The sequence below is a fragment of the Helianthus annuus genome, chromosome 4, assembly GCF_002127325.2.
Source record: "Helianthus annuus cultivar XRQ/B chromosome 4, HanXRQr2.0-SUNRISE, whole genome shotgun sequence".
In the NCBI taxonomy this organism is placed as follows: Eukaryota; Viridiplantae; Streptophyta; class Magnoliopsida; order Asterales; family Asteraceae; genus Helianthus; species Helianthus annuus.
This window is the reverse complement of record NC_035436.2, coordinates 8,827,772-8,899,860: the sequence shown is the minus strand read 5'-3', so window position 1 is coordinate 8,899,860 and position 72,089 is coordinate 8,827,772. Positions and strand designations below refer to the sequence as shown.

At 37.8% G+C, this 72,089-nt stretch overlaps 4 protein-coding genes and 1 long non-coding RNA gene across 5 annotated transcripts in view; 2 read left to right on the top strand and 3 right to left on the bottom strand.

Annotated features, from left to right (window-relative positions):
* The first annotated feature begins 39,257 nt into the window (after positions 1 to 39,257).
* On the top strand, positions 39,258 to 40,066 carry LOC110935690. Its single transcript, XR_002589323.2, has 2 exons — positions 39,258 to 39,490; positions 39,589 to 40,066. It is a non-coding gene; the product is annotated as an uncharacterized LOC110935690 (long non-coding RNA).
* A 2,683-nt stretch (positions 40,067 to 42,749) lies between these two features.
* On the bottom strand, positions 42,750 to 43,271 carry LOC110934342 (26.5 kDa heat shock protein, mitochondrial; the record flags this gene model as incomplete). The annotated part of the gene is made up of 1 exon (XM_022177466.2): positions 42,750 to 43,271. A coding segment is annotated over one exon (414 nt), but the record flags the coding sequence as incomplete, so codon positions are not given.
* Positions 43,272 to 52,806: 9,535 nt separating this feature from the next.
* On the bottom strand, positions 52,807 to 53,661 carry LOC110932861. Its single transcript, XM_022176114.1, has one exon. The coding sequence runs from the start codon at positions 53,659 to 53,661 to the stop codon at positions 52,807 to 52,809; it is 855 nt and encodes a 284-aa protein (XP_022031806.1).
* Positions 53,662 to 57,947: 4,286 nt separating this feature from the next.
* LOC110932862 lies at positions 57,948 to 59,233 on the bottom strand. The gene is made up of 2 exons (XM_022176115.1): positions 58,451 to 59,233; positions 57,948 to 58,343 (listed from the first exon to the last, which is right to left on the bottom strand). The coding sequence occupies exons 1-2, from the start codon at positions 59,231 to 59,233 to the stop codon at positions 57,948 to 57,950; spliced, it is 1,179 nt and encodes a 392-aa protein (XP_022031807.1).
* A 12,653-nt stretch (positions 59,234 to 71,886) lies between these two features.
* The window catches only part of LOC110932865 (putative receptor-like protein kinase At5g39000), a 1,078-nt gene continuing 875 nt past the window's right edge, over positions 71,887 to 72,089 (top strand). The window contains exon 1 of the mRNA XM_022176117.1: positions 71,887 to 72,089. This exon is cut by the window's right edge and continues 732 nt beyond it. Within this exon, the coding sequence (XP_022031809.1) occupies positions 71,887 to 72,089 (203 nt within the window).

Genomic DNA, 72,089 nt, shown 5'->3' with positions numbered 1-72,089 from the left:
TGCTACTCGAATCATGAGATACTATACTTCAAAACACTTAACCTTTCGAAACATTGGGATGTCACCCGATCGAGCATGCCACCCGATCGAGTGACACGTTGCCAATTGATTACACTAGAGTGTCTAGCCGATCGGTTGGGCTAACCGATCGAACGACCCGTTCGATCGACCGACTTGATAGGTAAGGACACTTTGATGTTCTCAAATGCTGAAACTAAAACTTCAAAAGTTCAAGCCATCATACACAAATACATCCTTCTCATTAAAGGAAGAAACAATCCACTTGAAAGGACCAGCCGATCGAGCCAGCCGGCCGATCGAATGGGAATGTTCAAACGGACTTTCAAACCAGTTGAACAGCCCGTCCGATCGAATGGCCTACTCGATCCAATACCCATTGCTTATTTTTCCGTGTTACTCATCGTTGTTGTACTATCGAACTATTCAGGCTAACTTATTCTTAGTGCTCCCTTCAATCCACATCAAACCACTGTGAGTATACTCGATCCCTTTTTGCTTTTAGCACTTTTGGGTGTTACATACGTAAACTATCAAAATCACAATCAACACAAACTGTTTGAACGCTAACCTATTTGCATGTGCTACTTGACTAAATGATTGCTGTTTATTATGTTAACACGTGGAGTGCTATCTACCTGCTTTAGCAACATAGTACTATAGTTTGGACTCAGCACCCGTTCACACGGGGGTTGCTAAGGACAATTACTTGCATGGATTACGGTGGTAATCATGTATTGCGAACTGTCTCGGACAGTCAACCCGCAGTCGTTGGTACCGATGGTCCCATGTCGATAATTTACATGCATCGTTTTCCCTTGTGTACGTGCCTGGTTATGCGTAAACTATTCGAACTCTATATGCTATATCAAACTTGTGTACTCACCTTTACATTATATGTATTGACTTTTATTTTAACGTATGTGACAGGTGTTTAATGTGTTAGCTTGCTAGGGAAGCGAGGCAATAATAAGTTTCTAGGAGCCTGCAATCTATGACCTCTGCCCACATACCTGATCCGGGGCCATAGTATCTGTAGATCTTGCCACTGGCACCTGTAGCCAGAGGGGTTCACAAATAGGGGTCTTAGAAACAACAAACAATATTTAATTCGGTTTGTAATAATTAGAATCTGAGTTGTCGGAACAGTTTTAACTTGTTTAGTTGCTTTCTATGATAACTTGTTATTTATTTGGGATACGGTATGGGACGTATCATTTAACTGAATTTGTATGATAGTTGTTATGGAAACTTCTGAACAATCTGTTTCGCTCAGTGCCGCGCCCCGATGATTCCGCCATCGGTTGGGGTGTGACAGATTGGTATCAGAGCCATAACTATAGGGAATTAGGTTAGACACGACCTAGTCCGGGTCGCTGTCTTAGAGACCTAGACTATAGCTAGGAACCAAGAGACCAAATTTATGTGCTTATTCATGATTGCTTATTCTATTCTATCACTGCACTCAAACTTCAAGATCCACAGTTTGGACGGGATTAGGTGTGAAAGCCGTAAATTCCTACCTGAATTGTTGGATTTTGCAAATTGTTTATGTGTGATCTCCTATCAACAAACGAGGGAAATTATACCAAATCAGGGTTGAAACCCGCAATTTGATGCAAATTTTCCTATGAATTTTCCTAAAACAAGGAAGAAATTGCTAAGCTAGGGGTGAAACCCTAACCTTGGCAGTTGTTCCGACCTTATTTCATCTCGCCAAGACAATTCGACGGACTCCAACGACCTGAACTCACGAGTATGACCTAAGGAACGCGTGCAATGCCCGAGAATTGAGGCAGAAACACGACCCCTAGAGTCGAAAGTGACGACAAGTCCACTGTGAATAGCTGAATTGTTATGGTTAGTCAATGTCTAGTAGCCGCAGACAATCTACCTCCCGATTTTAAATGATTGCTTGTTATTTTATATGCTTTTTCCTGTTTACGTGTTTTATGTTTTCATTGGTTACTCGATTTTGTTGTCAATCCGCACAATTCGTATTGCCATCCTACCCCGATTCAATTCCCAGTAAGCGTGATCCAGACAATACTAAACTACTATACTACACTATGAGATTAAGTTAGACGATAAGACGTGATACTACTCGATATACTATACGAACGACACTCGACTTGTGATTATAGGTTTCTGTTTTCTGACAGCCTCTGTGCTAACATGCGTATGTGTTTAGGAAATTATGTGCTCTAATTGCCTATTTGCTTATGTGCCTATGTGAATATGTGCGTAAGTGTTTCTGTGATTATGTGAATTCTGTGTATTCTGTGCTTTTGTGCTTATGTGGTATGTGCGCCGTGATACGTGTTGGGATGTGATTCTAAGCTTTAGTAATCTAAGACGTGTGAGATGAGATTCGAATTCGTTGTGTTGAGCCCTGTGGCGATGTCTATTGCAGACCATGTCGTCATCATCAAGGTCTCGCCAACGTCTTACCCGTCAGGAAAAGAGGGACAAACGCCTTGCTGCAATCATCGCTAAGCAAGTGGCTAAGGCTGTAAGCGATGTATACGAGAACGCTAGCAAATCGTCGGAGGAATCCAGAATCGACGCTCCTAAAGACGCCAACAAAGCTACTTTTAGCTTCAAACAATTCAAGGCATGTGGACCAAAGGAGTTCGCCGGTGAAGACGGCCCCACATCGCTGTTTCATTGGTTTGACTTAGTGGAAGTTACCCTCCGACAAAGCGGATGTCCAGATCACCTCCGTACTCTCAATGCTACCGGTGTCTTCCAGTCACGAGCCTTGGACTGGTGGACCGCCGAAAGGAACAAGCGCGGGAACGACGCTGCATACGAGCTGACGTGGGAGGAATTGAAAGCGATCATGATCGACGAGTTCTGTCCTCCTCACGAACGCCAAAAGTTGGAGGATGAGTTCTGGAGTATCAAGCAAAGAGAGGGAGACAATGCTGGTCTCACTGCCCGTTTCAAGCAGTTGAGCATTATATGTCCCGACCAGGTCAAGACTCCTGACATGACCATCAAGAAATACATCCGTGCTCTTCCAGACTGTGTCGCGGATTTTGTTCACGCCTCCAAGCCCGCAACGATCGAAGAAACCTACCTGCTCGCCGCCGAGATTAACGACAAGCGGGTGAAGGCTGGTTTCTGGGATAAGCAAGCGAAGTCTCTGCACCAAGTCACCACCGCATCAACCGACAACACCACTGCTCAAGCCTCCAAGTCTTCAAGAAGGAGGAAGAAGAACAAGAGTTGCGCTGCTGCAACTAATGCTGCTCCACTCCAGTCTGTACCAGCACAACAGCAGCAACCACTGCGCACCGCTCCAGTGATCAATGCGCCGCCAGCTAAGCGTGCGTACACCGGCCCCCACCCACTCTGCCCAACGTGTTCTTATCATCATCCGGTGGGTGTGGCTTGCCGATTCTGCACTCACTGCAATGTTTACGGGCATTTCACTGCGAGTTATCGCTATGGTCCCCGTCAAGCTCAAGCCGCTGTCAACCAGGCTCTACTCCCTGCTCCTCAACCTCAACAAGCTGCTCAGGCCCCAGCAGCAAATGTTCGACCTGCTTTGCATGTGGTGACCCTAACCACTTCGCAAACCGATGCCCGAACAGGGTAATTAAGCAAGAAGCCCAACAGCCCCAGCAACCACAACAACAGCAGCCTCAGCAACAACGGCAAGCAGCTCATGCCAGAACCTTCAACATCAATGCGCGTCAGGCTCAAGCTGACAACAACGTGGTCAATGGTACGTTCCTTGTGAATGGTATATATGCATCATGTTTGTTTGATACTGGAGCCGATAACTACTTTGTGTCATTTGAATTCGAGAAGCTTCTTAGTCATAAGCGATCTTATCTTTCATCGTCATTCGAAGTTGAAGTCGCTACCGGAAGAACCATCTCTGTAAATTATGTGCTACGTGATTGTACTCTTGAGCTCAGCAATCATATTTTCCCTATCAATCTCATTCCGATGCAGCTCGGAAGTTTCGATGTCATAGTAGGCTTGGACTTTCTTCGTGAAAACCATGCTGAAGTTGTGTGCTTCGACAAAATGATTCGATTTGTGTTAGCTAGTGGTGATATTCTGTGTGTCTATGGTGAAACTAGTGCAAAAAAGGGCTCAAACTCATGTCATGCCTTCAAGCCAGCAAATATCTCCGCAAGGAATATCGAGCCTTCTTGGCCAATATTGTCGTAGCGGAGGAGGACAAGAAAAAGAAAGTTGAAGTCAAAGATGTCCCCGTTGTCCGAGAATTTCCTCAGGTGTTCCCTGATGATCTTCCTGGATTACCTCCAAGTCGTGATATCGACTTTCAAATTGACCTTATTCCTGGAGCCAACCCTGTTGCCAAAGCTCCTTACCGACTCGCTCCCTCCGAAATGCGCGAGCTCTCGAAACAACTCCAAGAATTACTTGAAAAAGGCTTTATTCGCCCGAGCACTTCTCCTTGGGGCGCACCAGTCCTTTTCGTTAAAAAGAAGGATGGGTCGTTCCGGATGTGCATCGACTACCGGGAATTAAACAAGCTGACTATCAAGAATCGATACCCCTTACCCAGAATCGACGATTTGTTTGACCAGTTGCAAGGTGCCCAGTGTTTCTCCAAGATCGATCTACGCTCAGGTTATCATCAGTTGCGGATTCAAGAGGAAGACATACCCAAAACCTCTTTTCGAACCCGATATGGCCATTACGAATTCGTTGTCATGCCCTTTGGTTTGACAAACGCACCCGCGGTCTTCATGGATCTGATGAATCACGTGTGTAAGCCATTCCTAGACCGTTTTGTCATTGTGTTTATCGACGATGTCTTGATCTATTCCAGATCGAGGGCCGAACATGCGCAGCACCTGCGGTTGGTTCTCGAGTTACTTCAGGGGAATCAACTCTACGCCAAGTTCTCCAAGTGTGAATTCTGGCTAGAGGAGGTTCAATTTCTGGGTCACATTGTGAATAGTCAGGGTATACACGTTGATCCCGCGAAGATCGAGGCAGTTAAAGGTTGGATTACGCCTAAGAATCCGTCAGAAGTTCGCTCTTTTTTCGGATTAGCAGGTTATTACCGACGATTCATCGAAGGATTCTCTAAGATTTCCGTGCCACTTACCTCTCTTACTCATAAGGACAAGCCTTTCGTGTGAGGAACCGCACAAGAGACTGCCTTCCAAACCCTTAAACACATGCTGTGCCATGCACCGATTCTTACACGGCCCGACGGAAGCAATGATTTCGTTGTCTATTGTGATGCTTCAAACCTTGGTCTTGGCTGTGTTCTTATGCAACGAGACAAGGTTATAGCCTACGCTTCTCGACGGCTCAAGATCCACGAGAAGAACTATACAACCCATGACCTCGAGCTAGGCGCAGTTGTCTTTGCGTTAAAGATTTGGCGACACTACCTGTATGGTACAAAGTGTACGATCTTCACCGATCACAAGAGCCTGCAGCTTATCTTTAGTTAGAGAGAACTCAATATGCATCAACGCCGATGGGTAGAACTCCTCAACGATTACGACTGTGAGATCCGTTATCACCCGGGCAAGGCGAATGTAGTTGCTAACGCTCTCAGCAGGAAGAATTACGTGCTAGGTGTTCGAAACATCCAAGCACAGTATAACCTCGAAGCTCTCATCCGTGAAGCACAACATGCTTGTTTCAACGAGCGTACGTTAAAAAGGGAAAGAATCTCTCACGATGTAGCTCATCTCATCAGTAAAGCCAACGGGATATTCTATTATCTGGACCGAATCTGGGTTCCGAGGAGGACAGATTTGTGAAAGATCATCATGAACGAAGCCCACAAATCCCGATACTCCATTCATCCCGGTGCAGACAAGATGTACCAGGATCTTCGCTACAAGTACTGGTGGCCTGGGATGAAACGGGATATCGCTCTGTATGTTGGTAGCTGCCTAACTTGTGCAAGAGTCAAGGCTGAACATCAAAGACCTTCCGGCTTACTCGAACAACCGCCGATACCCGTATGGAAGTGGGAGAGCATAGCTATGGATTTCATAACTAAGCTTCCGACCACGCCATCAGGTCACGACAGCATTTGGGTTATAGTCGACCGTCTAACCAAGTCAGCCCACTTTCTGCCAATACGAGAAGACTATAAGGTGGCCAGGCTAGCCCAAATCTACACCGACGAGATCATTAAGAATCATGGTACGCCTCGAGACATCATCTCTGATCGTGACGCTCGGTTTAGTTCGAGATTGTGGGAAACATTCCAAGCGGCTCTTGGTACGACGCTGAATTTGAGTACCGCATTCCACCCGCAAACCGACGGACAGACTGAGAGAACGATCCGTACTATTGAAGACATGCTCCGTGCGTGTGTTATCAATTTTGGTGGTAGTTGGAGCAAACACCTGTCATTAGTCGAATTCTCGTACAATAATAGCTACCATTCCAGCATTGAGATGGCACCTTTCGAAGCCTTGTATGGTAGGAGATGTCGTTCGCCTATTGTGTGGCACGAGGTCGGTCATTCGCAATTGACCGGGCCCGAGATTCTGCAAGAAACGATCGACAAAATCCACCAGATCAGGGAAAACTTGGTGAAAGCCCGGGATAGACAAAAGATGTACGCCGATAAACGACGCAGGCCCCGCGAATATGAAGTTGGTGACTACGTACTTTTAAAGGTATCCCCTTGGAAGGGTGTAGTCCGATTCGGCAAAAGAGGGAAACTTGCGCCTCGATTTGTTGGACCTTTTAAGATTCTGGAGAGAATCGGAAAAGTCGCCTACAGACTCGAATTACCGGAGGAACTCAACAATGTCCACCCGACTTTCCGTGTGTCAAACCTTCGGAAGTGTGTAGCTGATCACGATGCAATAATACCGCTTGACGATCTTCAGGTCAACGAGACGCTAAACTTCGTGGAAAAGCCTATCGAAATCATGGACCGACAGACCAAGCAACTCAGACGCTCTCGCATTCCGATTGTGAAAGTCCGATGGGAAGGCAAACGAGGCGCGGAGTTCACTTGGGAACTCGAAAGTGACATGAAGGCCAAGTACCCGCAATTATTTAGATAGATCTGAAGCGTCAAATTGGTAAAATCACACGGCGATGTACGGCTCTCAGCCTAATTTCGGGACGAAATTCCCTAAAGGAGGGGAGGCTGTAACACCCCGTGTTTTCCAAAAGTCAAAGTCAAAGTCAAGCGTTGACTGTGATTGAAATTAAAGATAATTTGAAATTATTTTATTTTAGTTTCATATTGATTTTCATATTATGTTGAGTAAGTGTTGTATAATCTAAACTAATCGACCGATAATCTAACCGCAAATCATCGACCGACTGTGAATAGTAGGAAGTAACAATGCAATAAAGTTAATCAGTCAATAATCAAGCTAATCAAATCAATCATCGAGCTCAATTGTGGAAATTTTGGTACTTTTATACGTGTGTGTGTGCCTTACGTGTTACTTGTGCATGTTTATTTACGTAATGTTGTGTGGTGCATCAATCAAATCAATCGAAACTCGAAGGATAATCAAACTCAATCGAAATCGAATCTGAAAATTAGGTTGTAAGGATGCTTGTATGTTAGATATAGTAGTTGGAACTAAAAGTAATTTGAATAGAAACTCTATCCTACTCAATTCCTCATTCATCGAAATCGAAATATCAAAAATCGTCGCGAAACGCTCAAAAGAGGACATTCTGATCGAACAGGGCATCCTGATCGAGCAGGCTAGCCGATCGAACAGGCTGTTCGATCGAGCAGCCCACTCGACCAGGAATGCTGCTCGATCGAGTGAACCTTTCCTCTTTTGGAAGCCTATAAATAGGGCTGTCTTTGTTAAACTTTCCACTTTTGGAAAAGCTCTGACCGACCAGCCTCTTCTTCTCGTTAAATCTCAGATTTCTCTCAATCCGGTAAGTGTTTCACTCGAATTCTTGTACGTTTTTGTTCATTAATTGATTCTACACCTTTCTATCTTTCAAAACTTGGATTTCAACCGTGAAATCACCAAGATCTAGGTGTTCTTGGGTGATGTCATCATGGTGTTCTTCAAGAACACTAAGTTTTGACATCGTTCCACTATGATTAGCTTAGATCTAACCGATTTCACATAAATAACCTAAAATCTATCAAAGATCTTAACATTTCACGGTGGAAAAGGATTGGAAGATGGGTTTTCATCTATCTTTCAACTCTTTTACACTCAACCGGGAAGAAACGAGACTTGAACCGACTTACAAATCGTTCTAAACAAACACATGGTTCAAGATTCGGGTTCTACCACGAGGTTTACTGATTTCGGGTTAAACGTTAAACTTAGGTTCTAAAACGCTCACTGACCGGACTCGGGTGATTCCTGTTCGAGTCAGTGAACCAAGTAACAACTTAGGTTTTGTGGTTCAACTCGTAATCAAACTATCTCCAAATCACACCAAGTAACGGGAATAATCAAGTGTTAAGAGATAGGCTAACCAGGTCAGAATGCTGGCCGAACGGTTAGGCTGTCCGATCGGACAGCCCAACCGAACGAACTGCACCAGCTGATCGACCGGGCTAACCGATCGACTAGCACCTGGGCCCACAAACTCACAAAGTGTAGTATTGACGAGGTGTTGTTCGATCGAACCTGTCACTCGATTGGAACATTGTAACTCGAATCATGAGATACTATACTTCAAAACACTTAACCTTTCGAAACATTGGGATGTCACCCGATCGAGCATGCCACCCGATCGAGTGACACGTTGCCAATTGATTACACTAGAGTGTCTAGCCGATCGGTTGGGCTAACCGATCGAACGACCCGTTCGATCGACCGAATTGAAAGGTAAGGACACTTTGATGTTCTCAAATGCTGAAACTAAAACTTCAAAAGTTTAAGCCATCATACACAAACACATCCTTCTCGTTAAAGGAAGAAACAATCCACTTGAAAGGACCAGCCGATTGAGCCAGCCGGCCGATCGAATGGGAATGTTCAAACGGACTTTCAAACCAGTTGAACAGCCCGTCCGATCGAACCAGCCGTCCGATCGAATGGCCTACTCGATCCAATACCCATTGCTTATTTTTCCGCGTTACTCATCGTTGTTGTACTATCGAACTATTCAGGCTAACTTATTCTCAGTGCTCCCTTCAATCCACATCAAACCACTGTGAGTATACTCGATCCCTTTTTGCTTTCAGCACTTTTGGGTGTTACATACGTAAACTATTAAAATCACAATCAACACAAACTGTTTGAACGCTAACCTATTTGCATGTGCTACTTGACTAAATGATTGCTGTTTATTATGTTTACACGTGGAGTGCTATCTACCTGCTTTAGCAACATAGTACTATAGTTTGGACTCAGCACCTGTTCACACGGGGGTTGCTAAGGACAATTACTTGCATGGATTACGGTGGTAATCATGTATTGCGAACTGTCTCGGACAGTCAACCCGCAGTCGTTGGTACCGATGGTCCCATTTCGATAATTTACATGCATCGTTTTGCCTTGTGTACGTGCCTGGTTATGCGTAAACTATTCGAACTCTATATGCTATATCAAACTTGTGTACTCACCTTTACATTATATGTATTGACTTTTATTTTAACGTATGTGACAGGTGTTTAATGTGTTAGCTTGCTAGGGAAGCTAGGCAATAATAAGTTTCTAGGAGCCTGCAATCTATGACCTCTGCCCACATATCTGATCCGGGGCCATAGTATCTGTAGATCTTGCCACTGGCACCTGTAGCCAGAGGGGTTCACAAATAGGGGTCTTAGAAACAACAAACAATATTTAATTCGGTTTGTAATAATTAGAATCTGAGTTGTCGGAACAGTTTTAACTTGTTTAGTTGCTTTCTATGATAACTTGTTATTTATTTGGGATACGGTATGGGACGTATCATTTAACTGAATTTGTATGATAGTTGTTATGGAAACTTCTGAACAATCTGTTCCGTTCAGTGCCGCGCCCCGATGATTCTGCCATCGGTTGGGGTGTGACAGGCGATTTGATGGGCCGGCTGAACAGCTTCAAGCCTGATGGGGGGACTGACCGGTGGATCTGGGAGAATAATGTGGGAACCAATTTGTCCGTTAAGTCGTTAAGGGCAGAGATTGCTAGCTTTGGTTTGAATGCGGGGAATGTCGCGGCTCTCGTCTGGAACACTTGGGCTCCCCCGAAATGTAATTTTCTTCTCTGGAGAGCCGAAATTGGTAAAGTGGCTGCCAAATGTGAGCTTCAAAAAAGGGGAGTCATGGTTTCGGGTACTTTCTGTGACCGTTGTGGTTACGGAGTTGAAGACACAAATCATGTTTTTGTTAACTGTTTATTAGCTAAAGATGTTTGGTGGTGAGTTTTTGTTTGGACCAAGATTCCCTTTCCGGACAACTCCTCAAACCTAATGGATCTGATGGGTGTTATTAGGGATAGCCTAGGCTCCAGAATTTGGAAACAATTGGTGAACACGGTGGCTCTTGCAGCGGTGTGGCGCATATGGGAGGCTCGGAACGCGAAGGTTTTCGATGGTAGATTTATCCATCCGCATAAAATTCTGGATTCGATCAAGGAGGATGCCTTCTTATGGATCTGCAACAAAGCCAAAATAGCAAAGCCGTCTTGGGAGAATTGGATCGATTTTAATGTGGCTGACATTGTGTAACGGTTTGTTTTGTTCCGTTTTGTTTTCCGATTGTACTCATTTTTCAGCCTCTTGCTGGCTCTTTATTTGATTTATAAAGTGATTGTCGTTCAAAAAAAAAAAAAAACTTTTATTTCACGCGAAACTAAATTGACTAAAATCAACCATAGGGTGTTTAGGGAGAATATACTTTTTTTTGTTGTAAAATGACTAACCAGATTGCAATGAGATGGTTCAACGAACTTGTCACTAGATCCAAGATACGAATATTACAATCGAACCCTTTCGGTATCACCTTGCGACAAAAAACACCCGGGAAATTAGCCTCCGCCGATTCCAGCCGACAGAAGAGCGACATAGGGTGGCGGTGGCGTGGAGGTGGTCGGTCAGCGATGATGATGCTAACGATGGTGGTGGAGGGAGAGAGAGGAGGAGAAATATTATTTTTGTATTAAACTTTAATTACAAATCTCATCTCCTATTTATAATCTCATATTATTAACCTTTAATTAATTATAAACCTCATCTCCTATTTATAATCTCATAGGGTTTTAGTCAAAAGACATATTCCAAGATGCTAAGGTGTCACGACCCCCGACCCACCCTGGACGGAATCGGGAGCCGCGAGCAGTCCCGTGGTACCGATGATTATTTTGAAAACCATTGCAGCGGAAATTTCCTCAGGACCGTGAGTTAGGAAAAATATCAGAGTTTAGAAACACCGGATTTTATTTATTAAATAGATGGGATAAACCCATGTTTTACAAAGGTAGCTTTTAATATAAAAACGATATTTCTTAATTTGATTTAATTAATGAAATAAGCCACTTCTTGATGCCTTCGGTGCCGGATCCAATTCTTACTCCAATATACTGTAATTACTTGAAACGCGTTTTAAAAAGATTTTGTCAGTGGGAAATACTGAGTGAATCATTCCATTTTCTAAAACGACCCGTTAGTTATAATTTTACAGTATTAAGAGCGATTACAATGTTTCTATCAACCAATTATCAAGAATAGGTATTTGTCACTCGACCGGATCTGTGACTGTGGTCATACCACTATTGGGTCCCGTTGCCCCAACAGTGATGGTTAACTCACACAGAGTAATTATTTACCCACATAGAGTAATACTCACTCACATAGAGTGATAAAAATAGTAATGTGCACAATACCCCACATACCAGCTGTAATTTGGTGATTACAAAGACTTAATCCCTGTAATTATAACCTTGAAAATAATTTGAGGTATTGTAATACTTACTCACAAACTGTGAGAAAACAGTTTAAAAAGAAGAATGACTCACATTATAATCATGCAGATTCATACGGCCAAAGTTTAGTCTACAGATAAGCCTTGATATATTGCAGATTTATACAGGTAGAGCTTAGCCTATTGAGTTAGCTTTGTAACCTAGTGCACACAACTAGGTAGGTAACTTAATACAGCAGTTACGTCAATTCACGAGATTAAACCCTCACAACAATTAATCAGTGCAATACTCGATAATTCAGTCGGATTCACAACGAATAACAGAGCATAGTCCGAATTCGAACAGCACTCAAATATTCATGTCGAAATCACGACGAATAATCAAAGTATAAGCTCAATTGAGCAGCACCCGGACTATCGTTGGATAGTTATAATCGATCGGACGTTGAATCGTAATAGCGATCGAGTTATTACCCTGATTGTGGCAGCACCTCGTGATTAGTGTGTGTGTGTTGGACTGTTTCTGTGACAACTCGGTCTACGTAACTCGATTTTATGTCGTTCCAAAGACAGAATTCAAGTCCCAATGCCCAGTATTTATACGCGAATTTGGCATCTCCCACGTGTCGCGGAAGGTGACAGGGATTCTTCCGCTACTCGCCTGGGAAACCCATTTAGCCTAGAGTATCCTTGTTGTGGGTATAGGCCTGCTGAGTCGACGTTGCGTGAATTTTCCAATTTGACAACGTTTTATAAAGATAATCGTAACTAGGGTTTTACCCCCCTGAGTTTTAGGGGCCCTGATCCTGATTCCGATTGTTCTAAAAATTTTAGGGTTTATGCCAAATTACTTGGGTGTCTCAATTAGGGTTTCCTATAGGTTAAATAAAATAATTATTTATAGTTTTGGGTGAGGGTTGTTACATCCTCCCCACCTTAAGAAAAATCTCGTCCTCGAGATTTCACTGGAAAAGATGAGGGTATTTCTGCTTCATTTCTGATTCCAGTTCTCAAATATATTAGGATCTTCCCTTGGGGTCCCACTTGACTTTGACTAATACTAGGCGTTTGTGTTTGAGAAATTTTATCCTTCGATCTTTCATCTGAAGGGGTTTCTCAACAAAGTTTAACTTTTCATTTACCTCTATATCTTGAAGCGGTACTACCAGAGATTAAACATTTCTTGAGATTAGAGACATGAAATACGTCATGTATTCTGGCTAATTCTTCTGGTAGTTGTGAACGATAGGCAACTGGTCCTATGCGTTGAATTACTGGAAATAGTCCTATGTACTTTTGGACTCAGTTTTCCTTTCCTACCGAATCGTACTATTTCTTTCCAAGGAGAAACTTTCAGAAGTACTTTGTCTCCGACTTGAAACTTTAATGGCTTGCAGCGATTGTCCGCATAGCTTTTCTGGCGATCTCGAGCCGTTTTCAGTCTTTCCTTGATTTAAGTTATCTTGTCAGGGGTTTCTTGTAAAATTTTAGGATCTGATAATTAACTTTCTCCTATTTCTGCTCAACAAACTGGAGTTTTTTTTTGCACTTGCGTCCGTACAGTGCTTCGAATGGGATAGTTTCGATACTTGAATGATAATTATTGTTATAGGAGAATTTAATTAAGGGTAAGTGGTTATCCTACTTGAATGGTTATCACACATGCTCGCAGCATGTCTTCCAAGGTTTGAATGGTTCTTTCACTTTGTCCGTCTGTTTGGGGATGATAAGCTGTACTTAAATTTAGTCGTGTTCTCCTTGCTATTTGGAAACTTGTCCAGAAATGGGAAGTGAAACGACTATCTCTGTCCGATATAATGGAGAGTGGAACTCCATGTAAGGATACTGTTTCATCTACGTACAACTTGGTTAACCTTTGATTTAATATCTTAATAGCTTCTTTTTGTCTAGGTCCCCACTCAAACTCAACTGTTTTACAGGTTAGCTTAGTTAAGGGTTTAGTTATCTTAGAAAAATTTTTAATAAATTGTCTATGGTATCCAGCTAAACCTAGAAAACTTCGAACTTTTATGGCTGTTTGCGGGACACTCTATTTAGTAATTGTTTCTATTTTAGATGGATTCACATGGATACCTTCGTGATTTTCCACATGACCTAAGAATTGCACTTCCTGTAGCCAGAATTCATACTTCGAGAATTTGGCATACAACTTCTCTTTTCTTAACAAAGTTAAGAGTGCATGCAAATGCTCACAATGTTCTTTTTGACTGTTGGAATAAATAAGTATATCGTCTATAAAGACAATTATAAATTTATCCAAATATGGTTTACAGATTCAATTCATCATGTCCACGAATGCTGCGGGTGCATTCGTTAATCCGAAGGGCATGACTGTAAACTCATAATGACCATACCTAGTTCTGAAAGCAGTTTTAGGTATGTCTTCCTCTTGTACTTTCAATTGACGATATCCAGGGCGCAAGTCTATTTTAGAAAAATATCTAGCTCCCTGGAATTGATCAAAAAGATCATCAATCCTAGGTAATAGGTATCGATTTTTTTTATTGTAACCTTATTTAATTCTCTATAATCGGTACACCTTCTCATAGATTTGTCTTTCTTTTTCACAGACAATACTGGAGCTCCCTATGGGAATGAACTAGGTTTGTATGAAACCTTTACTTAGTAATTTATCTAGTTGCTTTTTCAATTCTAGCATTTCGTTGGGTGCTAGTCGGTAAGGTTTCAGGGAAGGACGACGTACTATGATACTTATCCAACTCGAAATATTGTAAGTAAGAGAAGAAGTGCCTACAAAGTATCTATATAGGTATTTTAATAATTAAAATTTACTAAATAAGTATGATAACTTAATATACATTAAATGGTCTTGGTTATTATTATGGTTGGATATTGGTTAGTGCTGCCTTGTTTAAGCATAGGTGATCAGTCCACGCCTAACTAAGGCTAGGCTACTCAATATCTGTTCCTGACAATAACCAGAGTATTTAAAATACTGATATATTATTATAAATAATGAAACTAACATAAACTTAAATGGGAGTATATCGGAATAGGAGGTGAATTTGTGTATCATTATCTGAGTATATGATTGTTTTAAGATTGCTTATATAGAATAAATTAATAAGGCAAATTTAATATAAATAATTCTTAATAAATAAATAATTAAATCCGAGATTAGCGCAATCTTCAGATTTTGTGGAAATGTCACCAGAGGGTGATCGTGATCAAAGAAACATTTTAGTGAAGTCGAAGGCCAAAAACATGTTATAGTTTAAGAGAATCAAAGTGCTTATTGGGATTATTTTGAATTTGAAGATGATGGCTTAAAATATCATATAGGACCTGGAATTGAATACAAATTGCGAGCAATTTAACTGGGTTTGAACAAAACGAGTGGTAATAAGGAAGTTCGGACATCATTATAACAGAAACTATGGAAAATCGAGTTTTTCCAGAAATTCATTGATTTGATATTAAAGAGTCATTGCTTTGTAAAACGAGGTTTTACTATGCAAAGATCAACTATAGCGAAATGATATTTGAACTTTTGATTAAACAACAATTGGTATAATGTCCTCCTATGGTCTTCCTAATTTGACTGAACCATAAGCACAATGAACGTGTGGATTTACCAAGAAATGTAAAAATTTGCTACTATGAAAGAAATCCTCATGGTATGATGACTATTAGAAGGAGTAGAAACACGAGAGTTAACTTACTATAGGTAGAAGTCAGAATTTCAATAATATAAAAACTTTACTTGGACTTTGTGTGATGTTATTATGGAATGTCGAAATAAAATAAAATAGAGAATTTACAAAGGTATGTGATTCCTTTTTGCAGTGTGATTATGGAACGTACCTTAGCGAGATTTGTGTCGTTTGTAGAATCGTGTGGCAAGAGTGTTTCTTTCTAATTAGTAGTTTTCTACTGACAGAATTAGTATTGGTGTCATCGTGTCCAATTTATACTTTTCAAAGGTCTTGCCTTGGAAAGTCGTGTGTGATATATTTCAATGTCTGTGGACGTATATTTTAAGTTTCATGTGTTTTCTTGTGCATTAGCACAACTTTATATGTTTCTTACTTGTGCATTGTAAATTTTTATACTAATGAGATCCCATCTTTAAAGGGTTCTCTTTGTATGGGTTACGAGGTAAATGATCAAACAAAATAATGTTTGATATTGGAAAAGAGATTCCTGATAAAGAATTCTAGGCACGGATGCTTGTGCTTTATTTTCAATTTGTCAATCCTTATGGGTTTTTGGAATTTCCTTATAGATATACCTATCTATATAATCACATATTTCACATACTGAAATAAACATACCATTTATCAGGTCAATGTATTTAACAGATTCATATTTCCAAGAACCACTCAGGTATTTGGTCATGATACTATTTAGGGAAATCTTGTCACTGATTTGACATATCATTTACCCCGTCTTATCCGGTTCGCGCCGGAGCGGTAATCTCAATATGTCCGGACAAGCTGGAGAGTCTGCTACTCTATACCCAGTTTTGCCGGAGAAAATTTTCTATTTCCCATAAATAGTATCTTTTCAAAAAGTGCCTCTTTTATTAGGGCTTTTATCCAGAATCAAGGAAATTTGTATTCCCATAACATATCTTATTCTAGACCAAATAATATCAATAAGCAAGAATAAATAGCAATTAAGTGCTATTGCCTGCTAACCGTCATACCAGTATCCATTACATTATACTTATATAAGTAATTTACCTTAAAATTTATTTTAAGGCAAAATTCTTAAATTCAAGTCTAAATACCATCCAGAGTGCCATCAGATAATATTAAGTTTCTAATTCTCCGTTTCACTTAGGTATTATTATAATACCTAATTGTGTAAACCAGTGGCTTAGCTTATACTAAGGCATCTTTTCTTATGTTCAAGTCTAACTGCTATCAGCTGTGCTACCATTTAATAGAAATCTCCTAACTCTTTTTATTTAAGCTTAAGTACTGTTATCACAACACTTATAGGCTTAAAGCAGTGGCTTAGCTCTGATACCACCTTCTGTCACGACCCCCGACCCACCCTGGATGGAATCGGGAGCCGCGAGCAGTCCCGTGGTACCGATGATTATTTTGAAAACCATTGCAGCGGAAATTTCCTCAGGACCGTGAGTTAGGAAAAATATCAGAGTTTAGAAACACCGGATTTTATTTATTAAATAGATGGGATAAACCCATGTTTTACAAAGGTAGCTTTTAATATAAAAACGATATTTCTTAATTTGAAATAAATTAATGAAATAAGCCACTTCTTGATGCCTTCGGTGCCGGATCCAATTCTTACTCCAATATACTGTAATTACCTGAAACGCGTTTTAAAAAGATTTTGTCAGTGGGAAATACTGAGTGAATCATTCCATTTTCTAAAACGACCCGTTAGTTATAATTTTACAGTATTAAGACCGATTACAATGTTTCTATCAACCAATTATCAAGAATAGGTATTTGTCACTCGACCGGATCTGTGACTGTGGTCATACCACTATTGGGTCCCGTTGCCCCAACAGTGACGGTTAACTCACACAGAGTAATTATTTACCCACATAGAGTAATACTCACTCACATAGAGTGATAAAAATAGTAATGTGCACAATACCCCACATACCAGCTGTAATTTGGTGATTACAAAGACTTAATCCCTGTAATTATAACCTTGAAAATAATTTGAGGTATTGTAATACTTACTCACAAACTGTGAGAAAACACTTTAAAAAGAAGAATGACTCACATTATAATCATGCAGATTCATACGGCCAAAGTTTAGTCTACAGATAAGCCTTGATATATTGCAGATTTATACAGGTAGAGCTTAGCCTATTGAGTTAGCTTTGTAACCTAGTGCACACAACTAGGTAGGTAACTTAATACAGCAGTTACGTCAATTCACGAGATTAAACCCTCACAACGATTAATCAGTGCAATACTCGATAATTCAGTCGGATTCACAACGAATAACAGAGCATAGTCCGAATTCGAACAGCACTCAAATATTTAAGTCGAAATCACGACGAATAATAAAAGTATAAGCTCAATTGAGCAGCACCCGGACTATCGTTGGATAGTTATAATCGATCGGACGTTGAATCGTAATAGCGATCGAGTTATTACCCTGATTGTGGCAGCACCTCGTGATTAGTGTGTGTGTGTTGGACTGTTTCTGTGATAACTCGGTCTACGTAACTCGATTTTATGTCGTTCCAAAGACAGAATTCAAGTCCCAATCCCCAGTATTTATACGCGAATTTGGCATCTCCCGCGTGTCGCGGAAGGTGACAGGGATTCTTCCGCTACTCGCCTGGGAAACCCATTTAGCCTAGAGTAGCCTTGTTGTGGGTATAGGCCTGCTGAGTCGACGTTGCGTGAATTTTCCAATTTGACAGCGTTTTATAAAGATAATCGTAACTAGGGTTTTACCCCCCTGAGTTTTAGGGGCCCTGATCCTGATTCTGATTGTTCTAAAATTTTAGGGTTTATGCCAAATTACTTGGGTGTCTCAATTAGGGTTTCCTATAGGTTAAATAAAATAATTATTTATAGTTTTGGGTGAGGGTTGTTACATAAGGAATATTTCGTTTTGATTTGAATTCCATAATTATCTTATAATTCTTTGAATTCTATAATTATACATTTATCTGATAAACAATTAAATAATATTATAATTAACTTTTTAATTATAAACCCTTTAGTTTGTTTAAGTAAAGACAAAACTCTCACTTTGATAAATAAGCAGATACATTATTCTTATTCTTATAAATCATCATGTAATTATCTTTTTATGTAAGGAAATTAGGAGTGAGATTTTTTTAAATACCCATTTTGGTAAATACTTTTCAAATCACATATTTTGGTAAATAAGTTTTCCATCAACACCTATTTGGGCAAAAACTCATTATATATTATATCTTGTTCATTGTCCAAAGTGTAACTATTTGGATCGTACCTTATTAGTAGAGTTATTTTCGATATTCAAACACGCTAATCCAACAATCTCACACTTGACCGATTTATCAATAAATAATCCAACATATACAACGGTCGACGCGTAAGTACATCAAGCTACCCTTAGTAAGGTATGGCACTTTATAGTCGTCAACTATTCCTCATGCGTTCAAGTGATTTTTACTTAATCAAGTACAATAGCCATTCTGTCATAGATATCCGTTGAATGAACATGAGACATGGATAAAAGGCCTTTCAAAAAAAATTTGAGACATGGATAAAAAGCTCAATCTCATATAATGTTCAACAATTCTCATTTTTCTATCAAGATTCATAGTGGTCTTACAAACTTCCAGTTTGAGCGTGGCCACACATTCTAACCGATTTGAATCAACAAGGGTGCGGGTGCGTCTTGACGCCAAACTCTCACATAAGAAAGAGGACACAATCCTTTATCGACTACATGCAACTCCCACTGAACCTTAGATTTATTCTCAATCATTGTCCTTAATACTGCATGTCACGGAACAACGTTAGGCAAATGTCAAAGAAAAGTCTTCAGTAAACGTGAGTTCTAATTGTTGGTAATCTATGTAGGGTGAATATTGGAAATGGAGAGGAGGGAGAGAGACCTGGCAGTGGGTAGTCAAAGGGACGCTGGAGAGAACAAGCGTGAGTAAGACGAAGACGAAGAATGGGAGACAATGAAGCGAAAGAAAGGAAAGGAGAAAAAAGGTGAAGAACTAAGTCGGCTATCTTTCTTTCGAACCTGCCTGTCACACCCCAACCGATGACGCAAACATCGGAGTGAGACGAAATAGATTGCTCATTACACATAACGCCAAAAGTGACAATAGAATTTAGATAAACCGATTTCATTTCATTGCATAACAATTGTCAAATTATGATACAAAGAAATTCAAATACATGTTTCAAATACAACAAAGCGAATTACAACATAACATAGTACAAAATTTGATACAACAATTAAAATCTAAGATTTCTAGATGTGTATCTAAGGCCTCGTCGCTACGCCCAATTTCAATTCATCATCATTCTGCAACATGTTCAAAATAATAAAAGTTTTGTTGGGATTGAACCCTATCAGAGGAACAGATAATTAAAGCTAAAACTGGATCAGGGCAGTGGATCCAGAATAAGCAGATGTTATGCTTCAAATCTCTCCCCTTGAAAGTGGTTTCAACATCCGCTGACCTCCAAACTACTGATCTTTACTAGCTGCTGACCTACAACTGCTTCCAAAGTCAAAGACTAATGGAAGACTAAAGCTCTGCTGTTCAGTCTACTGCTATGAGTCAAGCTTTGCTAATCATGTAACATCCGTCAAAATTGGGTTCCAAAATCCGACCTGTTTTGAAATTCGAATCCTAATATTGAACCAACGGAATTTTTTTCGCAAAATGAATAATCATTGAAATTTTTTTTTATGCTAATTCAACTCGTTTATAAATGTGATTATTTATCTATTAGTTTAATTAATTAAATTCACTAAATTTACAATTAAAATTTTATTTGTTTTATAAAAATAACCTATAGTTAGTTTTGTTAGTTTTTCCAATTTGTTTAAGGTTAATCAAGTGAACACTATACGACCCTAGACTAAAATGACCATGAGAACGGCTAAAGTATAGCTAGTGTTTGTAAAATATCAATTCTAAATTTGCCAAGAAAACTTAAATAAATACTTAAAACTATAATATAGTAATGGTAGAATGTGATCTTTTGAGTATGTCAAAATTTCTATTTTATTTTACTTTATTTTATTCTATATCAATTTGCAAGTATCACTACCACACTAACATGGAGGTCATAATTTTTATTTTTTTAGTAATTCACATATTTGGTTCAAACCTTCTATCCAAGTAATACATATACGTAATACACAGTTAGGAATCTTTTGAAATCCTTTCTTTTTTTTAACCTTCCAGCCATTCACAGCAAACATCTTGCTGTCTTCTTTCCTTTTCTGATTTAACGCTGATTACCCGGGATTGACATCCCTTATTTCGCATTTCCATTTCTTTCGTGATGATGAAGCTAGACACAAATGCGACCAATCAACAACTTCCATACTTACGGCTATATAAACGACCATCTTGACACCCTCACAAACTCACATCTTTCTCTATTTCCCTCACTCCCTCTCGTATACCGGAACGCCACCGGAGTGACTTGCAAGCCGTCGGAGTTCATCGATTACGACGGGATACGGTTTTTCTTGTTTCGCAGCCTTGCCGGAGACCGGGAATGCACGTCGGCGAAACTCGACTCATCACCTCCTTCGGTACATTCTTTTACTCTAGCCGATCTGTTGTTCGTTTCTGGTTCTATACCATGATTTCATCATAATAACTAGCTTATAAACTTAAACAATGAGTTTTCGTTGGTGTATTAACGAGAAAGGTGATATAGCTTGATTTCGGCTCACGAATCCACATCATTTCGCAGCCGCATCATCGTTCTTATTCGGTTTTAAAAGAAGAACACACCGGAGCTTTCGACGGACTCGCATCGACGCCGGAGTTACGTCGAAACTCCACTCCGTCCTCGTCTCGGTATATAATTCTTTCTATCTTTGTTCCTCGTAACTTCATTTTTAAACTCTTATATTTTCATCAAAGTTAAGCTTCGTGTCAAACTAAGAATGTGCAAAGGATGTTAAACAATTCTGTGCGAGTTGTTTGTTTGTTTTTAATTGAAGGAGATGATAGTTATATAAAAGGTTTCTTTACAACCAAACTGTCTAAATTTTATTATCAAATATTAAAACAGTTTTTATTTTCTAAAATCATTAAACTTAATAATAATTTAAATAATAGTTAGCAATTTAGCATAATTCCTATACAATAATAACGAGTTCATTATGTGCTATTCTAATAATTAGGATAATCGCTTCGTTCGTTCTTTTGGATTTCTCCAATCCTTACTCGTGTGTTACTACAAGAAATCGCAACACAACAAATGTGAGTATACTCGATCCCATTTTCGTTTTAAACACTTTGGGTGCAACATGTATTCCATATTCAAATTACACAACACTTGAAACTTGTTATATTCACACTCTATCCACATTTAAACACGAAACATTTTGCTGCTTGTTAATCTCATATGCTATGCAAGTTGAACGTATTTGAACAAGTTAATCGTATAACACAAGTTGATCGTATAACACAAGTTGATCGTATAACACAAGTTGATCGTATAACACAAGTTGATCGTATAACACAAGTTGATCGTATAAAACAAGTTGATCGTATTGAACAAGTTGAACGTGTTAATCTCCCGCTAGTCTATTGGGAAAGGCAAAGTGGATCATATTATTCGTGTTGGATATGAGTATTTAAACATTTTATTCTACTATGCTATGTATCAAACTTGTATACTCGCCAACATATTTTTGTTGATGTTATTTTAATACATGTTGCAGGTTGATAGATGAAGAATTCAAGAATCAAGTTAGGGTGGATTAGAAACACACCTAGAAATAAACTATGTTGGAATCTTGTATTGTTTATTTGAACAATGTATGACATCTTAGCATTTATGAAATGAAATTAATTCATATTGTCACAATAGTGTTATGTTGTTTTGAGCAATTTGTTCGTCTCATCCCGATGTTTCCGCCATCGGTTGGGGTGTGACAGATTGGTATCAGAGCCATAACTAAAGGGAATTAGATAGGATTGCCTTACTTTTCCCTAGTCTATAGTAGGAGTACTCTGATACCATATTGGTATCAGAGCCATAACTATAGGGAATTAGGAATGCCTTGCCTAGTCTATAGTTTAGGAGCTTTTTCACTATGTGTTGCTTAAAACAACTTCCTTTCTATCTCATTTGTTTCCTCCTATTCTTTTGGACTTTTAATATACATGCCTTTCCTAAGGCTAACACAATACACACTTGGAGACTTTGAAGACACTCTTATAACACCAACGAAAAGACTCACCAAGATAGGGGTGATTCCCACACTTGGTGATGATTTTCACTCAGCTATACTTTGATTTTTGCACGAAATCTACCCTCAAGTTAGGAGTGAAAACCCAAACCTTGATGGGAGTTTTCCATTTCATATTCTAGTGGACCCTTATCTTAGGATAAGTACCAACCACATTAGGGTACGATGTTATCAAGTTAGAGGTGATACTCGCATCTTGATTAACTAGTCCCACTACTCGATTTTCGCTCTCGCCAAAGTCTCGATTTCCCAGTCAAGGACGTGTAGTAACTGGAAGGGTTAGGTACCGGTAGTCGAGACGTCCTGTCTAGGCTTGGCATTCGTATAAATCCATTAAGGACCTGTTGCCTACCTGGGGACCATCGATGAGAGTACTAACACCTATTAGGCCAAAGCACGTTTCCTTAATTCGAGAAAGTCTTCGATTCACTTTGGAAGTGTCATATGTTACGTTCCGTGACAATCCATGTTTTATGTTAAATCTGTTTTATGTTATCTCAATTTCTATGTGATTTTACATTGAACGTTATCTTCATTTCAAGCTAGGAAGTCACAATTTACACTATTGTCGCAATCTAAACTATTAATGATACTCTTTCGTGAACAAATTAAGTTTATTATGCTTTTATCATACATGTTACCCTATGTGAAAATTTTATGTCAGTTTATTCATGTTATACTATGTGAAATTCTATGTGAAAACAAGGTGCTATATGGTGCATTCATGAAAACAAGTTTTTCCTAAACAAACATTATGATCAAGGTCTTATCTATTCTCGTAAAAAGAAAAAAAAATTTCTAAAGTCTTTCCTCTAAGATTTCGAGGACGAAATCTCCTAAAGCAGGGGAGACTGTAACATCCGTCAAAATTGGGTTCCAAAATCCGACCTGTTTTGAAATTCGAATCCTAATATTGAACCAACGGAATTTTTTTCGCAAAATGAATAATCATTGAAAGTTTTTTTTATGCTAATTCAACTCGTTTATAAATGTGATTATTTATCTATTAGTTTAATTAATTAAATTCACTAAATTTACAATTAAAATTTTATTTGTTTTATAAAAATAACCTATAGTTAGTTTTGTTAGTTTTTCCAATTTGTTTAAGGTTAATCAAGTGAACACTATACGACCCTAGACTAAAATGACCATGAGAACGGCTAAAGTATAGCTAGTGTTTGTAAAATATCAATTCTAAATTTGCCAAGAAAACTTAAATAAATACTTAAAACTATAATATAGTAATGGTAGAATGTGATCTTTTGAGTATGTCAAAATTTCTATTTTATTTTACTTTATTTTATTCTATATCAATTTGCAAGTATCACTACCACACTAACATGGAGGTCATAATTTTTATTTTTTTAGTAATTCACATATTTGGTTCAAACCTTCTATCCAAGTAATACATATACGTAATACACAGTTAGGAATCTTTTGAAATCCTTTCTTTTTTTTAACCTTCCAGCCATTCACAGCAAACATCTTGCTGTCTTCTTTCCTTTTCTGATTTAACGCTGATTACCCGGGATTGACATCCCTTATTTCGCATTTCCATTTCTTTCGTGATGATGAAGCTAGACACAAATGCGACCAATCAACAACTTCCATACTTACGGCTATATAAACGACCATCTTGACACCCTCACAAACTCACATCTTTCTCTATTTCCCTCACTCCCTCTCGTATACCGGAACGCCACCGGAGTGACTTGCAAGCCGTCGGAGTTCATCGATTACGACGGGATACGGTTTTTCTTGTTTCGCAGCCTTGCCGGAGACCGGGAATGCACGTCGGCGAAACTCGACTCATCACCTCCTTCGGTACATTCTTTTACTCTAGCCGATCTGTTGTTCGTTTCTGGTTCTATACCATGATTTCATCATAATAACTAGCTTATAAACTTAAACAATGAGTTTTCGTTGGTGTATTAACGAGAAAGGTGATATAGCTTGATTTCGGCTCACGAATCCACATCATTTCGCAGCCGCATCATCGTTCTTATTCGGTTTTAAAAGAAGAACACACCGGAGCTTTCGACGGACTCGCATCGACGCCGGAGTTACGTCGAAACTCCACTCCGTCCTCGTCTCGGTATATAATTCTTTCTATCTTTGTTCCTCGTAACTTCATTTTTAAACTCTTATATTTTCATCAAAGTTAAGCTTCGTGTCAAACTAAGAATGTGCAAAGGATGTTAAACAATTCTGTGCGAGTTGTTTGTTTGTTTTTAATTGAAGGAGATGATAGTTATATAAAAGGTTTCTTTACAACCAAACTGTCTAAATTTTATTATCAAATATTAAAACAGTTTTTATTTTCTAAAATCATTAAACTTAATAATAATTTAAATAATAGTTAGCAATTTAGCATAATTCCTATACAATAATAACGAGTTCATTATGTGCTATTCTAATAATTAGGATAATCGCTTCGTTCGTTCTTTTGGATTTCTCCAATCCTTACTCGTGTGTTACTACAAGAAATCGCAACACAACCAATGTGAGTATACTCGATCCCATTTTCGTTTTAAACACTTTGGGTGCAACATGTATTCCATATTCAAATTACACAACACTTGAAACTTGTTATATTCACACTCTATCCACATTTAAACACGAAACATTTTGCTGCTTGTTAATCTCATATGCTATGCAAGTTGAACGTATTTGAACAAGTTGATCGTATAACACAAGTTGATCGTATAACACAAGTTGATCGTATAACACAAGTTGATCGTATAACACAAGTTGATCGTATAACACAAGTTGATCGTATAAAACAAGTTGATCGTATTGAACAAGTTGAACGTGTTAACCTCCCGCTAGTCTATTGGGAAAGGCAAAGTGGATCATGTTATTCGTGTTGGATATGAGTATTTAAACATTTTATTCTACTATGCTATGTATCAAACTTGTATACTCGCCAACATATTTTTGTTGATGTTATTTTAATACATGTTGCAAGTTGATAGATGAAGAATTCAAGAATCAAGTTAGGGTGGATTAGAAACACACCTAGAAATAAACTATGTTGGAATCTTGTATTGTTTATTTGAACAATGTATGACATCTTAGCATTTATGAAATGAAATTAATTCATATTGTCACAATAGTGTTATGTTGTTTTGAGCAATTTGTTCGTCTCATCCCGATGTTTCCGCCATCGGTTGGGGTGTGACAGATCATGACAAGTACTGCTGGGTTCACATCAGTGGAAGGATGCAGCAGTAGTTTAGTTTATATTACGAAATGTAATGTACAACAATAGTTAGCATCGTAGAGGTTGTATAGATCAGATGTTAGAGTTTGTTAGGAGGTTAGATGTCACTTTCATGGTGATGTCAGCTTAGATGCTTCAGTGGTTTGCTCGTGCCTATAAATAGAACAGTGCTATGTACTGCTCTATTAGCTCTTCACCATCTTCTTCCTGTACGAACAAATCACTGAGCTCAGGCTGAGGGGGAGTTTGTAGCATACATGCAATTGTAATCAGTGTTTGAAATAAATTTAAGCATTCGGTTCTTTGTTGAAAAAAGTATGTTGAAAGCAATTCACCTGTTTGATTGTGAAAAGTTTGTTTCCATCTAAATTCCGCTGCACTACTCTTTCATTGTTCATCTTAATTCAAACATAAATCACAATCAATTCAAACTCAGATCCTAACAATTGGTATCAGAGCTTGGACAGTCAAATTTGATTTAACAATCATCTTGACATAAATAGTTCAGCTCACAATCATTGATACAGATAGTTTGTTCGTTTTGTTGAAAAACAAAATAAGGTTTAATCACCATCAAAGTTGATTAATCAGTACTTGTAAAACAACCATGATTACGTCACAATCAGAAGATGATAAGAATAACATTGGCTCACTTTTTAAACCACCCATGCTTAAACGTAATGAATACAACATCTGGGAGAGAAGGATGAGTCACATCCTTGCTCAACAGAATATTGGATATTGGAGATCTGTTGTTTTTGGTCCACATGTTCCCATGGTGCCAAGTGCTGAGGATGCAAAGATGTTCGTACCTAAACCATCTGAAAATTATACTGAAACTGATTTTCAAAAGTTCGAACTCGATGCCAAAGTATTTAGCATTATTGCATCTGCATTACCCAATGAAATCTATGTTGGGCTGTTACATTGTAACAGTGCCAAAGAGCTATGGGATGCACTGAAGGAACATTTTGGGGGAACGGAAGAGGTTATCGAAAATAACAGGGAAATTATGAATCAGCAGTATGAAACCTTTTGTCACATCAAGGGTGAATCATTGACCCAACAGTTTGAACGATTTAGTTGTCTCATTAGTGAACTAAGGCTTGTTAAAGTTACATTTCCTAACTCAACACAAAATAGCAGGTTTCTTAGATCACAACCTGAAAAGTGGGACACGATTTCTTTTGTGACTAGAAATTCAGCTGAGTTCAAAGATCTGACCCTGACCCAACTTCATGGTAGACTCCTGACCTATGAAAGGGAGTTAAACCAGAAAAAGAAGTTGCAAGAGTCTGGCAAAGTTGCTGATGATTATTTATTTGGCAGCACAACTCTGTTTGGTCAGGAAGAATCTAGTAGCAGTAGTAAGGATCAGAGTTATGATCATTTTATTGACATAACTGCTGGTGGAAATTTTAACAACTCTGATTCTCACTCTGCAAATTATGCTTTCAATGCAAATTGTGAAAACCAGATGTCAGATAACTTGTGTTTTGAACTCAATGATTTGCAACACTTTGATCCCACTGATTTAGAAGAGATCGACATTTTGCATCAATTGACTCTGCTTAGTGTTAGAACAACCAAATTCTACAAAAGAACAGGGAGAAAATTCCCAAGGCTACATGGGAATTTAATGGTGGGGTTGGATAAGTCAAAAATTAAGTGCTACAAGTGCAATAGGCTAGGTTATTTTGCTAGGGAATGCAAGAGTCAAACCACTGGTCCAACAATTACTCATCCTAGCTCAAACCCTAGACCACAACAACAAAGCACTATGCACTATACCCAATATACCCCTGCAACACACGTTAACACTGCTCACTATGCTGCAACCCATGTGCCTGTGCATTATGTTCAAACCACTGTTCCACAAATTCAGTATGTTCAAGCCCCTGCCCCTCAGGCACAAGTGCAACCTGTTGCACCTCAACAAGCTGCTCCAAAAGTGGTACAACCAGATCAGCAAAGCTTTTTCACCCAAGGCTTTGTTGACTGGAGCAGCATGCCTGATGAGATTGGTGATGAAAATTTTGCCCTCTATGCTACTAATGAGACTTTTAATGATGAATTTTGTTTGATGGCATTAGAGTCAATACTAGAAGGGGTAAAAACTGAAGGTGAACAGCTAAGTGCTGAAACAGTGGATGAATTTGCTGAAGCAGTGGTTACTGCAGTTGCTGGTGAACTACTGCTGGGAGAAAATTCAGAAAGCTTGATTGAACCACTGTCTGACCCCTGGTCCAAAGAAGACAAAGAGAAAGAGGAAGAGAAGAAAGCAGGTGAGAAAGAAGTTAGAGCTGATGAAGAAGGTGATCACCAATGTGATTGTGCCATGATAGCTGCTGCTAAGGTATCACCTCAAGTTCTTGAAAAACTGTGTTCAGACAAATGTATTATTGCATTTGCTAATATTAAAGAGGTAAATGAAAACCTTAGGGATAAAAATCTGATGCAATCAAATTTGAAAAGTCATTGAAAGAACGTAAAAACAATTTGGCTGAAAAAGACAAAGAAATCAGCAGTCTCAAAGAATAGCAAAGCATAACCAAGACTCAACTCCAAACTATGGTAGAAAAATACCAAGTTTGTAAAAAGGAATTGGAATCCACCCAAATCACTTATGAAAAATGGGTGGAGTCTTGCAAAGGTTATGAGGTCATGCTTGAAAAACATATTAAGAGCAATGTAAAATTTGGTGTTGGCTTTAGAAAACATGATGAAATTGAAAACAAGGCTTCTAAAGAATCTGTTCAAACCATCGTTGAAGTTATTCCCACAAACAAGGATAGCCAAGAGGTTAAAATAACTGACAAACTTGGTAACAAAATTACGCTGGAAAGATCTGTGGGATCCTCAATCTTTGAGGAGATTGAGAAATATCAATTCAAACCCACATGGTCTGATGAGTGTGACATCCTTGAAAACTTCAAACCAATGGATTTCACAACCATTGAAGGTGTAAAAGCTCCAAAAGCAAAGGTCATTCCTATAAAAGATATCCCAACAGTGGTTCAAAACTCTGTTGCTAAGGAGTCTGCGAAGAGGAAGAAAAGAGAAAAGATCAAAAACCTGTTTTGTGATTTTTGTGAAAAAAAGGAATCATCTATCAAAAGACTGTTTTCATCTAAAAGCATATGATCTAAACAAAACAAGTGTCATTGTACCTGCTGAAAGCTGCACCATCTGTGGTAAGAATAACCACAAAACTAAAGAATGTGTGTATCTCAAAAACTTTGATGAAAAAAAGAATGAGTATACTGCAAAAACATCCTTAAGTTCATCAGCATCATCTGTCAAGTTCACAAAGAATCAACCACTGTTTGTGCCAGCCCAAACAACTATCACAAAACAGCTAAACCAAACATCTGTCCAAAGAGATCTTCAAGTGAGTGATGCACCCCCTGCCAATCAATTCAGTAGAGGTAAGGGACAACCATCATACCAAAGGATCCCACATGTTTATGAGGCTTACAAAAATCCCTCTAAACCAAGAGTGAACATGCATCCTTTTGGTTACCAACAGGTGATTGGTTAAAACCCCCAACAGTGGTTAGAGAAAAACATTCCCAAAAATGTTCAAACCCCTGAGCTAACCACTGTCCACGCATCTGCAACCATCCCAGACACTGTTGAGACCCCATCCAAAGCCTTATTGGCTTTGGAGACCTTAATGAACTAATCCTTTTACTTCATGTGCAGGGAGCTTCTAAATGCTTAGATAGTCTTTGGTATGTAGATAGTGGAGGCCCTAGGCACATGACAGGATGTAAAGCCCTTCTTCAAGATTTCAAAATTCATGGAGGGGGTGATATTTCCTTTGGCAATAATAGTAAAGGGAAAGTTCTGGGATCTGGTACAGTAAAATCTGGTAATGTAAAATTTGAAAATGTCAATCTTATAGACAATCTAAAATTCAACCTCCTGAGTGTGTCACAAATGAGTGATAAGGGATATGGCTCATTCTTCACAAAGGATTGTTGTAGGATTGTTGGACCAGAAACGGTTGATACGATTGAAGCAATAATCAAAAATGGTAAAACTAAACTTGTTGCTCAAAGAAGTGGCAATGTTTATGTTGTTGATATGTCAAAAGAGTTCCCCAGAACTGATGCCTGTCTGTTCTCAACTGCATCAAACAAAGAGACAGAATTATGGCACAGAAGATTGGGGCACACAAATCTTAAGACAATCACTGCCATTTCAAAACAGGGGTTAGTAAGAGGCTTACCTAAAAAACTGTTCACCTGTCCTGAGCATTGTGTTTCCTGCCTAAAAGGAAAACAACATAAAAGCTCCTACAAATCCATTAATGTGTCCAAAACAACCAAATGTTTGCAAATGCTTCATATGGATCTGTTTGGCCCAATTAAAGTCATGAGTCTTAAGAAAAAGAGATATTGTTTGGTTATTGTTGATGACTTTTCTAGGTTTACATGGACTTACTTTTTACACTCAAAAGATGAGACTGCAGGCATTCTGCAAGACTTTGTGAAACAGGTTGAAAAGCAGTTTGACCTTCCAGTAAAAATCTTCAGAAGTGACAATGGCACAGAGTTCAGGAACAAGGAGTTGGGTGATTTCTGTGTGTCAAAAGGAATTGTGAGGCAATACAGCATTCCAAGAACACCATAACAAAATGGGGTTGTTGAAAGAAAGAACAGAACCTTGATTGAGGCTGCCAGAACCATGCTTGCTGATTCAGGTTTGCCATTAACTTTTTGGGCAGAGGCAGTAAACACTTCTTGCTATGTCCAAAACAGAGTTTTAATCAACCCCAGGCATCAAAAGACTGCCTGTGAACTGCTGTATAAAATAAAGCCATTAATCTCATATTTCAAAGTTTTTGGTTGCCCATGCTTCATTTTAAACTTAAAAGATTCTATCTCAAAGTTTGCAGCCAAAATTGATTGTGGTTATCATCTGGGATACTCAAACATTGCTAAAGCCTACAAAGTGTTTACACAAGGACCAAAACAGTGGAAGAGACTTTCAATGTAAAGTTCAATGAACTTTCATCACTGAAAATCCCAACAAATCCTGCGGATTTGTTTGATCTTGATAAATTCACTTTTGAAAATACTGCTGTCAAGACTAACAGTGCATGTCCATCAGAGAATTCATCACCAGACTATGGGTATGAGATCATCATTCCTCAACAAAAGTCTGCCACCATGGGAAGAGCAGCAGGTGTTCAAAACAGCTGTCAAAGCTCAACCATTGCTACCTCAACAGTTGTTGACCAAAGTAGCCCTTTAACCCCTGCTTCTACATCATCAAACACCGCTGACAAAAGTCCTCAAACAGTGGATCAAAGTCAGCATGTGTCCACACCATTACCTTCTATTCCACCACCTTTTGAAGCCACTGCTGGATCATCAAAGTCACCAGCAGTGGCTAGCTTAGAGGATTCACATCTGCAGCCCTCACCACTTAATGCCATTGTTCCATACCAAGGAGAGTTAATCTTCTTGAAATCTCATCCACCAGACCAAATCATTGGCAACATCAATGAAGGGGTGCTCACAAGAAGTCAATCCCAAAACATTTGTCTTTTTGCTGGTTTTCTATCTCTCCATCAGCAAGTCAAGTACCAAGAGGCACTGAAAGACAATAGCTGGGTAGAAGCCATGCAAGAGGAGCTCCAGCAGTTTAGAAGACAACAAGTTTGGAAGCTTGTACCATTACCAGAGGATGTAAGTCCTATTGGCACAAAATGGGTCTTCAAAAATAAAACTGATGAAAGGTGTATTGTTGTAAAAAATAAAGCCAGGCTTGTGGTTCAAGGGTACAGACAGGAAGAGGGCATTGACTATGACGAAACATTTGCCCCTGTAGCAAGACTTGAACTATCGGATTATTTCTGGCCTTTGCTGTCAACCACAACATCAAGGTGCATCAAATGGATATTAAATGTGCATTCCTCTATGGTAAGATTCAAGAGGAGGTTTATGTTTGTCAACCTCCAGGTTTTGAGGATCCATATTATCTAAATCATGTCTACAAGCTAAATAAAGCTTTGTATGGCTTGAAACAAGCACTAAAAGCCTGGTATGAAACTCTTTCCACCTTTATATTCTCCATTGGGTTTGTACGTTTTGTGTTAATATTAATAGTCCACAATAATCAGAGAGTTCATAGAAGTCATGCATGGAGGTTTTAAACCTCGTTATAGTTCACCAAAGCACAAATCAGTTAACTTAGTTAACTGATCGGTTGGTCATGAATACGGAATGTAAAGACAGAATGTAAAAAAAAATCCAAACAACCGAACAATGTACAACCCAGGTGTGCCAACACGAAATAAAAATAATTAACTAGTGTCAGAGGCTGGACGGGGTTCACTTGTTCTAGGCCTAGAAGATTGTTTAGGTGTTCGTTTCACGAGGTAAGTGTGGCGGTGGATCTAGAGTGGAAACCAAAGTTCCCACAGAACACACACTGATGTTCCAGATTCAACTATATTGAAGATAATGATCTGGACAGTCATTCAACACTTGAATATCGTCGGATCTTAGCGAACAGTTGCATTCGGATGAACTGGGGTTCCCTTTCGTACGAGAGGGATGTCCTTCTCGGACGAGTGGGCCTACCATTCGAACGACTTTGACTGTTTCTTAGGTAAAATCAGTTCATTTTTGTTTGAATTGATCCCCTACTCAACTGGAATTGCCTCAAACTTGAATCCACAACTATCGACTTAGCTTGTGAGCTCGTAAAACCTCAGATCCAGCCGAGTTTGAAGTCACAAAGTTTGTAAAAAGGTTTTGAAAGATTAACTTCACTTCCATCATGGTCCTCAACTGAGTTGAGTGTTTACATCAGCTACCATGACAGATCTGATTAACCAAGAGGATATTTATGAAGAATCATTGTAAAAGTTTGATGAAAACAAAGAAAAGGAGAAGAAATAACATGAAATCAGTTGTTTTCGAGCTAGATACTCACTTAGGAGTGACTGAGGTATGATCCAAGTGGTCTGCTCAATATTTGCTCGAGAGAGAATTTCGGCTGTTGAAGATTTGGAAGTGAAGGAATGAGCTTGTATTTATAGATTGGGATGGTAGTTTAGGACGGATGCGCCTCGTACGAATGGGCCAGGCCCATTCGCACAAAAGTGCTAGGCCCAAAAGCCCAATGTCTAATTTTGGTTTATTTTGACGGTTTCTAGCATTTTAAGCGAATTAGTGGAATGTATAAGTGTTGTGCATAAATAAAGGAATGTATAAATGTATTTTTCATGTATGATATGTATGAATACGCATGAATTTGTATGTAAATGGTATCAAGTATGTATGTGATACGAATATTCGACAAGTATTTATGAATAATGAATAGCACAAGTATATAAAAGATGATTTTTTTTATTATGATTCAAGTCTTGGATTACAACGTTTGAGATGAAGTACGAATACAAAGGAATACAAGTTTCTATAAATGTGAAGTACAATAAACTTGCTAAATAAGGAAAGTTACAAAAACGAGGAGTTACACTACCGGAGGACGTGACGGGGAAAGAGGTGTCAGGGACATAATTAGTGATCAAGTGCGATCAAAGGAGAAATTAAAAAGCAGTTTCAGGACCGATTCCTAGAACCGCTAGCAAGTAGGCCGAGCATCGACAGCAGAGGCTTTAGGAGGTTAACTGAACACCATGCAAAGATCTTAATTGGAGGGTTCACAAGGGAGGAGATAAAGGGCGTAGTATGGGCATGTGGGAGTGATAGAGCACCGGGTCCAGATGGGTTCACTTTCAAGTTTTTAAAAAATTTTGGAGAGTTTTTGAGCAATTTTTCTTGGACCTTCTAAATGAGTTGCATGGAAGGTCCTACATCGACAGGGGGTGCAACACGTCTTTTATATCCTTGATTCCAAAGATTCAAGATCCTAAATCGGTGAATGGATCTCATCCAATCTCACACATTGGGGATCTTTATAAAGTAATAGTGAAGATTCTGGCTTTGGGAATTAAGCCAGTCCTACCATCTTTAGAGGCGCTTGTGCAAACCGCCTTTGTGGAAGGGAGGTCGATCCTCGACGGGCCGTTGATAACAAGTGAAGTTATAACATGGGCAAAGAGGAGTAAACAAAAAATCTTCGTTTTGAAAGTGGATTTCGAAAAAACCTACGACCCGATAAATTGGAAGTTCTTTTGGCGAATCTGAAAGCAATAAATTTCCCATTGCTGTGGAGGAAATGGATTGGAGCAAGCTTAAAGTCAAGTTAGGTGTCAGATTTGGTAAATGGTTCTCCTACTACGGAATTTCAACTTCAAAGAGGTCTACGCCAAGGTGGCACGTTATCAACATTTCTGTTTATCTTACCACTAGAGGGTTTGGACATTATTATGAAACGAGCAGGTGAGAGAGGAGTTTTCAGTGGGCTCATCATGCTAAATAACGGTCCTCGTGTGTCACATGTTTGTTACGCGGATGACGTAGTATTTATGAGAGAATGGTCGAAATGAAACATTTAATAACGTAAGCCGCATACTAAGATGCTTTTTTTTAGGCCCTAACTATCTGCACACCCAGTTTGCCTATCTGCACACTTAGGGTTTACCTACGCAGCGTATTGGTCAATACGCTGCGTATAGGGTTAACCCTATACGCTGCGTATTGACCCATACTCAGCGTATATAAACCATGGATCTCAGTGCCTAATAACCAATCATTGCACAGAAAACAAGGTTTATATACGCTGCGTATAGCTCTCTACGCAGCGTATATAAACCATTAGACTTTTTTGGGTCATTTTGGTAGGTTTGAGGGATCATTTTTTAACAAAGTTTATATATGCTGCGTATTGACCAATACTCAGCGTATGTAAAGGTCTGAAAATGTCATTTATGCCCTTGTATTGAGGCTATACGAAGCCAAATACAAGGGTAGTTGTGTCATTTTTGTCTTATATGCTGCGTAGTGATCTCTAAGGAGCGTATATAAAGCTCCATTTTAGTATTTTTTTTGTATATTCCATTGTTTATTTATAAAAAAAAGGAAAATAACACCCGATACGATACTATACGATACGATATAACACCCGTATAGGTCACGTATTGACCTCGTATAAGCCTATAAGTGTGATATCGTATCGTATAGGTGTAGTATAGGTCGCGTATTTACCTCGTATAAGCCTATAAGTGTGATATCGTATCGTATAGCGTCGTATAGGTCACGTATTGACCTCGTATAAGCCTATAAGTGTGATATCGTATCGTATAGCGTCGTATAGGTCACGTATTGACCTCGTATAATCCTATAAGTGTGATATCGTATCGTATAGGTGTAGTATAGGTGGCGTATTTACCTCGTATAACCCTATAAGTGTGATATCGTATCATATACCGTAGTATAGGTCACGTATTGACCTCGTATAAGCCTATAAGTGTGATATCGTATCGTATAGCGTCGTATAGGTCATGTATTGACCTCGTATAAGCCTATAAGTGTGATATTGTATCGTATAGGTGTGGTTTAGGTCACGTATTAACCTCGTGCAAGCCTATAAGTGTGATATCGTATCGTATAGGTGTGGTTTAGGTCCCGTCTAATCCTATATACATATACAAGACCTATAGGAAACCTATACGAGACTTATACTACACTATACGATACGATACGATACGATACGATACGATACTAAACATTAACACCCGTATAGGCCTCTATACGAGACTTATATACTATACACTATACTACGATACGATATGATGCAATACGATACGATGCAATACGATCACTACTACAAAAAGAGGCATTTGCTATGAAATTTTGCTACGAGAAAAAATGGTGGCAAATTTTGCTACGAGTTTGCTACGGATTAGCTACGAGCTCATTTGCTACGGATTAGCTACGAACTTCCGTAGCAAATGAATTTCATAGCAAAACTCATAGCAAATTCGTAGCAAAATTGATGAAATTAATATAAATCATATAATGTAGCAAAACCGGTAGCAAAATCCGTAGCAAAACCATGAAAATAAGTATTAAGAAATAAACTAAAAAAAGTAAAATAAAATTTGTAGCAAAATCGATAGCAAAATTGTGAAAATAAATTTAATAAAAAACTTAGTAAAATGGGTAGCAAAGTCCATAGCTAAATCATAAAAATAAATATTTAAAAACTAACTAACTGAGGTTTAATAAGAATGGTAGCAAAATCGGTAAGTAAATAGAGTCGGCAGAGAAATTGGTAGCAAAATCTAGAAAAATTTTTAAAAACTAACGTAGCAAAATCGGTAGCAAATCCATAGAAAAATTCATTGCTAAATAAGAAAAAGAAAATATTCCAAAAATAATTTACTAATATCCATAGCAACATACGTTGCAAAAACAAAAAAAAACAATTAAAATTAATTAATAATAGTGGTAGCAAAATCCATAGCAAACTAACAAAATAAATATTTAAAAAACAATAAAAAAGACGCGTAAAAAATCATAAGAAAAAATGGACAAAAGAAATATTAAAAAATAATTAATAATATATACTATAGAAAAATCAAAAGCAAAAATATTAATTACTTAAAAATAGTTAAAAAAAGGTCAATTTTACACGGACTGATGTAAACATAAATACATTTAATATAGCTATCTCATACAAATAATACGTACCAAGTTAAGCATAGGGATGAGCAAATGGTGTTGGGTACCGGTACCGAATATATTTGGTACTGGCTTTTGACGTTTTTGATACCGGTTTGGTACGGTACCGGTATTTATCGGTTTTACCACTCAAATACCGGTACGATACCAGGTATTTTCGGTACCGGTGCCCATTCTTGGGATTTTCAGTACCAGTTGACACCGAACTCATCTCTAGTTAAATATATTAGAACATTTAGTAATTGATTTCTATAATGTTTTCATATTATTTGCACTAATTTTATTTCTATAACGCTTTCTATAATGTTTTAATATTATTTGCAAAACTATGATAGTGTTTTGTTTTAATTGGTAGAGAAATATTTGGCCGAGCACCCGCAACGTGGGCGGGGCATAAACTAGTACTACGAAGACCATGAAGGGGAACAGTGCCAAGCAGCTACTCGTCACTCCCACATTGGCCCAGACAAGTTACGATTTTACGTACAATTTAAAATTGCGATTTTCCCCCTTTTCAAAATTAAGATTTTGCCCCTAATTCTAATTTACATTCTTGCCACTGTGATTTTACCCCAGTTAAAAATTATGATTTTGCCCCCAGTTCGAAATTACGGCATTCCCATCGTTTTAGTTTTTTAGCAAAACTATGGTTGTGTTTTATTTTAATTGGTTGACTCGATATAATTTATATTTGTGTCTGGCAACTCCCTTGCACTGGCTCATTGTTTTGACAAATTTCAGTTTTGCCCCAGCTAAAAATTATAGCTTTGCCATTGTTTTAGTTTTTTTATCTAGCAAAGCTATGATAGTGTTTTGTTTTAATTGGTAGAGAAATATTCGGTCTACGGCCCGTAATACGGGCAGGACATAAAACTAGTTCATTTACATATATAACTAGTGTTAACCCCCCGTTGCGGGGCGTGAGTGGTAATACCATCATAAAACCACGTGTTATCATGGCGCCATTTGCTCCACATCAGCAAACAACGCCATCTTCTTACCATTACACAGCAGCGCGAGTTGGGGCATTGGGCTCTGCCCGGTGGGCCACTAACGGCGTGGTGCAAGAAAAGTCAAAAAAAAAAAAAAAAAAAAAACTTGTGGGAAACTTTATAAAAAATATGGTTTCATTTGTGGATATAACCTGTTGTAAACCGATTAAAAAAATAAAATTAAACTAATTTTAACACTTATAAACACCTTACATGTTATAATTTAAATCCAATCACTTCAAAATAGTATTCTCTTCTCAAACTTTTAATATTCTTGAACTTCAAATTTTTAAAAATTATGAATTAAAGAGGTGATTATCGAGCCTCATTAGAGTTCGACTCATACGAACAATACGGGATCGACGGTTGGAATTTACCCAATAATATTAAATTACATTTGTTAATATATAAACTAACATAATAAATAATAAAAATAATAACAAGTAAATAATGATTACTTAATCATCAATCAACACCTAACCAAGCCCTTACCATACACTCTTTCAGGTCATTTTTAAGTGAGAAAAAAGTGTGCTTAGACTATGGGGTATGGGGCGGGGGTTTGGGCGTGGGTTGGGGAAAACGCCCAAGCGACCACCATCGCTATCCCCCGCTACCCCAAGCCGAAGAACATGGCATCGATCCTGGACCCACGAGGAAGAACTGGCTCTGGTCACAAGCGTCGTTGACGCTATGAAGGGGCGGCCACCGGGCCAAACAAAATATTGGCCGGAAGCATTCGCAACCTACCGACATAACGTCGGTAACGACCGCCACAACCTCAACGCGTGCCAACATAAATGGCGCGAGCTACGGCCCAAGCTCGACTGTTTCAAGGCTTACTACGAAGCCGTTCCGAGCGGCGAGTTAAGCCACGAGGACCGGGTGGCGGTGGCGAACATAGAGTTTCGAGGCAAGGAGCGAAAGGCATTCGACAAGATCGACCTTTTTAAAATTTATTTAACGCTCTAGGTTTGTTATTTTGTAATTTTTAGAAATTAGGTAATTTTTAGGAAATTATGTAATTTTTAGGATTATGTAATTTTTAAAATTTTAATGAAGTTGTAGGTTTTTTTTTTTATAAATGTTATGTGATTTTTATAAATTTTTTGTAATTTTTTTTTGAATAATTGCCACGCGGTGCACCCAACCCAAGTCCAACCCACGCCCCGCCATACCCCAAGGACACGTAACTAGGCGGTAGTGGGGGGGGGGGGGGGTGTCCCATTCGGGGGCCCCATTCCACGTATCAACAAATGCCCAAACCCAAGTCCCACCATACCCCACGGTCTTATGTGTCGCCTACATGACAACACTTTTTTCTCACCCAAACCTTCAACCATGCCCCCATAACACATAGCCTAAGTAGCACATTGGATTCATGTTGGTTAGATGATTTTGTTTCTGATTATACTTTTAATTTAATGTTAACAGATTCTAATTTTTTTTATGATCTTAGCCATTTGTTTTTACACCCAAAAGAAACACAAAGCCACTGAGTCAAAACAAACACAAACTCCCGATCCGAGTCACCTCCTTCCAAATAATCAAAACCCTTCATTTTAATCTCCACCAATCAGAATAAAGCACACGGATCCACTATTTCTCACTCAAAAGCCTTTTGCGAACTCAACTTCCACGTATATATATAACCAGGCATTATTTACCTGATTAGCCTTTTCGCAATCTGAAACCCTAGTTCCCAAATCCATCTATTCTCACATTTTCCAGTAAGATTATTATGCATTTTCTTCTTTAATCGTTCATCAACAGTTCAAAATTGGTCGATTTTCTTCTTTAAGATTTGTTACTTTGATTCGCAACGGCTTGTACGAAGTAGACCGCTCGTAAGTCCACCGGTGGAAAGGCTCAAAGGAAGCAACTCGCGACCAAGGTATTTGATTCTTTCGACGTTTTTTACAGTTTTCGTTTTGATTTTGTTACAAAACTGTTCGTCGTTTATGATTGTTTTTTTTGTGACGATTTGTTTAGGCTGCTAGGAAATCTGCTCCAACAACCGGAGGAGTGAAGAAGCCTCATCGTTATTGTTCTGGAACTGTCGCACTACGGTGAATTGGCCAAACATGCTGTTTCCGAGGGTACTAAGGCTGTTACCAAGTTTACTAGCGCTTAGAGGAGATTGGTTTGTTGGGTTAGGTTTTGTTTGGTTTATGTAACTGGATTTTGGTAATTTGATGTAAAGCTAGTTAATGTTCATTTATTAGTTTGAGGTGCCTTGAAGTTGGACCGGAAGAAGACAACAAGTAGAGAAATATGCTATGACCGGAAAATTGAAGAAAGTTTGTTTATACACGTAAATGAAAGGGAGACTAGAATTGTTCTCAGATAATCCGTCACAAAATGTTCTTTAATGTTGAAAATTAGGTGTATGGTTTTTTTGTAGTTTGGATTTTATTGTGTTATTTGAATAAGTTGGTATTTTAATTTTATTGGTTTGTATATCAAGTCATGTTGGTTTTTTATATTTATTAAAGATTTGAGTATAATGATTGAATGAAAAATAATGAAAAAAATAATAAAATTTTAAAGTTTCTTGATATCAATTGTTAAATCCTTAGCAAAAAAAACCTTACAAATTTGTAGCTAAAAGCTTTCAAAATCTGTAGCTATATTCGTAACAAAAATCATAAAAAAAAATCATAAAAAATTTGAAACAAAAAATTTGAAACAAAATTTTTCAATGGATTTGCACAAACTGTAGAAAATTTATGTAGTTAAACTCGTAGCAAAATTCGTGGCCAAAGTCGTAGCAAGTTCGTAGTTAATTTTGTAGCAAAAACATTGCAAATTATCATAGCCAACCCATTCGTAGCAAAACTACTCCGTAGCTAAAAACATCCGTAGCTAAAATTTTCCGTAGCTACACGTATCCGTAGCTAAAAACAATCGTTGCTAAAAGTTTCCGTAGCTAAAAACCCATAGCAAAATTTCGTAGCAACCTTCTTCATAGCAAATTCGTGGCTAAAATACCGATGACATTTTTTGTAGCTAAATTCGTCGCAAACATAATTTTCGTAGCTAAAGTTCGTAGCAAATAAATTCGCGACGGGACTTGTAGCTACGAATCAAATCCGTAGCAAATTCGTAGCAAAAGGGGTGTTTGCTACGGATTTGCTACGGATTTGGCCGTAGCAAATGCCTATTTCTGTAGTAGTGGATAAGATAATTTAATTTAAACGATAACAATATAATATATTTGTATTATTTACGAATGATATTCTTTTTTTATAAATAATTTTCTTTTTTAATAAATAAACAAAGAAATACGATAATTTAATTTAAACGATAACAAAACAATATATTAGTATTATTTACCAATAATATTGTTTTTTTATAAATAATTTTCTTTTTTAATTTTTATAATTCATAATATTTATATTATTTTTTATTTTTATAATTTATATTTGTATTATTTACCAATAATATTGTTTTTTTATAAATAATTTTCTTTTTTTATAAATAAACAAAGGAATACACAATAAAAAAATACAAAAATGGAGCTTTATATACGCTCCTTAGAGGTCCCTACGCAGCGTATGAGACCAAAATGACACAACTACCCTTGTATTTGGCTTCGTATAGCCTGAACACAAGGGTATAAAAGACATTTTCAGACCTTTATATACGCTGCGTATAGGTCAATACGCAGCGTATTTAAACTTTGTGAAAAAATGATCCCTCAAATCTACCAAAATGACCAAAAAAAATCTAATGGTTTATATACGCTGCGTATTGACCAATACGCAGCGTATATAACCTTTGTTTTCTGTGCAATGATTGGTTGTCAGGCACTGAAATCCATGGTTTATATACGCTGAGTATTGGTCAATACGCAGCGTAGAGGGTTAACCCTATACTACGCTGCGTATTGACCAATACGCTGCATAGATAAACCCTAAATTTGCTAGGGTTTGGTGTGCCAATAGACACTTTAGTGTGCCAATAGGCACACCCTTTTTTTATTTTCAGGTTTAAAAGTCAACTTAAATAAATAATGTATATATTGGGTCGGAGTGGACGAAGCAGAGATTGGAAGGATCACGGAATGTAAAGTGGGATCATTCCCTTTTAAACTCCTTGGGTACCAATCAAGGCAAATATGAAAAGAGTGAAATATTGAAAGCCTGTGATTGACAAGTCCAATGCCAAATTATCGGCATGGAAAGCGAAGTGTTTATCTTTCGCGGGAAGGATAGTCCTAGCCAAAGCTGTATTGCGGGCTCTACCAAACTATTACTTTTCTTTATAGTTGTCACCGAAACAGATAATTAAATCACTCGAAGCCATCAGGAGGGACTTTGTGTGGGGAAGAAAGGACAGGATAAATAAAATTCATTGGATCGCTTGGAGCAAATTGGCAAACCCCAAAAGGTTCGGGGGTATCGGCAAGGAGGGATTCTCAGTAGCAGGTTTACGAGAGCAAATAACTAAGGCATCAATCCCTTCGCAGGATATCCAAAGGCCTTTTTGGAATCGGTGGGCTTCGCTGAAGTCCAATTATCTATGCTGTAGAGCTTGTCTAGGAAAGATTGCGGTGAAGACACAGCTAAGGAAGCGAGGAATGGAGATCCAGAACCTGTTGTGCCCAAGATGTGGAGGCTATGAAGAAACAGTAAACCACCTTATCATCACGTGCACCATGCTGAGATCCATATGGTGGAATATTAGAGATATTGTGTAATAATTAACCAATTTAGGATGGTTTATATACTTAAAATACATAAAAATATAATTTTAAATATGTGTGTGTGTCCCTCAAATTAAATTTAAATATGTGTGTGTCCCTCAATATTGTTTGTGTAGTTGATTTGATCTGATTGTTCACTTCATGTGGTGTTTTAGGACTATTGGGGTTGTTTAACAAAGTCACCGGTCGGTGTGAGCCTAGTCCCCACTTCCTAGATGGACAGCCGAGACGGGGCAGCTCCGCTTTCAAATACCCGCTCCCAGTTTGGAAGAGTCGAACATCAAGATGTCCGTAGATGCCAATCACAGATTCTTACTCGTCGATAAACGCTTATCTAACCATGAGCCCATCACTCAAGTGCAGAGCATCTCCCTACCCGCAAATGCCAACTTCTAGAAGGCGCTCTTCAAAGCTACGTTTTTAAAGTGTACATGATTTTGGCCAACAAAACCAACTTTATACCAACACACCAACTAGCAAGAAGCTAGCACTTACAACCACACATATCAAATCACAACATACACACATGATACATCACACACTTCTATAAAAACTAACCAACATGAACCTCCTTAATTTGCTTCTTCTTGGTTTCATCTTTTGGTATAACAACATGCAACACTCCATCCTTCATCTCCGCCTTAATCTCCTCCACTTTCACATCTTCCGGCAGCATGAGACTAGTGCTATAGTACCCATAGGTGGCAGCCGACCAAAATTCATCGTCATCAGAACCTTCTTCCTCGTCCTTATGCTCGCCTCGAATGAACAACATCCCATCTTCAACTGTGATTCTCACATCATCTTTTGACAACCCGGGCATCTGAAACTTGATGGTGTAGCTTTCGTCTTTCTCTTTGAATCGCCTTATTAGACGCGATGGTGATAAATTTTCGAGTAATCTGTTCATGTTTGTAGCCGCTTCCACGATCGCATTCCCTAATCCTAGTGTCAAGAAATCTTTATATCATAATAATCAGTGGCGAAGCTTGAGATTGTTGAAAACGTATATACCAAAAATTTCTATAAAATCGGGGGTCAAAAACGTATATACCCAAAAATTTTATATGAAAACTACATACTCTCCACTAACGAGGGAAAAGTTCGGAAGGTAGGCCGGCCACTCCGGCACCCACAAAGCTATGCCGTTGAGAATAATTACAACGGGGCTGCCAAGCATATAGGCAGGTGAAACCTAACACCCATGAAAATTTTCTTTGACCGTAACATTAAAAATTTAATTTAAAATTTGTAAATTTATAATTTAAAAAAGATATCAAATATAACACTATTATGAACTCGCTAGCTCAAAGAGTTTGTGGTTGCTTTAAAATGTTTGTCTAGAATATATAATAGCTAGTTTCAAAAACTGGAAAATAAGTTTGAGAACAATTATAAGGATATTTACAAATTGTATTTTTACTATGCATTTGCTAATAATAATACGACGTATTTTTATAACGAATTTGTTTTTATTTTTTTATTATGTGACCCTGTGGAACTGAAAATTGCATGGATATCGGAGAATTGTACTTTTGTTATGCACTAGTATACAACACCCGCGCTTTACGGCAGGACCATTAAACCGAATAAAAAATAGATGTAAAAACGTTAAACAACCATGCAAAAACGTTGTAGCATCTAGCTCGCAAAACTTAGAACAAAACTTAAAACATAAAAAATAATAACTAACAGAACTCGCGCATTGCGACGGGTCATAAAATCGAAATAAAACCATCATCCACCACCATCATCCACCACCCACCACCACCATAACACCATCATCCACCACCATCATCCATTGTCCATCATAGAGTGTGTGAGTCGTCTCGGGATCCAAGATTGATCGTAAGAGTTCTTGACAATCAAGGCCATGTTTGCCTAAGTCTCTTACATCACTTAGTGAAGACAAGTGTTTAGTATAATACTTTTTATTTTTAATCTTTTGCACTTTTTATTTGGTTTTGTATTAATGACTTTAATAACTAGTTACTTATGTTGAAGGTGATCTTTCCTTATCGTTTGTCCGTGGTGTCTTGGCATTATTTTACTGTCTATATAAAATAAAAGATTTTCACCATTCATATCTCCACGGTCTATATGGAGGTATGTTGGCTACCTGGTCGGGGGTTAAGGGAACGGTTTGGTAAGGGTCTTGCCCTTGTTCAGCGTTTAGAGGTCCTGCTTGGGACCTGGGTCAAATTTAGTAGGATCTCCTTCAATACCCATAGGTATTGGATGGCGGGGATCCAAACTCTTTGACCCCCTCATAAGTTAACTACTATTAATACTATAACCCGGCTATTTAGGACTGTATCCCTGCTGACTCAGACTACTTAGCCGAGGGTAACGTCACCGCCAAAAGCGGGGCCTACCATAATTTGCATTAATAACTTAATTCATTATCTTTCAATAATCCGACCCTTTAGGATTGTATCCTTGCTGACTCAAACTACTGGGTTGAGGGTAACGTCGCCTTCAAAAGAGGGGCCTACTACAATAACTAAGATAATCTCTTAAACAAGTGCAAAAGTGCGAAAATAATCAAAGGTTATACTAATACACGTGTCGGATCCAAGTGATTCATCTTGTCTATCTGTTTTTATTTTATTTTATTTTTCAGCATTTAGTTAGATTTTATTTTTTTAGTTTAAAACATTTTTCTAACTTTTTGATTTGATTAGACGTTGAGGATAAACCGGTATTAAAAGCTCTTGTGTCCTTGGACGACCTCGGTATCTTACCAACACTATACTACGTCCACGATGGGTGCACTTGCCCATATGTGTGTTTAGTGTTAGTAAATATCGTGTTTTATAAATTTAAAACTTGGCTAAAAGTGTAAAAAGGGCTTAAATTATACATCTAAAATATAACACACTTCACGCACATCAAGTTTTTGGCGCCGTTGCCGGGGACACAAGGATTTTAAGAAAGTTAGGAATCAACGGCCTAATCATATTTTTATTTTTCTTTAATTTTTTAGGATTTTTTTTAGATTTTCAGCTTCTGCAGAGCTCAGCACGGGGCCGTGCCTGGTCGGACACGGGCCGTGCTCAGCAACGTTACTGGCAGTTTTTGTTTTTCAAGTTACAGAAGGCTGACCACGGGGCCGTGTCGGTGCAACACGGGGCCGTGTCCAACTTCCAGTAACTGGGATCTGAAAAACAATCACTGTAATTCCGACCACAGGGCCGTGTTCGCTCAACACGGGGCCGTGGTGAACCCTCTGACCGACATTCTTTTCTGTTTTTATTGCGGGACTTGGAACCCGACGCCAACCTCGCATAGTGTATGAGCTCCAGTTCCAATAAAGACATAAAGGAACCGTTAGAAGAACCCGAACGCTTTCTCAGAAAAAGGTTAAAAGCCAAAAACCAAGGGAAGGTTTCGGGTGATCCACCCCCAATGGCGGACCAACGTACCCTTATGGATTATCTACGACCCACCGTAGGTAATCTAGGCGCCGCTATCAATGCTCCGAATGTCGAAGCCAATAACTTCGAACTTCGACCGCATTTGATACAAATGCTCCAAAACTCCGCAACCTTCCACGGGCTTGCGGACGAGGATCCTCATCTACATATAACTAATTTTTTAGAAATATGTGATACCTTTCGGATCAATGGAGCATCAAACGACGCCATCCGCCTCCGTATGTTTCCATTCTCACTAAAAGACCGAGCGAAAGCTTGGCTCAACACCCTCCCAGCTGGATCGGTAAACACCTGGGATGAACTAGCCCAAAAGTTTCTATATAAGTATTTCCCTCCTTCTAAAACTGCTAAATTAATGGCTGAAATTAACACGTACTCACAAGAGGACGGGGAATCCTTATATGAAACTTGCGAAAGGTTCAAGGAGCTATTACGCAAGTGTCCCCATCACGGCCTCGCAATATGGCAACAAGTATCCACTTTCTACAATGGATTGTTGCCACACACTAGGCAGACACTTGATTCTAGCTCCGGGGGACTTTTAGGTAATCGACGCCCACACGAAATATATAATCAGATTGAGGAAATCGCTCAAACCAATTCTCAATGGCACACTCCCCGGGGAAATAAGTCTATCGCCTCGGGCGCCCATAAGGTCGACGAAAGCACCTCTTTACAAGCCCAAATCGAGGCCCTTTCTTCAAAAATAAAAAAATTAGAAATGACAAAAACAGTCTCGGTTATGGCTTGTGAAGGGTGTGGTGGGTCACATGAAAATTGGAGTTGCATGAAAGAAACGGACGATCAACAAGAAATGGTAAACTACATTGATAATAGACCTAGGCCGTCGGGTCCTCCAACGGGAACTTACAACCAAGGATGGCGAAACCACCCAAACCTTGGTTGGAGGGAAACCGGCAATAGTAGTAACCAACAAACCCAACGAACAAACTTTCAGCAATCAAGAAATGAGTCACAGAATTTCACTCAACAACAAGGTGGACGAGAAAGGCTCGAAGATACTATATCTCGCCTCGTCTCTGACACTGATAAGAAAAACTCGGAAAGATTTCTACAATTAGAATCTAATTTTAGGAATCAACAAGCTAGCATTCAAAACATAGAAAAACAAATAAATCAACTAGCGCAAAATATTTCCGAGAGACCACAAGGCGCATTACCTAGCAATACCGAAACAAACCCAAAGGCGCAAGTTCACCTCATCACACTACGAAACCGCACCGTAGGGCCTGCAGAAGTACCTCCAGCAACGGAGAAACAATGCCAACACATCTGCAGGAAAAGAACTCTCCCCCATCACCAGAGCCTACCAAGGCTCCTCGAGTTCCGTACCCCGGTAGGTTAATTCGTCAAAAGACCAATGAGCAGTTCGCAAAATTCGAAAGTCTGTTAAAACAATTGCATGTCAATATTCCTTTTATCGAAGTCCTAACCCAAATGCCCAAATACTCTAAATTTATGAGGGACTTCCTTACACATAAAAAGAAAATTGAAAATTTGCAATTAGTTAATTTAGGCGAAGAATGCTCTGCCCTCGTACTCAATAAACTACCCCAAAAGAAAATCGATCCCGGAAGTTTCACGATTCCATGCTCAATAGGGGAATCACGCGTTCGCAATGCCTTGGCCGACTTAGGGGCTAGCATTAACCTCATGCCTTCATCGATGTTCAAAAGGCTTAGCTTGGGAACCACGAGCCCTACAAAAATAAGCATACAACTCGCTGATCGATCAGTCAAGTTCCCACAAGGTGTCATCGAAAATGTCTTGGTAAAGGTAAGCAGATTCGTTTATCCAGTTGACTTTGTCATACTCGACATGGAGGAAGACACCGAGGTCCCCCTTATCCTAGGGAGGCCCTTCCTTGCCACAGCACAAGCAGTGGTAGACATGAATGACGGGACACTGACTTTGAGGTATGGGGACGATGAGGTGAAGTTCGGAGTTGGGAAGAGAGTAGAGGACGACGACCCGGTCAATTACATGAAGGTTATTGATTCAAGCTTGGATGCCGCTCTCCGACGGTGTAACTTGGGAAGCAAGGCGCTCCACTCAGACGATATATAACCGGGAATCGGGTCTAGCCAAGGACCCTTATAAACGTGGCGCACCACGGAGGCATTCCGCGGATCTATCCTTAGTTTAGTTTAATCTTTTAGTTTTTGCAGAATAAAACACACTCATGGTGGTAATGGATGAAAAAGGAACGAGAAAAAAATGGAACCATGCACAAGGAACAGAGCAAACAGACAAAAATCTCCATCACAGAAGGCTCAACACGGGCCGTGCCCAACCAACACGGCCCCGTGCTGAGCCCCCTGCAGAAAATCACCCAGTTCAGGTAACTGGACACGGGCCGTGTTCAGCGGACACACCCCCGTGTCCAGGCTTCTGTTTCAATTCTCTAATTTTTGTTACTGGCACCTGACCACGGGGCCATGCCCGGTCAACACGGGGCCGTGTCCAGGATGCCAGTAACACAAATCTTTGTTTTTAAACCCACTTTTACACATTCTAATCAACCAAAAACTTTATTTTTGGACACATTGAGGACAATGTGTAATTTAAGTGTGGGGGGGATGCTAAAACCTTGAAATTTTGCAAAATCCTAAACACAAGCCTTACACAAAACTCTATTGGAACCGCTAAACACCCCAAATTTTTTCAAAAAAAAATTTTTCATTTTTTTATTTACTTGTCTTAGTTTAAGTTGGGGATAACAAGTTCTAAAAAGGTTATATTTTTACAAGTTTACAACCGATAGCGTCGTGATAAAAAAAAACCAACATAAGAAAATTATGAAACGGTATAACAAGTCTAGCTAAAAATTCGATTATATATGCTTGGTCACATTAAAAACCCATTCCCACAAAAGTGAGTTTTGAGCCTTTATTGAGCATAAAAATACACATATTTAGATTAAATGCTCATTTTTCGTTTCTTGTGTGAATAGCCGCTCGGTCCTTACAAATCTAGAACTTGCCACGACGATACATTCCCGGTCCTTACCAACTTAAACCCAAGTAAGTAAATGATGGAGGCATTAGGACTAACTATTTTTCTTTCAAAACCATTATTTTTCATTTTTTTTTTTACCTACCCAAAATCCCCCTAGAAAACCCCTTTGAGCCTAAACCTTTCATTTCATTCCCCCAAAAACCATTTTTACCCACCAAAAACCTTTTTCATTTTTCACCTTTTATTTTAGTAACAAGCTCGGTTTTTCGTAAACTTGCCCTTTCATGTGACATCAAAAAAAAAAATGATGATGAAGTCAAAAACAAACAAAAGCTATATAAAAGCTTGTTTGGAGAAATACTTCAAAAATAATAAGTCACTAACAACAAGGTATTTTACGAAAACCGACGCTTGTTACGATTTTCGCCCTTTTTACTAACCACTAACCAACCACCCACCTTTAAACCCAAGCCTTCACCCCAAAAGTCCTCTTGATATTTACAAAGGTAAAAAGTTAAAAAGGAGGAGGATTGATCGCTTGGCAAGCCTATGGAAGACGTAAGTTCCGTGCCGCTCTCGAGTGATTCACTAAAATATACACCTTCGGCCGAGTGTTGAGTGATCTCCCGTGAGGTATGTGAACTTGTATATAAATGGAATTTTAATAAGGCATGTTATGCCCAAATAAGTAATTTATCTTATGAAAAGTTCAAAATAAATCATAACGAATAGGATTGTAAATAAATAAAAATAAAACCTATAAAAACCTTGGATTCCCGACACTCTAGGACAAGCTAAAAACTTCTCTTCTACCTATTCCATTTGGGATTGTAAGCCACATTTAAAGAGTTTTGCTTGAGGACAAGAAAAAGTTCAAGTGTGGGGGCATTTGATGTGTGTAAAATGCAACATATAAATCACATCAATTAAGGCATAAAACTAACCCTTTTTAAGTACTAATGTTGGAAAAAGAGTGTTTTTGTCTTCCTTTTGTATTTTCAGGATGAAATGAGCTCAAAATCACAAAAGAAGGAAAAAGACTACTAATTCTACCATAAATACAAGAAAAGGAACAAAAGTGGACTGCCCGGACCCTCAACGGTACCTCCCAAGGCAAAGGAGAAGAAACAGAGACTGAACACGCCCCGTGTCCAGCGAACACGGGGGCGTGCCCAGGAAGCAGCAGAAAAGACAAACCAGTAGAAGCTTCCATTGCTCACCACGGAGCCGTGTCCAGCGAGCACGGGGGCGTGGTGAAAGTACAGCAGGCGCATTAATTGTAATTCGCAATTACAATTAATGAAGAGAGAGAGTGTCAGACGGGCACGGGGCCGTGTCCAGCGGACACGGGGCCGTGTCCAGCGCTCTGTTCAGCCTATAAATAGAGGAGTTTGGTTTCATTCTCTCTCATCCCTTGGCACACCACCTCTCTCACACTTCATCCACCACCCACCACCACCATAACACCATCATCCACCACCATCATCCATTGTCCATCATAGAGTGTGTGAGTCGTCTCGGGATCCAAGATTGATCGTAAGAGTTCTTGACAATCAAGGCCATGTTTGCCTAAGTCTCTTACATCACTTGGTGAAGACAAGTGTTTAGTATAATACTTTTTATTTTTAATCTTTTGCACTTTTTATTTGGTTTTGTATTAATGACTTTAATAACTAGTTACTTATGTTGAAGGTGATCTTTCCTTATCGTTTGTCCGTGGTGTCTTGGCATTATTTTACTGTCTATATAAAATAAAAGATTTTCACCATTCATATCTCCACGGTCTATATGGAGGTATGTTGGCTACCCGGTCGGGGGTTAAGGGAACGGTTTGGTAAGGGTCTTGCCCTTGTTCAGCGTTTAGAGGTCCTGCTTGGGACCTGGGTCAAATTTAGTAGGATCTCCTTCAATACCCATAGGTATTGGATGGCGGGGATCCAAACTCTTTGACCCCCTCATAAGTTAACTACTATTAATACTATAACCCGGCTATTTAGGACTGTATCCCTGCTGACTCAGACTACTTAGCCGAGGGTAACGTCACCGCCAAAAGCGGGGCCTACCATAATTTGCATTAATAACTTAATTCATTATCTTTCAATAATCTGACCCTTTAGGATTGTATCCTTGCTGACTCAAACTACTGGGTTGAGGGTAACGTCGCCTTCAAAAGAGGGGCCTACTACAATAACTAAGATAATCTCTTAAACAAGTGCAAAAGTGCGAAAATAATCAAAGGTTATACTAATACACGTGTCGGATCCAAGTGATTCATCTTGTCTATCTGTTTTTATTTTATTTTATTTTTCAGCATTTAGTTAGATTTTATTTTTTTAGTTTAAAACATTTTCTAACTTTTTGATTTGATTAGACGTTGAGGATAAACCGGAAAAGCTCTTGTGTCCTTGGACGACCTTGGTATCTTACCAACACTATACTACGTCCACGATGGGTGCACTTGCCCATATGTGTGTTTAGTGTTAGTAAATATCGTGTTTTATAAATTTAAAACTTGGCTAAAAGTGTAAAAAGGGCTTAAATTATACATCTAAAATATAACACACTTCACGCACATCAGTTGACCTTCCATGAACTTTACATCTCTACTGACACATATCTTGTTTTGTGCTGGATCATATAATCTGTATGCCTTTGATCCTTCTTCTATTCCAAGGTATTTTTTTTTGCTGGATCATATAATTTGTATGCCTTTGATCCTTCTTCTATTCCAAGGTAAACCATAGGTGCACTTCTGTCATCTAACTTCTTTTGTTGAAGTGGTAGTACTTTAGCGTAAGCAGTGCAGCCAAAATCCTTCAAGTGTTCTAAATTTGGCTTCCTTCCTTTCAATGCTTCATATGGTGTCTTGTTTACCAGGGCTTTTGTTGGAACCCTGTTTAGTATGTATATCGTGTGTCGTATTGCTTCACCCCAAAAATTCTGTGGCATGTTCATTGCCTTTAGCATACTGCGAGTAGTGGATAACATCGTCCTGTTTCGCCTTTCTACTACTCCATTTTGCTGTGGGGAATATGGTGCTGTAAGCTGTCTTGCTATGCCGTTGGTTTTGCAATACTTGTTGAATTCAGCCAATGTGAATTCACCTCCTCTATCCGTCCTTAGCATTTTTAACTTGGTCTGCGCTTCCTTTTCCAACTTTTCTTTGAACTCCTTAAATGTTTCGAATGCTTGATCCTTGGAAGTTAGTAAATATGCCCACATGTAGCGAGTATAATCGTCTACAAGTAAGAATATATACTTCTTCCCAGCATGTGTTGGTGGGGATATAGGACCACACAAATCTCCATAGACTAAGTCCAGAGGTTTTAATGATCTGAACTTTGCCTGATTTGTAAATGGTGCCCTACTATGCTTTCCTAATAAGCATGCGTCACAGATTTGACTGGCATGATTTATTTGAGGAATTCCATGTACCAAGTTCTTACGAGTCATTTCCTTAATAGCATCAAAGTGTAAATGGCCTAACCTTGCGTGCTATAACCATGCTATATCTTCGGTCTTTGATAGTAGGCAGATTGGTTTTCCAGTCTTCAGTTTGACTTTGTACAGCCTGTTCTTCAGTCTCTTGACTCGCATTAGTAGCTTTCTATTTCGATCTCGGATAGTAAGTAGATCTCCGTCCATAACCACTTTGCAACCGATTTCTGTAAGTTGTCCGAGGCTCAATATGTTGCTTTTCAGACTTGGAATGTAGTATACGTGTGAAACAATCTTTTGTTCTTGGTTCAGACATTCCAGTAGTATTGAACCTTTGCCTTTAATATCTACGTGTGACCCATCACCGAATCGTACTTGCCCTGTCACCGTTTCATCTAATTCTTTGAAGTGACTTCGCACTCCTGTCATGTGGTTGCTGGCCCCGTTGTTTAAGTACCATAGATTTTTATCTTCTGAGGCGTAACTTGTTGGTTTTATACGTTCCTCGTTTAGCAGAGCCCTTTCTTGAACAACATTTTCTTCTTGTATTGCCATTAGCAGTACGGGTGCTTCGTCTTCCTCGACGAGGTTTGAATGTTCTTGTACTTCGTCTTTCTCAGAACAGTCCTTCTTGAAGTGTCCAAACTTCTAACACTTAAAGCATTGGATCTTACTCAGGTCGGTTCTTGCAAACTTTCTCCAATTTCTAGAACTTCCATTTCTAGATCTAGATGTAGATCCTTCGTTTCTGGGACTTTGCCTATTTCCGTTGTTTCGCCAATTTCCACGCGTTTGGTTAAATCTACCACGACCGCGGTTTCCAGATTGCCTTCCTCTGGTGTTATCATTATGTGTGAACATAAGCCTATCTTGGCTTTCTCCTTGATTTCCTTTCTTTAACCTGAGCCGTTCTTCATATGTCTTTAATCTTCCGACTGCTTCTTCTAGCGTCATAGTTTCTAGATCGGAGTATTGTTCCATGGAGGCAACGATTTGAGTAAACTTATCTGGTACGCCATTTAGAATTTTGCGTACTAGAGTCGGTTGACTCAATGTCGTTCCTACTTCAGTTGCCCGGGTAACGATACTATTAATCTTTGCGGTAAACGAATCAACAGTGTCGTCATCCCTCATTTGCAACAATTCAAATTCTGATAATAGCGTGTGCATACGCGCCTTTTGTACCCGATCAACACCAATGTGTCTAACCTTTAGATTATCCCAAATTTCCTTTGCAGTTTTACAACTTGCAACTTGCAATAGAACATCTTCTGGTATTGCTTGAAATAGATATGCAATTGCAGACTTATCTTTCTTGGTGTCTACTGTTGCATTTTCTGCCGGTTCAGTCGTTTCCCACAAACCATTCGCTTCAAGAATCGTCTTGATACGAATAGCCCAAACCGTATAGTTTGTTGGTTTCAGAATCGGACACTGAAACTGGGAAAGAGAATTTCCTTCTTTCTGTATAATAATTGGATTTTGTCCGGGTGTTCTTGACATATCTTCCTGCCGAACAATCTTCACTTCTAATAAACTTTTATTTTCTTGGTTTCAATAGATCTCATAAACCCCGATTACCCGAATCGTGTAACAATCAAACAACCAAAACAATCTAATTCGCACTAAACCCCGGAATAAAAAACAAACCCTAGATTCCTAACCCTTCGGTTCAACCGATTATAGTAGAACCGAAAATAAAAAAATTCTGAAACGAACTTTTGCGAATTAAAACGAAAATGAAACCTGATCGCGAATTCCCTGCGATGCCTTACGATTCCCACGCTTAGAGCCTGATGCTCTGATACCAATTTGTTAGCCCGAATTGGATCTTGATCTCTAGAATGAGCGTGATTAAACAAACTTGCATAAACAATAACTTGAATGTATGTAACAATCGAATGAGAGTATGTAGTGATTACAAATGAAACATTCTATCCTATTTATAGTTTTCTACGGGTACGAGTGAAGAGTTGTGTCTCTTCGTGAAAAGACACGTCTCTTGGATGTGTGGTTGTGATTAAACCTTGAAGAGTCACGTTGTTTCCTGTCCATTCGTTTCAACCAGTGCGTCTCCTTTCCTTTTCCCTTGTACCGATAGGAGTTGAAGTGAGGGAAGGGACATACCCTTTCGGTTAATGATGGTAGTTACCATCTTTGTCTTTGTCAATTTTGGTCCTCGTAGTTCATAACCGCTATATAATAATCTATTCTAACTAAGTATGATGTTAAGAGATTAACCGGGTTTTCAATTATCTATATCTTAAGAATGAATGTCGGTCGAATTTACGATTTTGGTCCTTTGCTTTTTTACGGTTTAAGCCTTCTACAACTGTTTGTTTCTTTTCATCAGTCCCTCATGCGGTGCCGTTGCTCTCCTTTGCCACATCTATTTCACTATATACATGTCCCATAGAAAGAGAGGGTACCACTTACTTCACCGACATCTGTAACTTTTTTGATCTCCACTGATGCTTCACCAAACGAGATGGGGGAAGGTGTACCATCAATTGCAACGAGTGTAATCGGTAGGGGCATTACAAGTAGGTTTTCTTGGCGTCATCTCTGCCTCCTGATGTTATTGCGCTATTATCTTCACTGCTCCTCTACTTAATCTCTGCAACTATTTCATCCATCAATCTTTGTTTTTCACGGCTTTATCTTGTTGTCATTGTTCAAAACCCTAAAATAACAGGTCAATTCTCGATCACATACATGATTTAACGTTGTTGTGCTTTGTGATTTTCGTTATTTGATTTATATTACTAGCTATGATCGTGTTTTCATTTATGTACTTGTATTTTATTTGTAAACGTGAATGATATGTTATTTCCAAGTTTGTTAGGGTTCGGGTTAGGTAGTTTGTATTCTATACAACGATGTTAGATTATTGATTTACACGGTCAAAAATTTTCATGAAACCATTGTTGGTATTCAGAGGTGGTTTGACACAAGAACGGAAAGAAAATGATAACTAATCAGCACACTTTATTGATCATAAAACTGGAAATACATGCAGAACTGAAAGGGGATTTTTCATTAGTGCAATTGCGCCTTCATTGTCGACCAACAGTTTCACACATTGAGGCTCTTTTCCAATCATTTCACCAACGAGATTCCTTAGCCATAAGGCTTGGCACGCAGCGGTTGTAGCAGCCATAAACTCCGCTTCACATGAGGATAGTGCCACTGTACGTTGCTTTCGAGAAGAGCACGTAACCATATTGTTTGACAAATAGAAAACGGTACCCGTCGTTCCTCTTCGGTCTTCAATATCGGTGCCAAAACTGCTATCACTATATCCGACCAATGTTTCATCTCCCCCGGATTGGTACTTCAACCCACTATTAATTGTACCCTTGATATACCGAATTATGTGCTTTACGGCTGTGAGATGTGACTCTTTAGGGACTTCCATGAAGCGACTCACTACTCCGACCGAGTAGCTAAGGTCAGGTCGCGTGTGCAGCAAATATCGAAGACTCCCTACGAGCCTTCGGTAGTGAGTCGGGTCAACTTCTGTGCCCTCTCCTTCTTTGGTCATCTGCAACTTGTTTTCCATTGGGTACTGAACCGCGTTACAATCAACCATTCCTGCCAATTTCAGAATTTTCTTTGCATATGACGACTGTTTGAGGATTACTCCTTCACTACTTTGTTGCACCTCAATGCCCAAGTAGTAAGACAATAAGCCAAGATCACTCATGTCAAATATTGTTTTCATCCTTTCCTTGAACTTATCAACATCAGCTTTATTTGACCTTGTTACGATTATGTCGTCAACATACACACCAACAATTAATATTGAACCTGACCTGTTCATTGTATATACTGCTTGCTCATGGATACACTTCTTAAAACCAAGTTCTTTCAACGTCTTATCCAACTTCGAATTCCAAGCTTTCGGTGCTTCTCTCAACCCGTATAAGGCTTTGTGAAGCTTGTACACCAAGTGTTCCTTTCCTTTAACTTTGAAACCATCCGGCTGGACTACGTAAACTTCTTCTTGGAGATCGCCATTTAAAAACGCCGACTTGACATCCAAATGATGAATAAGCCAACCCTTTGTTGCAGCCATTGCAATGATTAACTGGACCGTTTCCATCCTTGCTACGGGCGCGAAAGCATCTTCAAAATCGACACCTTTAAGTTGAACGTAGCCTTTCGCCACCAATCGAGCTTTATGCTTCGTTACATTCCCGTGTGCATCCTTTTTTAACTTGTAAACCCACTTTAACCCTATCGCCTTTTGGTTGGGAGGCAACTGGGTTAAACTCCAAGTCTGGTTTTTCTCTATTGAATCTAGCTCAGCTTGCATTGCCTTCATCCAACTTTCTTCGCTTGATGCTTCTTTATAAGAACTTGGTTCATCATTTAGTAACAACAACTCATCCCGTTCATACATATCGTGGACCTCGTGTTCATTCATTGCTGTTGTTTCTTCATACACTTCGTCAACCGATCTGAATCCTTGAAATGGCGAGTCATCGTATGAAGCTGGGGAGGCTTCATATGACCTGTTGCTGCTCGAGTTATCTTGTATAGGGCTGGTTGTTTGAGATGTACCTGCAACATGCACAGGACTAGATAAAATATTAGAATTTTCGGTTGTGGGAGTGCTGGGGTCCCACTGAGAATTTCCGCCAATATTATTATTATTCCCATGCTCCATCTTATCTCCATCAACCTGTGCATAGTACCAACTTGAAAAAGTTTTGTCCTCTGGTGACAAAGACTTCTCAAACTTCCAATTCCACTGTTTGTTTTCATAGAAAATAACATCTCTTGAAACCACCACCTTTTGTTCCCTTGGATTAAACAATCTAAATGCTTTACTTCCTGGTTCCCTTCCTAAATAAATCAAAGGTTGACTTCTATCTTCAAGCTTCTGAAATCGCCCAGTTAGCTTCATAGCATACCCAACACACCCAAATACTTTAGATATTTTAGGCTCGGCTTTTTCCTCATCTAAGCCTCATATGGAGTCTTGTTTTTCACTGCCTTCGTCACTATTCTGTTGACTAAATAAACCGCATGGCGTACCGCTTCACCCCACAATGGTTCAGGCACATTCATTGACTTTAGCATGGACCGCGTCATTCCGAGCACTGTTCTGTTCCTACGCTCCACAACACCGTTTTGTTGTGGGGTATAGGGAGCCGTTGTTTGTCTTTTGATACCCGTTTGGTTACAAAAATCTATAAAAACATGTGAGTTAAACTCCCCTCTGCGATCCGTTCTTAACGTCTTGATCTTATATTTACTTTCTTTCTCGACTTGTGTCTTGAAAAACTTGAATTTTTCAAATGCTTCATTCTTTGTTTTTAACAAATATACCCACATATAACGGCTGAAATCATCAACTATCAAAAGAAAATACCGGTTACCTCCCCATGTTTGTGGCGTTATCGGACCGCAAAGGTCAGCATGCAATAGCTCCAATGGCTTCGTTGCTCTCCATTTTGCTTCTTTTGGGAAACTTTTTCGAGTTTGTTTAGCGACGAGACAGGCTTCACACAATTGTTCGGGATGCGAGATGCATGGCAATCCTCTCACTAGTCCCTTCTTTGCCATTGTTTCTATAGCATGAAAATTAGCATGGCCTAGCCTTGCATGCCATGCCCATGCTTCCTCATCTAGACTAGCTTTCAAACAGATTGGTTTGGCAAGTTTTAAAACTATTTTGTATAATCTGTTTAGTGATCTTTGGATCCTCATCACAAGTCTTTTGTGGCTATCAAACACCCTTAGAAACTCATCATGCATCTACACATCATACCCATTTTCTGTTAATTGACCAGGCTCAAAATGTTGCTAGTTAATGACGGTATATAATACACATCGGGAACTAGCAATTGATCACCATTTTTACAACTAAACATAAGTGAACCTTTACCTCGAATCTCGACCTTTGATCCATCTCCGAACCGAACTTGACCCGTTACAGCTTCATTCAATTCTGCAAATGCATCTTTCTTTCCCGTCATGTGATTACTTGCTCCATTATCAAGATACCACATATCTTCGTTTGACCCGTTTCGTCTCTCGTGCAACTTCGGAAAAACCTTTTCCTCATTTAACAAGACCATTTTTTGGGCTTCCTCACCACAGACACATAGTAGCAAGGTGGGTTCGTCTTCGGTTTCTCTTGTTAAATGTACTTCTGGATCTTGCTTCTTCTCATTCTTGCATTAGGAGGAATAGTGACCATATTTGTTACATTCGAAACATTTTACGTGACTCTTGTCACGTGGTTTGTGATACGTTCTATTCCCTTCGTGATAAAACTTGCCTCCGTTACGACCACCCCGGCCTCTACCGGAACCACGACCACCTCGTGACCCGCTTCTACCACCTTTGTCATCATCTGTATGCCCACGACCACGCCCGAAACAGTGTTTATTAAACCCTCTGTTGTTTGATACCCTTCCGCCTTCGTAAAGAGTAACGAACTTTCACCGGTAGAGCTCCCTTGTCGAAGTTTTAATCGATCCTCATAGGCTTTTAACCGACCTATGGCTTCTTCGAATGGCATCTTTTCGACATCTGAATATTGTTCCATTGAGGCCACCAATTGAATGTACTTATCCGTGACGGTATCAAGCAACTTCCTTACCAATTCTTCGTCCCCTAAAACGGCACCCACACTGTTGTACTTCGAGATCATACCGGATAACTTTCCGGCATAATCATCAATGGACTCTCCGTCTTTCATTCGCATTGACTCGAACTCACTTTTAAGAGTATGCAAGCGAGCCTTTTGAACCCGTTCTGCTCCGACAAACCTTGTCTTCAATGATTCCCACACTTCTTTGGCTGTTTTCTTTTTTGCAACTTGCAATAGGATCTCCTCCGGTATTGCTTGAAAGATGAAGGCTCGGGCCGTCTTGCTCTTTTTCTCATCCACAACCACACCGGCTTGTGGTTCTATGGATTCCCATAACCCTTGGGCATCCATAATGGCCTCCATCTTGATCGCCCATGTTGGGTAGTTTGAAGAGGTAAGGGTAGGACATTGAAACGGGAAAGGATTTTCTTTTGGGGGATTCGAAGAAGTGGAAGCAACAACATTCATGGTTTGAGATCGGACTATTTTGGGCATAAAAAATTGGATCAAGAACACAAGCTCTGCAGAGGTGGTTTGACACAAGAACAGAAAGAAAATGATAACTAATCAGCACACTTTATTGATCATTAAACTGGAAATACATGCAGAACTGAAAGGTAAATAGAATGATTATTTTCGACAAATGGAACTGGAATTATTAACCTACTGGTGCTGCATTAAATAGTCAAAAATAAAACTAAGTGTGCGATATTATTGGATCTTCATTTACCAACGTAAACGTAAACGTAAACATTAACGTTGGTCCTTCTTTCTCGGTCAACTCTGACTTCTTCAATATGTCATTGCATTTCTCATCTACAATTCTTTACATATGTTAATAAAACCTTATTGTTTTCAATCTAAATTTTAGATACAAAAGTTTAATTTATGATAAAGTGATTTAATACGGTCTTGAAATCTGCTTGCTTCGATGATCAACATGCATCTTCTTTCACTTACCAATCGAGGATTTGAGACCGACTGATTTTCGCGCTCACAACTGCAACCACTTTTCAAGTTACACAAAAAATGGTAAGAACTAAACATAATTTCGTATTTTAAGAGTTGAACCTTATTTAATATTGTAGTTTGATAGTCATATAAAGTGTTGTCGAAGGTGTGTGTGCGGTCTCATGTGCTTTGTATTCTACTTGAATTTAAGTAACAGTGAACCGCGCGCGAGGAATTGCTTATTTCTATGTATTACAAACGTTTGCTCATGCATACTAATTATAGAGTATGTATACAAAGGAAATAGAGTTTTAAGGTTCTCATTCCTATTCTTTCCATTTCGTTTGTTTGATTTCCGAATGGTTCTTTCTTTCTCTCTCTTTGATTTAGCTTGAGTCTATATTACTTACATATTAACAGCGAAAATATGATCTTGTCTTTACACAATTTTTTTTATTTTGGGAAAAAATTCTACCATTTATTATTATGTACTGAGCTCTTTAATAGTAGCCTTATTAATATTTTTTAACGTGTGCAAAAGCGAGATCAAAATGTGTTGAGCAAACATATCATATTTTTGGGGACAGGAACCAACTAGTGAAGGGATTCCACGAGTGAGCTGCCATACCACTCCCTTAAAGATATGTGAGATAATTGTCAAACTAAATTACATCATTTATAATGCGACTTAGTTTCCAAATCAAATCTTGCACATGGCATTTGCATTTGATGGTTTAATCTCTTTAGTTTTTAATCACACGAACTATTGTCACCGGCTATAGGTGGCAAAATGCAAGTGCTATAACACCCACTACTCTTAATGTTCCCAAACACACTTTACAATACTTCATATAGCTAAATTGAATGCCTTCGTGTAGGTTTGGGCTAGGTTGAGTTTTTTTGTTTGTTGGCGGGTACTTTGCTTTCACTTAGCAGTCGTTGAGCATGCAACCGTGGTAGATTTATTCCCATTGTTAGAAGATAGGATATTCCGTATCTTGGCTGAGCATCCCAGATTGTCAGAGCAGTTGTGGTAGGTTTATTATCTTTCTTTGTATGCAATTTAGCTATATTTCACTCTACTCGTGTACAACATATAACTTTTTAATGTGATCTTCATACGATTAGGTGTGGTGTATCACCTGGTATGGTCATGTGATTCATTTTCCTTTCACAGTATAATACGTTACGGTTGTACGGTATATATTTGATTTACTTTACGTGTTGATTCAATCGAAATGCTTATATAGGTTACATCAAGTTCAAACAGATACGCCGAAACGTACATTTTCTTATGGTTAAGGCATCACGTAATGCTTGAACTAATCTATTCAGCGATTGCGATGTACTCGCGCTGCAACGCGCTGTGGTCGTATTGCTAGTTAAATCCTAGAAGAGATGCTCGATGCAACAATCAGGTCAAAAGGAGTGCTATGTGTTCGAAAACCAAACTATTAATATATTATTTATTCTTATTTTCTTGTTAATATATTATTATTATTATTATTATTATTATTATTATTATTTTCATTATTAAAAAAATTATTATATCGATTTTATTACATAATTTGTAAATCAAATTGTCAGAATTGGTACCAACATTTTATCACTCAAACGACCATTGATTTGCTTCGTGAATAAGGTATCTTCTTTTCAATAACTATCTCCGCAATCACCAAATCCATAACATATCAAGTATATCCATTAGCTTTTTTGAAGATATAACTTTTTTTATTCTTTGGTATTTAAAATTAGATTTATTCAACCCGTATAATACACCAGGTTTTTTTAAAGATATATCTTTTTTTAGAGTTATAAATGTTATTTTAGTCCATCAGGTTTGGGTCATTTTGTCAGTTAAGTCCAAATGTTTCATTTTTCGTTTGTGGGTCCAAAAGGTTTCACCATTGCCATTTTAGTCCACTGGGTTAACTTCATCCATTTTTTCTGTTAATGAGAAGGACAATTCGATCATTTTATATGTAATATTGTTAACTAGAAGGTCAATTCAGCCATATAAAATGACCGAATTGCCTTTCTCGTTAACAGAAATAATGGATTAAGTTTAACCCAGTGAACTAAAATGGGAACACTGAAAATCTTTTTCGACCCACAGACGAAAATGAAACCTTTGGACTAAACTGACAAAATGTACCAAACCACAAGGACTAAAATGACATTTAACTCTTTTTTTATTATTTACTATAGAGATTTACAATTATTCAACCCGTGTAATACACATAGTTTTTAAAGATATATTTTTTTATTATTGGGTATGTAAGATTAGATTTTATTCAAGTGTATAACACATACAATACACAGGTTTTTTTTAAATATAACTTTTAATTATTTAATATACAAAATTACATTTATCCAACCCGTGTAATATATATGACTTTTTAAAAATATAACTTTTTTATTATTTCGTATATAAAATTACATTTATTTAACTCGTACAATACACAGGGTTCTTAAAGATATAACTTTTTTTATTATTTAGTATGTAAACTTACATTTATTCAATTCGTGTAATCACTGCAAAGAATTTTCGCAATAGCGGTGAAAATTCGCCGCTAATGAACCGTCGCTAATACCTGCCATGTCACTACTAATAGTAGATGTCGCCGCTAATTCTTTTAACTTTTTAGCGACGACTTCTGTGGTCGCTAAAGCCATCCATGACACACGTCAACAAATATCATCAGCGACGACAAATGTCGCCGCTAAAAGTCAAAAAATTCTTTTTTTCCTTGCTTAATCCCAGTTTTTGCAAAATTACCGTAACCTGCTGTTTCTTTTAGTTTTCCACAGGCAAACAATACTTTAAGCAACACCAAGTTTTAAACATAAACCTACAACAAAAGTATTTTGATTGGTTAAGTTAAAGTTTTGAAAGCCCTAAATTTAATACAAATACATCATTCTCCCTCCTCGTCTGTGTCATATTCGTTGCCTTTTCTTGATTCCTTCTTATCCATAGCTTGGTAGAATCGTTCCATAAATCTCGGGTCTTCAAACAATCTTCGTTAATATCTTTTTGGCTACATAATGTGTAAGGGGAACCTTGTTGCCTTTAGGAGGTGAAGATTGCAAAAACTCGAGAAGCTCATCAAATGAACGGTTAGTCCATTTGTTCTTCGTCTCACATATGCATAAGCTTTGAAATAAAGTCAAGAGATATGAAGACAAGTAATTCTTTACTTTCTCCTTTTACAAAGATTATAATTCTATAAATACGCCACCGGTCCTTCATCTTAAAAAACAAGTGATTCTTTACTTTCTCCTTTTACAAAGATTACAATTCTATAAATACGTCACCAATCCTTCATCTTAAAAAACAAGTAATTCTTTACTTTCTCCTTTTACAAAGATTATAATTCTATAAATACGCCACCGGTCTTTCATCTTAAAAAACAAGTAATTCTTTACTTTCTCCTTTTACAAAGATTATAATTCTATAAATACGCCACCGGTCCCACTACTAGAAAAAAAACCTTCAATGACACACATTGCACGTCATTAAAGGGTAGATATGACACACAAAAGAGTGTCAAGGAAGCCCCTGTCATTAATTGAAGATGACATGCACTTGTGTGTCATCCTTTTATGACACACTTTAATGACACACTTTTATGACACACTTTAACGACACACCTTAATGACACGTTTTAATGACACACTTTAATGACACGTCTTAATGACACTCATTTATGACACATTCTAATGACACGCATTGCGTCTCATGGTTTTCATTGTTTAATTCTTTTTTTTTTTACAATTTCTAATTTCTTTATAGAACCAAAACAATATATAAATCCATTTCATAACAAAATACACATATACCAAAACAATTCATTTCATAGTCATATGTCAAATATAATTCAAATATCTTAAGTTAACAAAAAATATTGTTTGGTGTACATACTTCGACATCTTAAATAGTCACTTAAAAATAAACGTTGCCCCGTAACTCGAACACCCTTCACGTATTCCATCAATATCCTCATCCATGTATACCACTTTGCCTCCCCCAACCTGAGAAAACAAAATAAATAACCTAAGTACATGCACTTTGATATGAAAAACAATTAATTAGATAAACTAAATTATAGAACGTAAATACATGCACTTTGATATGATTGAAAGATGATATCCACACAATTATATTCGCATTCCATCTGGTTATTTAGTTATCTTTTTACCCGGTTTCTTTTTTATGCAAATCAGACATACAAATCTCATCAAAATCCCCAAAATTATGAACCAAATTCGGTGATCTAATAAAAGTTTTGCAACTAATTAGCTAACAAACTAATAATACTCCAAAAGTAATCATTTAAAAATAGTACTTACATTGTCATTGGCAAATATTTCAATTCCTTCTTCAACCACCTCTTTCATGAACTTCAACACATAATAGCCGCATTCACTACCTCCCGTCTGATCACACTACACAATTAAAGATTCCAATTCAGTCGATAAAGTTAAAGCTACAATTTCAACGGACACAACGGACACTACACAAATAAAAATATTGATATGTTTCTTTCAATAAGAAATAAATGCTCACCTTAGCATTAACCCAATTGACACTTTGTATAGCATACAAGGCCATTTCCCTAAAAAACATTAAGAAATATGTCATACTAATATAATATAATTTTTCGATAACGTACTTTACTTACGCATCAATAATTTACCTCAACACTGGATTGATTGTGTTATTCCTTATTGAATCAAGATAATAGCAAGTATATGTTTTAATGTCCAAAACTTCCAACACCCAATACCTTCTACAAAAACCAAAAACCAAATTAATTCAAATAATATCAAGATAATAATTTTTTTATGAATGTCTCCCAAAAACCAAATAAAAAAACCAACAATACTAGAGAAATTGAAAACCAACAGTGTAACCAACAATATATCTTGCATACCAATTTATAAATTAAAAAACCACTCCTTATACTAGAAAATTTGAAATTTACCACAAGATCTTCAGCTTTTTTTATCTTCTACAACCTTCTTTCTTCATCTACCAGAAGCATCTTTAATATTTAACATAGAAGATTAGAATCTATAAAGGGAAACCAAAACCTAGAATCTATAAACATGTCATGTTTCTCACTACTTAGTTATAAATCTATGAATGCAAACATATAAATAAACCTCAGGTCAGAGCAGATTGGTCAAAATATATTGAATCATAGCAAATTCGAACTCACAATATTACTTACAAACTACATTGTCAAATGCAACTTCTACAAAATAATATCAAGCATTAGTGGTGTAAACGAGCTACTCGAGATCGGCTTGAAAAAAAACTTGAAACAAGTCCAGCTTAAATGAGCCTAAAATGAACATGTTTGGTAAACAAGTTGAACTAGAGCTTCCCTTATCAAGCTCAAACCGGCTTGTGAGCCTAACTGTGCCAATTGTTTATATAAATTTTATTTAATATACTAAATATATTTACATAATTATAACAAATCTTATAAAATTATGATAAAATAACTAAACTAATATATATATATATATATATATATAGAGTGGGGTTCTTACGGAAAGTGTGTTTTTCCTAAAAAATGTAAAAAGTCATAAAACACAATAATTTCAGGCATAAAACACACCTAAAACTCACAAATAATAGAATGAATATTACTAAAACACCATATTCAAACTCTAATAGTCCATAAAAACTTCAAACACACCATCGTAGAACTATGAATATAAAACACACAATGCTAAACAACATAAAACACAATAATATTTGTCATTCCACAATCAGAGCCTTAACATCTAAAACACAACACAAAACCCACACACATGATGTTTTAGTAATTTTCATCATATTATTTGTGGGTTTTTGGTGTGTTTTATGGTTGATATTATGGTGTTTTATAACTTTTTACACTTTTTAGGAAATTTGGACTTTCTGGCCAACTCCTATCCTATATATATATATATATATATATATATATATATATATATAGGGTAAGGATAGTGTAAAAAGGGCCTAAAGTGTGAGAAGTGTAAGAAGTGTATAATAACGCTATATATAATACTAAATAACACCATATAAACACCGTATAACAATATGTAACACCATATAATACCATATAACACTATGTAACACTACATAACATTATAAAACAAATATAACACTATACATCTATCATAGACATTCTATCAGACAACCTATAGTGTTATATTTGTTATATAATGATATATAGTGTTACATAGTGTTATATGGTATTATATGGTGTTACATATTGTTATACGGTGTATGTATGGTGTTATATATTATTACATATAGTGTTATAATACACTTCTCACACTTCTTACACTTTGAGCACTTTTTACAGGATCCTCTACCTATATATATATATATCTATACTATATAATAAAAGAAACCATATTTGGGACACTTGTCATCATATTAGGCTATCTATCTTATGGATAATTATTATTTACTTTAATCTCTTATAATTAATTATAGATAATCCTCCTATTAAATATTATTTAGTTTAATCTTTTATAGATAATTATTTTTTAATTTAATTTTAATTTAATCTCTTCTATAAAAAAATCATAATTATTTTGAATTCAATACTTTGGTGACTTTTATAATACGGTTATGATGAATAGGATATAAAATATGTCTTATCTTGATACAATCAAATATGCATGGATATGATGTATGATTATTATTTTATATCCCGATTAAAAAAAATAGGTTCTAATAATAACACATGGAAAAAACTTGTAGAATTAAATTAACTGACAAAGTCTGTGCCAACATATATAAGGCCCGTATAAAGTAAATTGTGTAATCTTATACGGCCTGTATTCCTTGACAAATTGGATTTTTCTCAAAGTATATAAGGGGTTTAAGGTGTCAATCACACGAGACAGTTCATAATTCAATGAGACATAACTGGACAAGTTCTCAAACTTGGACAGATGAAGTCACCCCTTTCAGTACTGTCATAATGCAATGAGACTTAACCGAGGACTAGCTAGGACTAGACCCCTGAAGTTGTCATGTGATTAAATACGTGGGAGAAAAGACCAGCACCCTTGTCGTTCTTTTTAATAAAATATCTAACCATAAATTTTAAAATTCGTTTGATGAAAAGGGAACACACTCAAATATCTTATTTATTTATTATGGGAATTTTAGTTATTGTATGTTAGTTTAATTTAAGAAATTTATATATAGTTAGGTTCAATATTTGTTTTGTCATATTATTGGTTTACATTTACAAGAAATATTTATTATATGGTTTAGATTGTTCAGCCCGTGTAACACACGGGGAACTAACCTAGTATATATATATATATATATATATATATATATATATATATATATATATATATATATATATATATATATATATATATAGGGGAAAGATCAAATAAAAAGTTTATTTTGCCTAAGTAGGATGAGAAGGAATCTTAACCATTCATTTTTCAAATCAATGGTTAAGATGAAAATGTAGGAGAAAGGAGGAGGACAAGGGTATCTTGGGAAAATCCTATTTATGGACTTTCTCTCTCCACATGCAAGGCACATGCATATTCCACCCCCGTTTTTTAAACGTACATAACTTTTTTATACGACATTATTTTTTCATAAAAATTTCACCGTAAAATCGAGCGTCTTTTTATCTTTAATTTGAGTACCATATTGCTATATAAAATATGAAAACTAAAAAAACCCACTAAAATGTGATATATTTCTATGTTGTATAACATTTTTTTGTGCTATATTTTTTTACAATATTTTTGTGCTAAATTTTTTGTGCTGGATTTTTTTGTCTTAATTTTTTTTTCTCAATTTTTTTTTGCTAGATTTTTTTGTACTACTTTTTTTGATTAATTTTTTATGCTATATTTTTTTGTACTAGATTTTTTTTTGTGCTATATTTTTTTGTACTAGATTTTTTTGTGCTATATTTTTTTGTACTACATTTTTTGTGCTATATTTTTTGTACTAGATTTTTTGTGCTAAATGTTTTTGTACTAGATTTTTTTGTTGTATTTTTAAAAAACAAAAGGGGTGCCACATGTCATATTTACTCCTATTTATAAGGACCAAAATGCCCTTCATTCCTACTTATTAGGAGTGCCACATGTCACCATCACAATCCTTCTTAGGCTACTTAGACAAAATCCACTTTTTAGTGGATCCTTCCCCTATATATATATATAGTGTGAGGTTCATTGGGGAACACTTAAAAAATGGGGAACAGCGGGGAACCGACTCAAACGAACTCTGATTGGACTCATTTCAGTTGCGTTGGAACCGGCTCGTCGAACCCTAACTAGGATCTTTTAACCCTGAACCCTAAATCATAACCCCTAAACCCTAAATATATTAGGGTTTGGCTTTTAGGGTTTTTCTTTAGGGTTTAGCTTTAGGGTTTAGATTTAGTGTTTAGGGTTTAGCTTTAGGGTTTAGGGTTTAGCTTTGGGGTTTAGCTTTAGGGTTTAGCTTAGGGTTTAGCCTTTAGGGTTTAGCCTTTAGGGTTTAGCCTTTAGGGTTTATAGTTTAGATTGTACGGTTTATCTTAGATTTTAGCCTTATTTTTTAGCTTTAGGGTTTAGAGTTTAGGAGTTAGGATTTAGAGTTTAGGGTTAAAAGATCTTAGTTAGGGTTCGACGAGCCGGTTCCAACGCCGCTGGAATGAGTCCAATCGGAGTTCGTTTGAGCCGGTTCCCCGCTGTTCCCCAATTTTTAAGTGTTCCCCAATGAACCTTCCCCTATATATATATATATATATATATATATATATATATATATATATGCACCCCTATCAAACATTCTTAACTAGTAATATGCTATATACCTTGGGCGAGAAACAAAAGGAATTAAAGCTGATTATATCTAAAACAATCTGCTTATATTCCAAATAGAACTTAGACTTGTAACACCATATATATTTTACGAACACACTAACTATTAAGAATGAAAATCAATGAACAAAGCAATACACTAACTATAGGAATAAATTGTATACCTTCAATAACCAAAATCACCAAACCAATACAAAAATCAAGAAACTAGAAACAAAAAGGCAGTATTGGAATCTTAATCGATGATTGTGAGTCCTAGTCATTTCTCCGCCATGTCTGCTGCTGTAACTGAAACAAAAATAAACTGATTTTGGGGCACTGAGAATATAAAATGAGAAACAAAAAAAAACTACAATCGATCCAAAATACAAGAACCAGAAATTAGTGAAATCACAAGAACAAAAAATTAGTGAACTAAAAATCGAATCATAGTGTGGGATACCAGAGATGAACTACCGGGAATCGAACCAACTCAAACAAAGCCGTGCCGCCGCGAAGTACCATATGTGCAGTGAAAATACAAAGAGTTACGATTGCTATTGCGATTGAAATTGCGCAGATAACTCAATTTTGCTATTTCCATGACCATGACTTCTAAGGGGCCTTCAACAAAAATTACAAGGGCCTCCACACCCCTTACAAAGCCTTTGCTCCGCCCATCTTTTAGATCTGATGATGAAATGACGTAAATTTGAGAACCGCTTTAGTGGATCGACCAGTTGTTTTGTTTAGGGTAAAGGAGAGAGATAAAATTGATGGAGAGAGATAAAATTGATGGTTCTGCACGAAAAGGAGAAAGAACTGAGCAGTTGATTTAGGGTTAAAAAAGGGAGCAGTTGATTAAGGAGAAAGAACATAACATTTTGGGGATGAAATGTTTAAATCAGGGGATGAAAATTGGGTGTGAAATTTGGGGCGGGAAAGGTTTTTATCAAGCAGCATGGGAGGAGATCTGATGGGGAAAATTATAGAATTTTTTTTATTTTAAATATTAAAATTATAATATATACAAAAATGTTTATAATCTAATATTATTAAAATCTTATAAAATTCTAATAAATAGTTTTTTATGATTGTGGTAAAAATGTTACTTTACTATTTAAAAGAACCGTGGTACTATTTTATATCTTTTATATATATAATTTTTTTTCATTAAGTTGACTAGTTTTAGCCAATAAGTTATAGTTTAAGTGGCATTGGAACGGAATTGAATATTTGGATTTCAAGCCAGAGATCTCAAATTCGAATTTGATCCCAACCGGGTTTTACCATAGTGAGCTTTCAGGCGGCAAGTTTTCTCTGTAAGTAGCGATGTTGGCTTGGGCTACCTAGAGTTGTCAACGTCGCGGGCGTACGGGGTATTGGGTTACCTCGGGAAGCCGAGCTCTTATTTCGTTGATCGTTCGAAAAAAGATTGACTAGTTTTAATTTTACTGTGATATAATTATAACTAAGGGGCTGTTTGGTAGCCTCTGAATGGTCATTAAGAGGCTACCTCTTAATGGAACCATTAAGAATTTTACCAATGAGAAGGTAGAAGAATGTGACATGTGATGATTTACCATTCAGAGGTTACTACTTAACCATTCAGACGAGGTTACCTCTTATTCATTCAGAGGTTTTAAACCATTAAGAGGTAGCATCTGAATGGTCATTAAAAGGCTACCAAACAGCCCCTTAGTTTTACCATGATTAACTTTGATAGACATGTTTTAGTTTGGGTGCCCAGTGTGCCCAATGGAGCTTGACCAAAAACTGGCCTTGTTGAACATTCCTTCCATTCCTTTAGCTTCTTTAATTTTTGCGTTAACGCCTCGTCAGCAGTGGCGGATCTTGCCCGTTGAACGTGCCAGGGCCGAAAGACATGGGCACTAAAAAAAACCCGGGCAAGCCCGGGCCAAACATAGTATATATAAAAAATTTCAATCGAAATGCGAAAAATTAGCACTACGGCCGAAAAACTTGCCCGGACCGTGGCCCTGCCACAGCCCTTCTAAGAACCGCCCGTGCTAGTCAGGCTCCCCTACCTCGATGAAATTATCAATCGCCTTATGAACCACCTCATCGAAATCCTTTCTTTCCAACCAAGAGTTGAAAAATCTAAAAAGCTTGGGACTAAAGTTTTTATCCGAACATATCAAAACAAGAGGGCAATGATCCGAAAATAGTCTCGGCATCGGCTGGAGGCATGTTACAGGCCACTCAGAAAAGAACTCGTGACAAACCAAGACTCTATCAATCTTGCTAAGTTTGTTATCGTTATCCTTAAGGGACGTGAATTTTCTACCTTTCATATCATATTCTCTTAATCCATTTTCAAAAATAAAATTATTAAAAGTAGAAGCACCGGTCTAGACAGACTGGGTCAGATGAGGAGCTAAAGGAATGGAAGGAATGTTGTGAGGTTCTCAGACTCTCCAACGTCAAAGATGCATGGTATTGGCTTGAGGATAGACAGAACGGTTTCTCGGTAAAGTCGGTCAAAAGGGCTTTAATTATCGATAGAGGTAATTGTCACCCTCCTAATTTTGTATTTCATACCAACAACGAATAAATCAGTCCTAGATGGTGATACTATGTCAGTCCCTAGTCCCTACTGGTCACTTTTTTGTAGCGAGTTGAGCGAGAAGTTACGAGAGGTTGTTTTATTATTGATTCAATTGAAAATTTTAAATTGAGAAATTTAATTTAGAAAATATAACATAACTTTTTTTTTCTTGACACACTTTCGAATATCATAAAATAATCTTGTTTTTTATGACGTTAAAAAGAGGACACACAAAAAAGAGTGTCATGAATCTATTGAATTTTGTAAACCATGACATTTTTTCTTGACACATACTTTCGAATGTCATAAAATAATCTTGTTTTTTTTTTCTATGACGCTAAAAAGATGACATACAAAAAATAATGTCATAAATTTATTGGATTTTGTAAACCATGACAATTCTTTATTGACACACACTTTCGAATGTCATAATATGAGCGTATGTCATTGTTCGCGTGTCAAGATAGGTGTATTTTCTAGTAGTGTCCTTCTCTTAAAAAACAAGTAATTCTTTACTTTCTCCTTTTACAAAGATTATAATTCTATAAATACGCCACCGGTCCTTCATCTTAAAAACAAGTAATTCTTTACTTTCTCCCTTTACAAAGATTATAATTCTATAAATACGCCACCGGTCATTCATCATTTCTCACCTCAGAGTTTTAGGTTCCAAGTTCCAACACTTTTCACCTTCTTCCCTTCCTGTCTTTATCCTCATAATATCTATCTGGTCATCGATTCCCATTTCTCCCTCATAAGAATCATGGCGTCTTTTGTTACCTCTTATGGCATTGAGTCTGAACCTGCCACTTCCTCCTCTGTACCCGTCACTTCCTCCTCCGTACAAGGGCCACACCCATTCCGTCTCATCGAACTTTCAGAGATTCGCAAAGCAACAGAAAACTTTGATGAATCATTAGTAATCGGGAAGGGAGGTTTCGGGAAGGTTTACAAAGGTAACATGAT

Excerpts from the sequence above, each read along its gene's own strand:
- LOC110932862 (XM_022176115.1), bottom strand. The coding sequence starts at position 59,233 with ATGAATGTTGTTGCTTCCACTTCTTCGAATCCCCCAAAAGAAAATCCT. Across the intron at positions 58,344-58,450 it reads CCGGGGTGGTCGTAACGGAG|AATGAGAAGAAGCAAGATCC; the intron begins GCAAGTTTTATC and ends TCCTAATGCAAG.
- LOC110932861 (XM_022176114.1), bottom strand. The coding sequence starts at position 53,661 with ATGTCAAGAACACCCGGACAAAATCCAATTATTATACAGAAAGAAGGA.